Here is a 72089-nt window from a genome sequence, read left to right as displayed (position 1 = left end):
GTGATTGTTGGTGACTTTAACACACCACTCTCACCTATGGACAGGCAAAAACTCAACAGAGAAACCTTAGAATTGAACAACTATATAGACCAACTAGATCTAACAGACATCTGCAGAATATTCCTCCCAGCAACAACACAATATACGTTTTTTTCAGCAGCACATGGAACATTTTCCAAAATAGACCACATCTTATGCCATAAAACAAACCTGGACAGATTCAGAAACACTGAAATTATTCCCTGCACGCTCTCAGACCACAAAGGCATCAAATTGGAACTGAACACACATCTCCACCAACGAAAACCCTGTAACTCATGGAGATTGAACAACACATTGTTGAATCACCAATGGGTCATCCAAGAGATCAGAACAGAAATCCAACAGTTTATGAAATTTAACAATAAGGAGCACACAAAATACCAGCTCCTTTGGGACATGGCAAAGGCAGTACTGAAAATTTATAGCGCTGAGTGCCTACAACAACAAGTTGAAAAAATCGCAAACCAACAAGTTAATGTGTCACCTTAAGCTCCTGGAAAAAGAGCAACAAACCAACCCTAATCCCAGTAGAATGAAGCAAATTATTAAAATCAAAGCAGAATTAAATGATTTGGAATCCAAAACACTACAGAAAAAATCAACAAAACAAGGAGTTGGTTCTTTGAAAGAATTAACAAAATTGACAAACCATTAGCAAATGTTACCATAGTTTACTTTTCTTGACATTTGTTTCATTAGAATGTCAGTAATGCATGGTTATAGATAAAGTCTTTTCTTAATTCTTATTTTTTATATAGAACATTTTTAACATGTCACAATAAACCTACAGTATTTATTGTACTTTAGTAAGTGGCTTTGTCATATTTATATAGGTTTTTTGTCTTTTGTTTTCTTTTTTTCCAGTCCTGGGCTTGAGCTCAGGGCCTGAGCACTGTCCTTGGACTTTCTCAAGGGCAGAGCTCTACCACTTGAGCCTCAGCACCACTTCTGGCTTTTTTCTATGCATGTGGTACGGAGGAATCGAACCCAGGTCTTCGTGCATGCTAGGCAAGCACTCTACCACTAGGCCAAACTCCCGGCCCTATATAGGTTTCTTCTGTTCTTACTTATACTAGGAAAATTCTTATTTGGCATTTCATAAATTTTTCATAAATTTTTCATAAATTTTTTTCTTTAATGAGTTTTTATTTTTGAATATATATTGGCTGTACAATATATATTAGGGAGATTTTCATTTGCCTTTGGAAGAGTTTTTAGTAACTTTGGAATGATCTATTATTTAAAAATTAAAGGAAGTTCAATTGTGAATGTGTCCACAAAATCCTTGGAGCTCTTTTCCAATGCTTAATACTTGATCACCTCTCTAAATATATTATGGAAGTCGATATTTTCAAGCCTTTTCATTTCTGTAGTCAATCTTTCTGTGTATGTTTCGGTATCCGGGCTTGAACTCAAAGGCTCAACTTTATTACCTTACTGCTTTATCCACACATACCACTCAGATTGTTTGCTGGATAAAAGTGGAGATGGATTCTTGTGGATATTTCTGCGATTATTTAGAACTCAGCTTATTTAGTGGCTATGATTATAGGCATGAACCACTACTGGCTTGAGTTAATTTTGAGAATGCATATATTATTAAAATAATACATATATTGCTTTGCTTTTCAAATAGATTTATAGTGGTGTTCTCTACATCTATTAGTTTTACCAATATCGATATATGTCATTGAAATGTTTATAACCTGACTAATTACTATTTTTCTATTTATCATGATTACAATTAGGTTTATATATTTAGTATTTATAAACAAATGTTAAAAAAAACTGTATTTTTAAATTTCTTCCAATTCTTTTTATTGCTTTTTGTTGGTTGTGGGCTTAAAAGCTGGGCCTGGGTGCTGTCCCTTGCTTTTCAGCTCAAGGCTCTATAACTAGAGCCACAGTGCCACTTTCAGTTTTCTGGTGGTAAATTGGATATATGAGTCTGGGTTAGCTTTGAATGGTGATCCTTACATCTCAGCCTTCTGAGTAGCTAGGATTACCAGTGTGAGCCACTGGCACCTGGCTTATTTCTTCTAATTCTTATCTAAAAATTTCCTTTTCATCATTTTGAATTTGGTTGCAGAAGTCAATTGTAACTTTTGTCACAATGGGTCAAACATATTATAAAATTTAAAATGTACTTAAAATATAAATCATTGGGAAAATACTTATAACCAAAGCTAACAGAAATAATTAATTTGAAAGATTTTCTAGTATTAAATTAATGCTATTTGAACATATATGCATACTTAAATCAATATAGTAGCATCCACTCATAATGGAATAATGAGGGACAATTAGAACTGTATCAAAATGACATTTGTTGTCTTGGCAGATTTTTTTCTATATTTTTTTGTCTTTTATCATTTTCAGAATTTGATCATCTTTATTCTAAAATATATCAATCAAAACTAAAAGAGCCACTACAGTTTCCAAATTTTTAAAACAGGTAATTAAAAAATTATTTACTGCCTTTTGGAATATCTCTCTTGCTTCTCAGAAGGAATGAAAGGAACAAAAAGTGTAGGTAGAATACTGAGCAAAAATTTATTGAATCAGATAAATGATTTTGGTCTTTAACCTGCCACAGTTCATGTGGTATTTAGAAAAGAGTTTAACTTTCTAGCTCTGTGTCCCTCTATCTCAGAACTAAACACTGCAGCAAATGAATGGAAATTCTTATCCACATGGACTCAAAAGTTCACTATGTCAAAAGGCTAGTCCAAGAATATGTTACTTTACTCACACATAGTTAATATACCTGTGCAATTGTTACATATAAATAAAATGAATATCAGAAATTAAATGAATATCAGGAAACTAGCACTTGGAATATATGGGGAAATGGACTCGATGAATGAAGAAAAAAGCTGGAGAAAATACATTAATATTCATAAATGAGGCAGTAATAATCATAAGAGTCAATGCATAGTCTATGAAATTAAGAAAATTGAGGGGAGGAGTTGAGTTGGGAGGGATGAGGGAAAGTGGTAAAAGAGCTGAACTGTGATCAGGATGCATTGTACTTGTAAACTGATGGTTAAAAGGTAACTCCTTTGTGCAACTTCTTAAAGATAATAAAAATATAGTTCAAAATAACAGTTATTTTTATATAATTATTTTTATATTCTTATATAAAAGCCACTTAGCTGGTGGCTTATGTCTACAATCCTAGCAACTCAGGAGGCTGAGATGTCAGGATCACAGTCTGAGGACAGACTGTCAGAAAAGTCCCTCTGAGACTTGAGCTATACCTCAAGTAGTGGAGTGGTAGCCTTAAGCAAAAGAAGGTCAGAACCACAGCTCAGGCACTGAGTTCAAGCCCCATGACCAACACACACACACACACACACACACACACACACACACACACACACACACACACAAAACACAGTAATACTGTCTGAAACTGAGAAAGCATCCAGTTCTACTAATTGTCATTCTTTTCAAATCATCCATATGGAATTTTGGTGCTTCTTGGTGAGAAAATCCTCAAATTTTTCTAATATCCATACCTGCTTCAGTGATTTCTGAGCCTTTCTATAATGTTGAGCTACAATTAAAATGTATGGGGAAAGATATTAAATTTTGGACATGGTATAGGTAACTTGACACATTCCTTTTAAAAAAGAAAGAAAAGAATCCAAAAATATTTCCATCAAGAGAGCTGTCCTGGATAGATAGCAAGTATACAGATGTGTGTGTGTGTGTGTGTGTGTGTGTGTGTGTGTGTGTGTGTGTACATTAAGATAGGAAATGAGTGACAGTGCTCTTCCTGTACCCTCAGGTTGGTGGGTAGAAATAGCTGAAGGAATGAATTATGTCCGAGGAAGATTTAAACTCCTCCTCAGCTGAGACCTTTGGACAACTGCAGTGTGTGGGAGAGATGTACAGTAATGAGAATGTGCATGAGGCTCACTCCGTATCAAGTCACTTTATCATGGGCAAATCCAGTTATTTTCACGAAAATTACTACTTTGCTTTGTTCTTCTGTAATTTCCTGCCTGGATGTCTCTTTGGGGGAATGACCTTCTCTGAGAGGCAAGGAATACTGAGCTCCTAGAGAAAAAGAAGAAAAGCAAGAACCTAAATTCTGTTCATGGAAGAAAGTGAGAGGTTGTTAAGAAAAACCTCTTATAGGGAGGGTGGGAGGGTAAAGTTGATGGCTCCAGGAACACATCAGCTAAACCTGGGGCTGAGTTTTAATAATAATGGTATTTATAAAACATCTCATTGCAAAGATCTCAGAATACTTCCCTGTCAGAGTCTCATTGTGCCTGGGTAGGTATGGTTGTTTTACTCCAGCTAGGTAGTAGGCGTGATAGAGAGTCAGTATTCATTTACTACTCTAGAATGTGAAGTATGGAGTCATTGGAAGTATACAGGCTTTCTTGTCTTGCTCCTCCTCCTCCTCTTCCTCCTCTTTCTGCTCCACTCCTTGACTTTGACTTTTGTTATGCTCTTCAAGCATAAAAGTGAATAAAGACCCCACAAACCTCATCTAATGCTAAATCTGCAATGATGAAAGGTAATTTTGGTAATTTCTGAGACTTTTTTTCTCTTAATGTAACTTTCCTTTTTCCAACGTGTAATCCACCACCTTTTCAATGGCTTTAACAATAAAACCTGTGCCTGATGGGCTTTGTATTTAAAAAAATCACTCTGATTTTTAATTTTCTTTTCAAGTTTCATATTTTTTCATGCATACAGTGATTTTTTCTTTGAAAAAAAATCAGTCTTGAAAACTTGCTGATCCACTATAAACTATACTGATAAAAAGAGATAGAAATTTGTCTTCTGATTTCTTTATAAATATTCACCCAGTCTTAGCTACATATCATTTGGGATATCAATTTTCTTAGTTATTTGTTACATGCCTTTGAATGTCAGCCTAAATCTGCTAATTTCTGACGTATTTTTATACACCCTCATGTGCTTACCTTACTAGTGCAGAATTCAAGATTACCAAAGATAGGAACTCAGCCCTGTGACTCATTTCCCAAGTTTTCCAAATAGCAGCAGGGCATAAGTATATTCAAGGAAGTATGTTGACTAAGAGATGATAATCACATGATGACTAACTTCAAAGAATCTTGGCCTGTGCACTCATTGTAATGGGGGAGGACATATCAATGCATGATTCAGACAAGAATTCATGGCTAGGATTGCATACCTGATATGCTCATCTTTTACAAGATTTCAATGATAAGAATGAAACACAGAGGCCTGGTAATCTTAGTTAGTCTTATCTCCAATTAACCACCAGAACACTGGAAGTGACATTGTGGCTCAAGTGGTAGAGCACTAGCCTTGAGCTGAGGAACTCAGGGACATCACTCAGGCCCAGAGTTCAAGCCCCACTACTGATGGAAAGAAAGAAAGGAAGGAAGGAAGGAAGGAAGGAAGGAAGAAAGAAAGAAAGAAAGAAAGAAGGAGAGAAAGGAAAAAAGGAAGGAGAGAAAGGAAGAAAGGAAGAAAGGAAGAAAGGAAGGAAGGACAGAAGAAAGAAAAAAGAAAGAAAGAAAGAAAGGAAAACACTGGTGAATACAGACTAAAAAAGATTTAATTTTCCCCCACTCATAAATGACTCACATCTATTATACAACTTACTTTTAAATTAAACATACTATTAGTTTACATAAAAATTAGCTTATATCAAAATGTGAATAGACTATATTTGTCTAAATAACATATTTTTGGGGTGAGAAAAGGTTTGAAGAGCTTCGTTGAATGATTTAATTTGGTGGAAATTCAGATATCTTGCACACAAAGCTATTCTTGTGACAGAAATGTCAGTCTTATTCATGCCAAGAGCCTCTACTTCTTCAGTTCTGTCATTCATATAATCACAGGAATATCCATGGGAAAATAAACTTATGTACTATTTCACAAACTGTACCATCTTGGAAGTTGTATAAAATGGTATGTATTTGCTTCTGAACACTTTTCTGGACGCTTTTCAGAAGTCACTGTTAGAGCTAAAGTTGTTCATACTCTGAGACAGATTTTGACTAGTGTTCAATAAATAATCATTGAAATGTGATCATGACAATTTTATTCTAACATCCATTTCTTTGAACCAATCTTTATGAGAAAAGGAAGAAAACAAAATTGCTCCATAGTGGTCTAAACAGTGAGATTCAGGGATTTAAATTTTTATAGAAAAAGAAAGGCAGTTGTGACAAAATTCTAACACCTTAATTGCAATGTTAAAAATACTAGTAATTTGTATTTTGAACAAGAGCTTCAAATTTTCATGTTTTGACATTAGTGAAATATGTATCTTCAGAATTCAAAAAGATTGAGAAGAAATTGTGCTTCATCTAGTAAATAATATGCAATACTCAGTACAAATTTTCAAAGAAGACCACAGTGTATTTTGACTTCTGTCACTTAAATAGCTGGTATTATTTAATAAGTACTAATAATTACATTAGTATTTATTTTAAGTGGTGTTAGTAATCAATTTTATTGTCTGGTCCAAAATAAATTTTCTCTTTTGGAATAAAGTCACCGTGTAGTTGGGAAAGTATTCCACCTACTTCATTGTTGCACATAATTTTGAAATTTTTATAATTGGCAGCTTGCAAGTTAATTATATGAAATTGACGTTGAGTTATGTATGATTTAAAACTGGCAATCAGTTAAGGCTAGCTATAGACCAAGATTGTGGTCAGCTGTGTGTTATTCTTGGGCTGAAATCACCACTAAATATTCATCTACGGAAATAATCTCAGAAAATCGAATAGGAGAAATCATTGCAGATCTAGAATTAGGTCAATAAATCATTCATATCCACTCAAGATCAGCTCAAATGGGCTACAAAGTAAAGCTGTGGACAATATGTGTTGATTTATCCTTCAATTTGTTAGTTTTTAACAATTGACTCCCATAATTACAATATATATCTTCTTATGTCTCCAGATAAGACTGAACTTTAAGAAATGTATAAATGAAGCAAGGGAGAAAAAAAAGAAAAGGGAGTAGAGAGGAGGAAAAGAAGGAAGGAAAAGAGAAAGAAGAAAGAAAAAAGGAAGGAAAGGAGAAAGAATGAGAAGGAAAAAGATGAAAGGAGGACATTTAAGATGTGATTGCATCTACAGGGAAGGACTTTAAAGAACTAATTTCACTAAATATGAGAATGGGGGATGGGCCCTATTCCAATCTGACTGTTGTTCATATGAGAAGAATTTTAGATACACAGAGGCATCAGAGTTGCCTCAAAGAGGAAAATTAATTAATTAATTAGTTAATTGTACTTGGATTTGAATTCTAGTCCTTGCTAGGTTGTCTTTCTAATGCTTGATCCAAAGCTGCAGCACTTCTTTCTGCTGATTTTTTAAAAAATTTTTTGGATACTGTATAGAGGGGTTACAGTTACATTTGTGAGGTGATTGGCGCATTACTTCTCACACATTGATACCCCTTCTCATGTTTTTGTACCTATTTCCTTCCCTACCTCCTCCCAATTATCTTGTTTTCCCCTCTTCCCTTTCCGATGTCAAATAATCCAATAAACATAGGCACAATATACCAGGTAACAAAGTGAGATACATTTTTACTGGTTATTTTAAGACAGGATCTCCCATCCTACCCTGGCCCACAAATGCCCACAGTCCATTTACTTCACTATTCCTATTTCACTGGACTCACAGACACTGCACAGCATCTGGTTTCTCTCCATTTGGATGGAATCTCACAGACTTTCTCACTCCTGCTGTCATGGAATAATGACCTCCCATTGACCTTCAGATGCACAGACACATAGCATGGCACCCATTTATGGGTTGAGAAGATGTCTAGCCTGCACTGGCTTTTTATCCATAATTCCAAATCTCAGACTCCTACATATCTAAGATCATAGCCGTGGCAGACTGGTACCAAACTGACAATACCATTCTGGATAAATATTTATAGAGAACATTTTAAATCAACACTGGAGGTAATCTAGGAATGGACTGCTAGATAAGAAAACTGAAGTCAAGAAATGTATTCAGGGACTGAGCAGTTGAAGATCTAGAACTCAGGTTTTTAGAACATAAATAAACAGTGTTCATATGTTCATAAAGAAAAATGAAGTGCTCTTCATGTTTTCACAATGTCACAATTTTCTTTTTGTTGGTTCTATTGCAGATTCCACAGAAATCATTTGTTTTGTTGGGGGTGGTGTTGGTGTTGGTTATGGACTTACTAAAAGAAGTCAGACCCAGAACAAAAAAGGTTGGGGGTTTCTCTCATTAGTGGCAGATAGAACATGCCTATGAAGTAAACATGCAGGGTGGCATGCAAGTAGCTCCAAACAAATTAACTGAATTATAATAGAACCTATGGAAAACTCAGATAGTACACTTTTTCAAAAAGGCCAAGTCAAAGCACAACAAAATAAGCACCAGGAATCATGTACTGTGTTATTTCTCATCTCTTTTGCTGTCCCTTGGTTAATCTCATATTGTTACAGTATCTCACCTTGTTATCTGATATATTGTATATATGATCATTTGTTTATTTGAAATAGGAAAGGGAATGGGAAAAACAAGATGAGGGAAGGGGGTGGGGGGAGGGAAGTGGGGACCAAAAACATGAGAAGGGGAATCAATGTGTGTGAAGTAATGCACCTTCTATCTGGTGACTATAATTGTAACCCTTCTATTAGTTACAATAAAAAAAAAGAAAGAAAACAATAAGCACCAAGAAATAAACACTAGAAAGGGAAGGAGTGGGGCAGAGGGAAAAAGGTGGACAATGAATGGGAAAAGGTGCAGAAATATTGGGCACCGGTTGCTCATGCCTGTCATCCTAGGTACTCAGGAAGCTGAGATCTGAGGGTTGCAGTTCACAGCCAGCCCAGGCAGGAAGGTCTGTGAGACTCTTCTCTTCAGTTAACTACCAGAAAACCAGAAGTTGTGCTGGGGCTCAAGTGGTAGAGCACCAGCTTTGAGCTGAAGAGCACAGGCCAAGAGTTCAAGTCCCACGACTGAACAAAAGAAAAAAAAAAAAGAAAGGTCTTTTTGGGAAATGCAGTCAAGAATCCATTGTATAAATCAAGAATCCATTGTATATATCACACATGAAGAAAAATAAGAGAAGGGCTGGGTGGGAGGGGGATGAGATTGTCAAAGGGGGTGACACAGATCAAGATGAATTGTATGCACAAACTGTTTTGTTAAAGGATACCTCCTACGTACTGCTATGTAAAGATTTTTTTAAGTTTATAAAAGAAACTAGTGATTGAGTCCAAACACATATATTATTATGAAGAAACAATTTTAGGACCCCACATACATGATTTCCCACCGCTTCCACTTTTATATGCTATTGTCATAACAAGCTGTGTGCATATGATCATATAAAATGGCACAACTCTGAGAAATGGAAGCAAAAGATTTTTAATTGTACTGCTTAAAGTTTTTTTTTGTTGTTTTCATTCCCTTTTTCTTTGTTTTTCCCTCTTCTGTCACTGTTTTTTTAAATTTCTCTACCATTTGTCTTATATATAAGTATCTGATTTGCATAAACCAATTCAGTAATGAAAACCAATGGACACTATGTTGAAAATGAACTACATAACTTGGGGGAAGAGAAGTAAGGAGAGGATAACTGGGAGATACTTAGGGAGGGGTTGACACTGTTCAAAAGGAAATGTACCCATTAGATGACTTACGTAACTGTAACACCTGTGTATATCGCCTTTACAATAAAAACTTTTAAAAAAATAGATAAATAAAAGAAAAGTGTCCTAGACACTTTTAAATAGTAAAGTGTCTTTAGTAACACTTACTTTCATCCGTACTTTCACATATTTTCATATTGCTCTAGTACCATTATCTCTACTCTGCGTCATCCACCCTTAAGATTCAATGATGACTATAGAAGTATTGTTGAGTACACTACAGTCCATTTATTCAGGATAGGTTTCTAGACTTATTTCTAATGATTCTCTCAAACATTTTAGTAGAGTATCCTTCACAAACTATTCATTTAGTAGACTACAAAAAGTGTAAAAGTGGATTGATTTAGGGGAAAAAAAACAACTTATTAGCCAGGTGGAGAAGGTGAAATTCAATGGAACTTGAAGTAGATGTTACTAGTGAAAAGGGGGTCAGATATAAAATACCTTCAAGGTAGCAAAAAAATATCAAATTTTCCTCTCTTTGGGCAGGACCATGGAGAGCTCTATGATTTGCAGTCCTTTGCCCAGAACCGCATACAACTGGATTGAACCAACACATTTAAACTCTACAGGCTTTATTTAATTCCAGCCAAATTATGTGACTTTTGAGTCTACTAAAAATGACAACAAATACTATTAATTATTAGGATAATTCATATAATAAATATTGTACTGACATTTATTTTTGAACTATAAGTACCTACCAATTACCCAATTTTCATTTTACCTATTTTGTATATAATAAGTTATATCTAAGGTTATTAAGCAACAGTGGAGAATCACAGAAAGATGTTTTAAGCTCTAATATATGTGATCTCCCTAACCTCATGTTACACCCTTACTAATTCTAACAACAAATATTTCTCTTAGAATCTGTGTTATGAGAAGAAGATCACCTGTATTGTTCTTAGTTCTTCCTTTGGAGTCAGTTCTCCACAGAAGTGTTATATCTATCTAGTCTTTGATCTATCACATCCTCTAATAGCATTGACATACATACAAGTGAAAGTTCCTACGCATTCTTCATTTCTTCAATGTTTGTTTGTTTATGAAGCAGAAATTTTGTGAAAGCAGACCTCTAAATGCAAACAATAAATAAGTGGATATAAAACCAAAGTTGTCTTGTCATATCAGGAAGACAAAAATAGACAAATAATAAGTATGATGAAAAGTAAATCATAATATCCTGTTGAAGAAGAAAGTTGAGTGTTCAAGAAGACTTCTGTGACTTACAAGTAACCAACAAAATGGAATGGAGAAATAGTCTTAAAAATATGTTGAGAAGAGTCTTAAACTGAGATATAAATTAGAATTACCCAGAATGCTAGGTAAAAAACAAATTTCTGGGCCCGATCCCCAGATTCTGATCCCATAGTCTTGCAGGGGGATTTAAGACTTTGCATTTCTAACAACTTCCCAGATTGTGTGCGTACTTCTGGCTCAAGTGATCATATGCTGACAATCACTAGACCAGGGCAGAGTAGTTAGAAAGAATTGCCAAACCAAGAAGGGTCAGAAGAACGTTCGATGGTTTTGGAATGAAAATATAAAGCAATGGGAACAATTGAAAGTTGGAGATAAGGTAAATACATAGGATATCATAAAAATTAATTCCATTGTGTATAAATACCACATCTTATTGATCCAGTCATCAACTGAGGGGCATCTGGGTTGGTTCCATATCTTTGCTATGGTAAATAGTGCTGCAATGAACATTGGGGTGCTAGTGGATTTAGTCTGCCCTTGTTTTTGGACGATTGGTAATGCCAAGTAGTGGAATTGCTGGCTATAGGGGAGCTCTATGTTTAGTGTTTTGAGGAACCACCGTACTGCTTTCCTAGGCATCTTATTTTTGGCAGTCCTGGGACTTGAACTCAGGGCCTGGGCACTGTCCTTGGACTTTCTCAAGGCTAGAGAGTTCTATCACTGGAGCCACACCACCACTTCTGGCTTTTTCTATGTATGTGGTACATATTTAATTTTCTAGGAGACATGATGAAGCTTTGGAGAGAGAAATTATACGTTAAAATCAAACCAGGTCTTTGTGTATGCTAGGCAAGCACTCTACCACTAGGCTAAACTCCTGGCCCCTTTAGGCATCTTTTGACATAATGATGGTTGTAGAATCTGCTGAAATATTACTACCCAAGGAAGTTAAAGGAAGAGTTGAAACTGACATTTTATTTGAGGTACGAATGAATAATAATCTAATTTAAAAAAACAGCAAAGAATCTGGAAGAGGGATGATCAGGAAAAAGAAAGGAAACATTCAGAGTTTCAATTCAGACCACCATTTACACAACCTATATTGGAAACCAGCAGAGGGCAATATGCTGGTTCATCCCAAGGATTGAACTCCAGGCCTGGGTACTGCCCCTGAGCTTTTGTGCACAAGGCTAGTGTCTACTACTTGAGCTACAGTTCCACTTCTAGTTTGTTTTCTTTTTTGATCGTTTTTAGTAGAGATAAGAGTCTCACAGTGTTTCCTACCAGGGTCAGCTTCAAACCGTGATTCTAAGATTTCAGCCTCCTCTATGGCTAGGATTGTGGGCAGGAGCCTCTGGGGAGCCACTGGGTTATTAATGTTCTTAATACCAACACTTCTGCTCTCTAAAACTGATTTGCCTAGCAGAACAGGAAGCAGGAATCTCATCTTACTATGCGTGGACCATGAAATACTTTCATGCTCAGCATGAGAGTGGAAAAGCGAACCTATGATACAATGACAAATAAATTACCTTTAGAAAGGGCCCTGAGATGGTGTTTTTGAATGAGAGTTAAAAATATATTTCTTGAAGAAGCAACGGTAACATTGATTATAAAAAAAATTCAGATTGATTTTGTCCTCGAAACCTGACACCTACAACTGAACATCTTTAGCCATGAAGAAAATCCAGGTCAAGCTCTACTCCAATTCTATGGCATCCAAGTCAGAATGGCTTTCCTTCAGAAAACATACAACAACTACTGGTAGAAGGACAATGGTAGAAAATATTCTTAGACACTGTAGGCAAGAATGTGAACTAGTATGACCACTGTGGAAATCAGTATTGACATTTCTCAGAAATAGCCCCTGTGCTATACACAGGAGTGTAAAGCCATATAAAGGAAAGATCCTGTCCACTCAGGTTTATATCAGCTCTGTAATTATGGAGTTAGCTCAGGTGCTTAAAAGAATAATGGCATAAACAAAATGTATGACGTATTATTCCAGCCACTAAGACTACAAATGATATCATATGTAGGAAAATAGAGGGAACTGGAAATCATGTTGAGTAAGATATGTCAGGTTCAAAAAGCCAAATATGACACCATTTTGCTCATCATTGAATCTACAGATAACATAATGAAGCTCTGGGAGATGTTTACTGCCAGTGTGCCTGAAGTTGGGACAACACTGAAAAAGCAAATGAGTTTGGTGCTTTGGAAAGTGAAAGCTGCCAGTGAACTTTCCTCTCCTCTGTCAGGAGAAGTAACTGCAGTTCGCGAAGCACTGGCAGACAACCCAGGGCTTGTCAACAAATCTTGTTATGAGGATGGATGACAATGAGTAACCCTTCAGAACTAGATGAACTGATGAGTGAGAAATACACGTTGAGGAGTGAAAATGCACCCTGAATAAATTAGAGTGAAGTAACTTACTGAAGCATAGTTATCTAAATTAGTAGTAGATGAAAAACTTACCCTTTTCTTAATAACTTACTCGAATTTTGGTTTTCTGGAAGAATGAAAATAGGTAAACTCAATCCAAGCAGTTACAGTGGAGATTAACTGAGAGAACATAGATTTAAAGGCTGTCAACAATGGACTCGCATAATTCACAAGTTAAATACCTATACACACCTCATTCTCCTCGGTAACACACCCTAAAAAATATTTCAGCACTGTGTATAATTCTCCTTAAGACTACTCAGCTAATTAAGTAGTCATAGAGAATATGAGTGAGTCCATTTTAGGTGCTGCCCCTTTGTATGTCATGATTCCCTGTCCTCATAGGCATTCGTCCTCTTCCTTCCTTATCCACTATCCTTATTGCTCAGTGGCCTCACAGAACTTTGAAAACACCCTCTTTGGTCTTGCATCACACATTCTAGTAGAGACAAAGGTGTCTTGGAAGTCTGACTTCTCCTATGCCTGCCATTACCACTAGATCTCAATTTCCTCATGTTGAGGGGGAGAAAAAAATGAATCCATAGTTAAGAGTGTGTGTAGGACATTATATTTCATCAACAGGAAAATTGTATTTGAAATGATTACATTAAAATATTATGGAGGAGCAGTGTGAAGAACTTACAGTAACTTAAAATAGCTTGTAATGACAACTGATGAATTATGCTATCATTTCTTAAATGTTTATTTTCTTCCCTAGGCCAGAACTTCTTTGGGGGTAGGATTTGTGTCTATTTTACTTACTATTTTTGTACCCTAATTATGTCCTGTAGGAAAATACATAAATATTTGGAATAAATATAAGCATATATATTTAGCAAGAATTAAAAAATAAAAATAATGTGGGATAATAGATGTCATGTTTAACTTGTATTTTATAAGTTTCCTTTCTTTTTAAGATTTCAGAGGGTGGTACCTTTTGTGTGTGTGTGTGTGTGTGTGTGTGTGTGTGTGTGTGTGTGTGTGTGTCAGTAGTGGGGCTTGAACTCAAGTCCTGGGTGCCATCCCTGCGCTTTTTCTATTCAAGGCTATCACTCTACCACTTGAAGCCACAGCACCACTTCCATTTTCCTGAATCGCAATCTTCAGATCTCAGCCTTTGAGTATTTAGGTTTACAGATATGAGCCCCTGGTGCTTGGCTGGTATACTACCTTAAACTTACTCCTGATCCAGTACAAAGCTGAGACGTTTTAGACAGTAGTGTCCCCATATGTTATCTCTGAAGTTGAAATGTTGTTGGCCAACATAAGGACTTTCCTTTGTAGAAAACAAGTGGTTTCCACACTCCTGCTAGTATGCGCACAAGGAATTGGGTTCACTCTGAAGGATGATGCACTTTCAGGGAACCGTAAGCATGTAATTCCTCACAATGGTTTTCATTGTGAATTAGCAATTCTAGAGGGGGTGTGTGTGTTTATGCGTGATATCAATATCTTCAAGATCTCAGCTTTGTTTTTTTCTTATCACTGAGTCCCTGCTGATGCAATCTGCTTGATGTTTTATGGGGCAATAAAACAAGGACTTTGATATTGCTGCTAATCAATTTTAAAAGTAGAAGAGTGCCAGGGAGAACGATTTTATTTCTGTCTCATTTAGTAGGTTGTTTAAGCCTCCAAACCTCTTGAATGTTTCTACTGTAACATAACCAAAGAAGGAAACAATCTTTCATGTAAACTTGACTCATGCCATGGAGTTATTGGCCTTGTAAAAATGGCTTGTTGTTTGAAGTTGAATTCCAGATCATAGCAAGTTTACTCCCTTACTTTAGAAAACTACCTCAGAAACAAGGAACATGCAAATATGAGAAAAGAAATGTGGAAAATTCAACAATTGGTTCTTAAAAAAATCATGGTCAAGTATGTATGCATATATGCATCTATATATATGGATGTAAGTATGGATGTATTTGCAGCTGCTGAGGTTTGAACTCTGCACTCACACTTGCTGGCCTGACTTGTTACACTGGCTCTATCACTTGAGCTACATCTGAAGTCTGGAATTTTTCTATTTGTTTTGGAGTTAGAATCTTTTAGACTTTTCTGTATAGACTGATTTCAAACCCAGTTCTCCAACTGTCAGGCTTCTTTGTAGCTAGGATTACATACATGAGTCACTGGGCCCGGCTATCTTTTGGACAGATAGGTATCTAAGTAAAAAAAGAAGACAATACTTTTTCTAAGTAATTATCAGTATATTAAAAATAAAAGTAAAGTTTCTAAGAAAGTATATAATTTGATAGCTTGCTGCAAAAGCAATACCATTTAGAAATAAGGTATGAATTAAAGTAATTAAAATGCTTTTGAAATTAAACTCTGACTTAGAAGAAATCCAAATGATCAGTTCAGGATTTATGAAATCATGAGAAATTGTCTTGAATATTAACATTATAGGAATAAACAATGCATTTACTCCGGAAATCTTTTATTTGAATAAATTATGAGCATGTTGACTTAATGGATACCTACAAAAAGACTGATGTGTACAAATTTGGCAAGCACTTGGTTGTTTGGCTGCTGTAAAACTGAACTGACTAATTTGCCACATATGCTATTCTGTTTTACTTTTAATACATTCAATCCTCCTTGTACAAAAAAAGTGTGCCTTCAATTAACATTTCCCTATGTTCTTTAAACTTACATGGCAGTTGGAAAATTTAAAGGAAAATACTTTAGTAAGAGAAACATCACCAACCTAAGTAGGTTGTTTTGACAAGAATGTAATGCCGTGTCTGTGTTTCCTAAGAATGGAAAACATTATAAAAACAATAGAAAGATCAAAGCAAATACCTTATTAATCCTTGTAGTTTTGAATAGTTATCTATGAAGGAAGCACTTGTCATTGGAAAGCTAAAAATCTTTATTCCTTAGAAATTTATGTAAGCCAGGAACAGTGGCCAATGCCTGTAATCCTAGCTACTCAGGAGGCTGAGATCTGAGGATTGAGGTTCAAAGCCAGCCCAGGCACAAAAGACAGAGAGACTCTTATTTCCAACTAATCTCTAGAAAATGGGAAGTGGGGCTGTGGCTACAGGGTTAGGGCAGTAGACTTGAGCTGAAGAGCTTAGGGACAGTGCCCTGGCCCAGTGCCCAAGTCCCATGACCCACAAAAAATTATATTGGATGAAAAATTTTTAAAGATTTTATTGTTATATGTTCTTTATGAAAAGAGAATAAACACATCATATCAGTCCCATTTTGATAACCCTAAAAGGTATTTTTCTATGATAATCGTAGAACTAGAAATGATCTGGAATTTTATATCATTAACCTTTTAAAGAGAATATTAGTATTACATTGGGAGCAACAAAAAGCAATCTGTATTTTAACCTGAATTTTATCACGTTTCTTGGGTGAGGGACTTTACATCTTCTCACTTGTCATTCTTGTAGTTTACTGTTTTATTATCCTGATAGTAGAATATTAATCTACGGTTTCCACTTTAAGACACATTCATTTATAGAGATTATTGGTAAGGGATTAAAAGTAGGTGTTTTGCATCTTCTATGACCTATGTAAAATAAACATCAATAATCTCTCAAAAGAAGTACAAAAGCAAGATAGGCTGAAATGCTATCTAGTGAAGATGGACAAACAAAAGAAACAAAGAGATAAGGGAACAAGAAAAATAGAAACAGAAATCCAAGGATGAGGTGTAAATAATTCACTCAAGAGGACATTAAATACTTGCTGTCATGGACTGCTGTGATCACGATATCCATTTCAAAAAAATATTCTGTGAACCTACACAGCCTCTGGGATTTACGGGCAGTGTTTTGTCTGTTTTCTTGTTCTCAGGAGAAGCCAATGTTATCTTGGCAACTTTAAAAGTTATGCTTCCAGCAGGAACTCACAGAATTTAAGAAATAACTTGTAAGCCTTTGATTCTCCCACAGGTCACAATAACTCATGAAACATGTTACACAACACAATCTGAAGTTTTTAAGGAAAGTTCCATATATCCAATATTATCATTTCCTGAACAATTTTAGTAAAATGGCATTGAAATTTGATATAAACCAAGAATAAGCAAGAAAAAACAAGTTGATAACACTTCGTGGGAGTGGGAGATGTTATTCCACAGACAACCTCTTACATCTTCCATAGTACTATGCACACATTTCAGTCATTAGTTTTATTTGTTGAGTAAAAATGTTTTGTTTCAATATTCCTTGAAATTTCCCCATGCACATTAAGTATTTCCTTCTGAAACAGCTTCCATATTTTATGGTTATATGATAGTAGTTGAGAGACATCTTTGTGCTCCTTAAAGGTAAGTTTCTGACATGGAGGTGTTTTCTAAAATTTGCGATTAAACAAATCAAAATGGGAATGAGGATGAGATTGAATAATTCCTGGATAGTCATGGTACTGGTGCTGGTGTTAGGGGTATTGGTGGTGATGGTGGTGGTTGTGGTGGTGGTGGTGTGTGTGTGTGTGTGTGTGTAAGAGGGAGAGAATGAATCAGACAAAATTAAACCTAAATGCTTACTTGCATTTTCTTTTTTTTTGTAACAAGAGATGGAGAGGAAAATAAAGAAACATGTGTTAGTGGTTTAGCCTTCATAAAAGATGTGGACACAGGCAGAAACCATTCTTCCATCCTTATCTGGAATTGAATCACAGCTGGAAAGTGTTACTATCAGCCATATAGCACACGATCATCTTCAAAAAAGAAGTCCTTAGGTCTAACCTCCTTCCCAAAGGAGGATGGAAAAGGAAAGCTCACAGACAATCTGTGAAGTCTCCTGTCCTTGACATCTGAGTCTGAGAAGGTATCTCTGAAGGTCTTATGCCATCTAAGTAACTTCATAAAAGTGTCAGCAAGCCTATGTGGTCATTTTAGGATATTTTTCATACTTGGGATTTTATTTATTTTGAGTCAGACTCTACTGCTGAAATTAATCAAGTTGCAAAGGTCATGCTCAATCCTACAATCTGAAGGACTCTCATATTATTTTAAAATTTATTAGTGGTGGTGAAAGTTTTACTCTTTAGTCACAAAAAAGGCAATGCTGCAGTTTCATTTTTCTTTACCCTGGCCTCTATTCTGCTTCAGCTCTGAACTATTTCCCTCTTTGTGAACCATAATTATTCCTGGTCTGGAAATGAGTCAATTACATTAAATAACATCCAAGGAAAAGATCAGGCAAGCTATTTTTGACAACAAAGTTAAAACTGGGTGGTTTTTTTATGGTTAGTTTTTACTTTGTCTGCTAATTATAATGTCTTCTTGTTGATATTAGAGATAGGCCAGTTAGTTGAGGTTGATGAGTTAAGAAGGAGGATAAAGATAAGAAAAGAAACATTCTCTAATATTTCAGAATGCAGAGAAGTATATATACATATATACACATATATATGTATATATACATATATACATATATATACATACATATATTTTTCAAAGATAATGTAAGGTTAAAATACAGCTGTATAACTTATTTCTGTATGTCATTATAAAATGAGATGGTCTTTAGATGTACAAACAATAAACTAAGTTCACAGGTTTTATGTTAAAGTGTATTATATTGAGATTAATGAGTACAAGTGAAATTTTTGAATTGAACATGTAAGAAAGACATAGACACATGGATGAAGGAAATTATATAATATTGATAAGTCAAAATGAAATTATTACAATTTTAGGGTGCCAATTACTGCTAAGTACCTTAGAATTAATAAGAATAAAATATTCACATTACAAGATATTCAAAATATTAAGATGAAATAAAAGCATCAAACTGAGCCCAGAAACATTTTTATACTGTGACTGTCTGACTGAGATAACTTAAATTAGAACTCAACTATCTAGTGAGAAAACTACATACCTGAAAAGTTTTACTAGCTTTTAAGTCACTAGATATTTTTCATTGTCACAACAAAAATTGCAAAGTTTTTAATGAGATAAAATTGCACAAACAAAATGAAGAAAAAGTACTTAATGTTAATGAAAAATCATAACTTTTTTTTAAGAGAAAGTGTCTCATTGTGTAAGTCAGCCTAGCCTTGAACATGTGATTCTCCTGCCTCAGATTTCTGAATGTTGGGATTAGCAGTATTTGACACCATACTCAGCTCAACAAATTATAGCTTTTCATAATGTATTAATTAAGCTTCTCTATAAGAAACCCAAATTCACAGGGATAGCTGTATTAATTCTTTTAAAATATAACAAGATGCTTCCATTTCTTTTTTAAGTTATTTACATGCTCTTCTTCTGTCTTTTTATTTTTTTTTTTTGCCAGTCCTGGGCTTGAGCTCAGGGCCTGAGCACTGTCCTTGGACTTTCTCAAGGCTAGAGCTCTACCACTTGAGCCTCAGCACCACTTCCGGCTTTTTTCTATGTATGTGGTACCGAGGAATCGAACCCGGGTCTTCATGCATGCTAGGCAAGCACTTTAACCACTAGGCCAAACTCCCAGCCCTCTTCTGTCTTTTTAATATAGGCTCCTAGTGTGATAAATTTACCCCTTAGAACTAAATTTTCTGTGTCCCATAAGTTCCTTTGTGATGCATCTTGATTATCATTACATTCAAGAAAGTTTTGAATTTCTTCTTATTTGGTTCTATAACCCAGATGTTATTCAGAAGTGTGTTGTTCAGCTTCCAAGTGTTTGAATGTTTTTTACCTTTTAACATGTTCAGAACTAGTCTGATTCCACTGTGATTAGATAAAATGCATGGTATTATATCTGCCCTCTTGTATCTGCTTAAGCACTCAGAGGAGCAAGAAAAAGTTTATTATAAAACAACTAGAAGGACAAAAATAACAAAAATAAAATTGGAAATATCAGAGATTGAAATAAGATAGACAATACATAAAATTAACAAATACAAAAGTTGAAAGCGTCAACAAAAAAAAAGGAGAGGGGAGACTCAAACAAGATTAGAGACCTTACCGGAACAATCACAAACGATATCCAAGAAATTCAGTCCATTATGAATAACTACTACCAGGGCCTATATTGAAAGAAACAGGAAAATCTAGTAGAAATGGATGATATTTTTAAATAAATATAGGCTAACCCCATTGAACAAAGAAGAGGTAAGCAAATTGAACAAAACTTTATGCCGACAAATTTGAAAATCTAGATGAAATGGATGAATTTCTAGCCAATATTAGCATATCCACACTGAACCAAGAAGACCTAAGCCAACTAAACAGGCCTATTTCAAGCACTGAAATAGAAACGGCAAGACATCCCATCCAAGAAAAGCCAAAGGCCAGATGGATTCACAGCTGAATTCTATAAGGTTTTCAAAGCAGAGATCACAACAATGCACCTCAAGCTCTTGAACAAAATTGAAAACCATCACCCGAAAACCAGACAGATTCATCAAAGAAAGAGAACTATAGACCCATTTCTTTAATGAATATTGATGCAAATCTTCTCAACAAGATACTGGCAACCATCTTCAACAACTCATGAAAAAAATTATACACTATGATCAAACAGGATTCATCACAGGGAGGCAAAGCTGGTCCAACATGTGCAAATCAATTAATATAATTCAGCACATCAACAGGAGCAATCACATGATTGTCTCAATAGATGCAGAAAAGGCATTTGACAAGATCCAACACCTCTTTATGCTAAAAGCTCTGGAGAAACTAGGAATCCATGGAACATTCCTCACTATAATAAAGACTGTGTAGGACAAATTGACAGCTAGCATTATACTTAATGGCGAAACGCTAAAGCTATTCCCTCTAAAATCAGGAATGAGACAAGGATGCCTACTCTCTCCACTCCTCTTTAACATAGTATTAGAATTCCTAGCCAGAGCAATAAGGCAAGAAGCAAGCATAAAGGGGATCAAAATAGGGAAAGAGGAAGTGAACCTTTCCCTCTTTGCAGAAGACACGATTCTGTATGTAAAGAACCCTATAGACTCTACTCCCAAGCTGCTTGAGCTGATTCAAAACTTTGGCAAGGTAGCAGGGTACAAAATTAACCCTAAAATATCAACCGCCTTTCTATATGCAAAAAAATGAGAGGAATGAGGCAACAATCACGAAAGAAACTCCTTTTGCAATATCATCAAAGAAAATAAAGTATCCAGGAATTAACTTAACTAAGAATGTAAAGGACTTTTTCAATGAAAACTTTAAAACTTTGAAAAGGGAAATTTCTATAAAGTTTGTGTCCAATTCTTTATCTTGAAAATTTACTTCAAATTCAAAATGAGTATTTCTTTCGTACCTTTCACAGGACCAATGATTTCTGTTGACATAGATTTTATGAGATTCCCAATTTCATACAATGAAATAGCAGAAGCAATCAGGGAAATGCCAACTCCCAAAAAAGCAGAACCGAGGAAATGGAAAAACCTCCCATGCTCCTGGATTGAAAGAATTAACCTCATGAAAATGGCAATCTTGAGAAGGGCTATCTACAAATTCAATGCAATACCCATCAATATCCCAATGTCATTCTTTAATGAAATAGAAGAGGCAATCCAAAATTTCATATGGAATAATAAAAGACCGCGTGTAGCAAAAACAGTTCTCAGCAGAACAGCGCAGGAGGAATTTCAATACCAAACTTTAGACTATATTACAATGCTATACTAACCAAAACAGCTTGGTACTGGCACAAGAACAGGCCTAAGGACCAATAGAATAGAACTGAGGACCCAGATATTAAGCCACATACCTATGACCAACTAATCTTTGATAAGGGAGGAAAACAAATAGAATGGAAGAAAGACAGCCTCTTCAACAAGTGGTGCTGGCAGAACTGGTTAAGCACTAAACTACCAGAATTAACTCCAAATGGATCAAAGACCTAGAGTTAAAAGCAAATACAATGAAAACTTTACAAGAAGGAATAGGAGATAGATATAATAGGTCTCCTTGGCACAAGTAGAAACTATCTTAATAAGGACCTAGAAGCACAGCAAATCAAAGAAAGTCTGGACAAGTGGGATTGCATTAAACTGCAGAGCTTGTGTATGGCAAAGGACATAGCTAGCAAACTAACTAAAGGCCTACAGAGTGGGAGAACCTCTTCACTAACCATACAACAGACAAAGGCCTCATATCTAAAATGTATCAACAGCTCAAAAACTTGAATCACTCCAAAACTAATCTCCAAAGAAACAACCATCCCATTAAAAGACGGGCCAAAGACTTAAAGAGAGAACACATGAAGAAATGCTTGACATCTCTGGCCATAAAATAAATGCAAATCAAAACAACTCTAAGATTCTACCTCACTCCAGTGAGAATGGCCAGGATCAAGAAATCTAATAACAACAGATGGTGGAGGGGATGTGGCCAGGAGGGATCACTACTACACTGTTGGTGGGAGTGCAAACTTGTTCAACCACTATGGAAAGCAGTATGGCAGTTCCTCAGAAGACTAAACATAGAGCTCCCCTATGACCCAGCAATTCAACTACTTGGCATTTACCCAATCCTCTAGAAACAAGGACATACTAAATCCACTAGCACAGCGATGTTCACTGCAGCACTATTTACCATAGCAAAGATATAGAATCAACCCAGATGTCCCTAAGCTGATGAGTGGATCAACAAGATGTGGTATTTATACACAATGTAATTCCATGCTGCTTTCATAAATAATGACATTGCCCCATTTGTAAGGAAATGGAAAGACTTAGAAAAAATCCTATTAAGTGAAGTAAGCCAGACCCAAAAGGACATAGGCTCAATGGTTTCCCTTATTTGTTACAATCAGTAGAAATCTTGAGCTCTTCTAGCAGAGATTTACAATAGAACAAAACCTAGATACATACGACCATATAGGATGATGCTAAATGAAAGGACATCCAGGATATAGAAACAAAAGCTATATAACGAGTGATTGTTGTCCTTAATGTACTATGTTTTCCCTCATCTCTTTTGCTGTCCCTTGGTTATCTCATATGGATACAATATTTCATCTTGTTATCTGATATATTGTAATATGCTTATTTTGCTATTTGAAATAGTATAGGGGAGGGGGAAAAACAAGATGGGAGGGGTGGGGGAGGGAAATGGGGACCAAGACATGAGAAAGGGTATCAATATTTGTGAATTAATGAACCTTCTATCTAGTGAATATAATGTAACCCTTCTATCCATTACAATAAAAATGTATGGAAAAATAGATGAAGTAATACCTGTAGTCTTGAAATTCTTCCGTGAAATAGAAGCTGAAGGAGGCGTACCAAACTCATTTTAAGAAGGTAATATTAGACTCACTCCAAAAACAAGGAAAGACCCAACAAGAAAAGAGAATTACAGACCTATGTCTCTAATGAACACAGAAGCAAAACTCCTCAATAAAATACTAGCCAACAGAATCCAGAAACAAATTTAAAAAAGGGTTCACTATGATCAAGTAGGCTTCATCCCACAGATGCACGGCTGGTTAACATTTGCGAATCAAGCATTGTAATACATCATATCATTAGAGCTGAGGATAAGAATCATGTGATAATTTCTCTGGACATGGAGAAAGCATTTGAGAAAATACAACATCCATTCATGTTGAAAGCACTAGAAAAAATAGGAATAAGTGGTACATTTCTTAAAATAATTAAAGCCAAATATGAAAAACCCTTAGCCAATATTATAGTAAATGGAGAAAGACTGGAACCACTTACCTTAAAATTAGGAACTAGACAGGGATGCCCCCTCTCTCCACTTTTCTTCAATATAGTGCTGGAACCCTTTGCCAGAGTAATAAAGCAAGAGAAGGATATCAAAGGGATCCACACAGGGAAAGAAGAAATTAAACTATCCCTATTCACAGATGACATAATCCTCTACTTGAGTGACGGAATAAGCTCTACTCCAAAACTCCTAGAATTAATAAACCACTTTACCAAAGTCGTAGGATACAAAATTAACCTGCAAAAGTCAGTAGCTTTCTTAGACACCAACAATACACAAACAGAAGGCGAAATCAAGAAAATGATCCCATTTGCAATAGCCTCCAAAAGAATAAAATACTTAAGAATTAACTTCATCAAAGATGTAAAGGAATTATTTAATGAATACTATAAAAGCCTAATGATAGAAATTAAAGAGGATACCAGGAAACGGAAAGACATCCCATGCTCATGGGTAGGGCAAACCAATATAGTGGAAATGGCTATATTGTCAAAATTGATATACAAATTCAATGCAATCCCCATCAAAATCCCATAGACATTCTTTACTGAAATAGAAGATACAATCCAAAGGTTTATATGGAACAAGAAAAGACCTAGAATAGCCAAAACAATTCTAGGCAAAAAGAGCAATGCACTTTGTATACCTTCAAACTCTCCTATAGAGCCATAATAAAAACAGCATGGTATTGGCACAAAAATAGACCAGAAGTTCATTGGAACAGAATAGAAGACCCAGAAATAGAACCACATACCTATAGGCAACTTGTATTTGACAAAGGAGCCAAAGATATACAGTGGAACTAACACAGCCTATTCAATTGGTGCTGGCAAAACAGGGCGGCCACATGCAGAAAATTAAAAATTGACCCTACCTCTCGCCAGGCACAAGCATTAGCTCAAAATCAATCAAAAACCTCAATATCAGTCCAGAAACCTTGAAACTACTACATGATAGAGTTGGAGAGACACTGGAACTCATAGGCAAGGCAAAAACTTACTGAACAGAATCCCAGGGTCACAACAGATTGGAGAGAGACTCGATAAATGGTACTACCTAAAAATAAAAAGTTTCTGCACAGATAAAAGCATAGCTACTAAAGTAGAAAGACAGCCAATCAACTGGGAAAGATATTTACCAATAATACATCAGACAATTGCTTAATATCAAGTATCTATAGGGAACTCAAGGAAATAATCCCCCCCACAAACCAATGACTGAATGGGCAAGGGAACTAAAGAGAGACTTATCAAAAGAAGAGATTAAAATGGCAGAAAAGCATATAAGAAAATGCTCATCTTCCATGGTCATAAAGGAAATGCAAATAAAGTCAACCCTAAAATACCACCTTACTCCAATTAGAATGGGCAAGATTTTGAACTCAGACAATGACAGATTCTGCTGGGGTTGTAGAGAAAAAGGAACCCTACTGCACTGCTGATGGGATTGTTAGCTAGTTCAGCTACTCTGGAAAGCAGTGTGGAGGTTTCTTAAGGAACTGAAAATAGGGGCTGGAAGTTTGGCCTAGTGGTAGAGTGCTTGCCTAGCATGCACGAAGAAATGGGTTTGATCCCTCGGTACCAAATACATAGAAAAAGCTGAAAATGGTGCTGGGGCTCAAGTGGTAGAGCTCTGGCCTTGACAAAGCCCAAGGCCAGTTCTCAAGCCCTGAGTTCAGGACCCAGGACAGGCAAAAAAAAAAAGAACTGAAAATAGATCTTCCTTATGATCCCGCCATACCACTCCTGGACATCTATCCTGAACATTATAACCTACGATATGATAAGGACACCTGCTCAGCTATATTTATCTCTGCACTATTCACAATAGCCAAGCCATGGAAACAATCCAGATACCCTACTGCAGATAAATGGATACAGAATATGTGAGAATATGTGATATATATATATATATACACACACACACACACACACACACAACCAACACATACATAGCCAATACATAGCCAACAGACAAGATAAAATAATAGCATTCGCACTGAAGTGGATGAATCTAGAGTGAATCATGTTGAGTGAGACAAGTCAAGACCAAAGGAACAAAAGGTGCATGGTATCCTTAATACAGTACAAGAGCTCAATATTTGTGTACCCAAATGGTATTGGAAATATAAACACGACTACTTAGACATAAAAATCTATGACTCTATAGACATAATGTTTTATTACATAGATTAATGTGTATCTATGACATACAAACCCTCAGCCTAATTTTAATTATGTCCTAAAATCTAAGTGCCAGTAATTGTATATAGAGATTTCCCTTTTGAATACTTGTTTGTTAAATGTAAAATCAATATTAATAAATTCTTTAATAAAAAATAAAATAAAATATAACAAGAAAGCTGGGCACCTGTGACTCATGTGTATAATCCCAGCTATATGTGTATAATCCCACTTGAGATCTGAGGATTGTGATTCAGAGCCCACTCAGAGAAGTCAATGAGAATTTTATCTCCAACTAACCTCTGAAAGGCCACAAGTAGAGCTGTGGTTTAGGAATCTGGGAAAATTGGTTAAAATCTCAAGAAATACTCCTTAAATGTTATTTCTATGTAAATAAAATATGTAGGGGAACAAGTAGATATTTAGGAATTGACAAGAGAACTATGTAAGCTTGAGAACTTAGACATCTAACTTCAAGTCTCAGTTTTCCTGTTGTAGTAGAGGCAGTGATAGCTGCCTCAGTGTGTTAATTATGAGATACAAATGAATGTATGCAAAGCACCCTGATAAGGTATCATTTATGCTTGAGTTTGGGATATGGCTCCTCAAAGGCCATGCATGAAAGTTTTGTTTGCCAATATCATTTGAAAGTTGGTGGTGAAATGTCCTTGAAGGAGATCCTTGAACTCGCCAGTTCTCCCTCATGTTACTTCCCAGTCTCCTGTGCTACATGTAGCCCACAAGGATATACTGCCTTGCCTCGGTCCAAATGCAACAGAGCCAGTTGATCATGTATGGAACTATAAAAAACTAAAACAACAAAAAAAAAGACAGCGTTTCAAAAGAAACCTTTTCTCATTGCAGGTATATCATCTCAGGTTATAAAAAAGACTGACTAGGGGCCAGGAGTTTGGCCTAGTGGCAAGAGTGCTTGCCTAGCATGCACGAAGATCCGAGTTCAATTCCTTGGTACCACATACATAGAAAAAAGCCGGAAGTGGTGCTGAGGCTCAAGTGGTAGAGCTCTAGCCTTGAGAAAGTCCAAAAACAGTGCTTAGGCCCTTAGCTTAAGCCCAGGACTGGCCCAAAAAAAAGACTGACTAACACAGTCAAATTGTACCTAGATTTATTATTTTATCTGTATTTGTGGCATTATCTGTATTTTATCTGCATTGTGGCATTTATTCTGCAGAACTTCTTGAGTCTTTTTGACATTCTTCCAAGTTCAACAATATTGTCCCTCTTGTCAGACAGACTATACATTTTGACAAACAAGATTTGACAATATTAGATACCATCTGAGTGTCTAACTAGAATTAAGATGCTATCTTAGGAAATGAGGCAGTAACAAATGTAAATTAGACCAGAAATCTACCTTCAGAGTGCTACAAATATAGTTACAGGTGGAACTTATGCACACATGTAATCATTATACAATGTGTGTGATAATAAACATAGTTACCTGTAGATGGTACATTATGGATACTGGAGCAGCATGAGGATGGGTCTTCAGAGTGGAGTCTGTGGAGTTGTATACATGAATGTCTAGAGTCATTGGAGAGTGACTTTGAAGTGAAATCTTTGAACTTGAGCCAAACAAAGGGGAGCAGGTACAGATTGAGGAAAACAAATGAACATTCACTGGCAGGGGATTATATATCTACAGTCTCTTATTAAGAGGCCAGGAAAAGGTTAAGAGGTTGGAAAAGGAGGCTGGGGTTTAACTGTAAGACTTTAAATATCTGTCAAGTATTGTTAACTTGTTCTTTGGTAGATAACAATAGTACATCCTTCTGTTTTGATATTCTACTCTTTCTACACATTCAAAAATGACTTAAAGTGGAAAAGGTTCTACAATGAGCCATCTTACTGATGATATATTGTTATGCGGACATAGGCTCTCTTATCTTTTCCTTTAAATACCATCTGCTTTATCTCTTCTTTTTCTCCTTGATTTTAACATATAGACTTCCTCTTTTTCTTTTTGATTTTAGCATACAGACTTCCTGTGTGGGCACAGATTCACAGGTCAACTCAGTCTCCTATTGTATGGATGAATCATGGCCAGTCTGTCTCCCTCTCTCTAGGCATCTCATAAAATCTATGTCAACAGAAGCCACTGGCCCTGTGAAAGGTGGAACAGTAATACTCATTTCTGAATTTGAAGTAAATTGTCGAGTAAAAATTGGACGCACACTTTATAGAAATGTTGTTTTCCCATCAGGTGGTACTCAGTCATCAAACTCGTGAGGCAAGAGCTATATCAATGACATCCCCAGCAGTACTCTGTATAGATTGAGATTCTTTTTCCCAGGAAGAGTGTGGGTCACAGATTATCCTATGTATACCTCCCACATATTTTGAAGATAGGAGCTTTCTCTCACAAATGATGTAATGATAAGTTCTGACTTCTGCATCAACAATTGTGACACATTTGAAAGTTCTTTGTATCTCTCAAGCCACAACTTCTCTACCAATCATCTTCTGCCACATCTTTGAATTGAACTAAGAAAATTACAAACATGACAATGGATACGTTTGTAAAAGAATTTTGTTCACACTTCATTGTAATCTGAGGTAGGAAAGTCATATTATATTACAAACTCTTTGTATTATATAACTGGTGTTACAGTACACAATATTTCCATATTGACAAAGAAAGTCAAATGTCCAAAGCTTTTCTCTCATTACATTAGTAGAGAGCATTTTTACTCTACCGTGACTTCTTTCATATCTTTGATACATGTGGGTAGAAAGGCTTTTCCATATTGCTTACAATCTAGAGGGCTTCTTTGCACTGTGAGTTCTTTTGTGGGTTCAAAGGTTACCAAATATAGTTAATGGCTTCTCATATTGCTTACCTTCCTATGGTTTCTCTTCAGTATGAAATTTTCCTGATTTCGAAGGTGACTGGGATGCGTGAATAAATCCTACGTTGCCCATATCCATTAGGTTTCTCTCCAGCATGAGTCCTTTCATGGCTTTGAGCGGTTCTGTCCCATATGAGCTCTTTCATGGATGTGAAGGTTACTCAAAGTAGTCAATGGTGTTCCACGTTGCTTACATCTGTAGGGTTTCTCTCTACTGTGACTTCTTTCATGGACTTGAAGGTTACTCAGAGCAGTGAATGTTTTCCCATATGCTCACATCCATAGGGTTTCTCTCCAGATGGGTCTTTTCATGGCTTCAAAGGTGACCAGAATGAATGAATAATTTCCTACATGGATTACATCCCTAATGCTCCTTTCCAGTGTGAGTCCTTTCATGACTACAAAGGGTACCAGTATGTACAATACTTTCCCACATTGCTTACAATCAGAGAAATTTTTTCCAGGGTGAGTTCTTTCATGTATCTGAGAAGCACTGGAAGAAATGAAGGTTTTCCCACATTGTTTAAATTCATTGGGCTTCCTTTGAATGTAATTTCTGTGGATTTTTATGTTACTCAATTTCCTAAGGGAAATTGCTCATTCCTTAGATTTAGAACACCTTCCTAAATATTCTTGATACTCAAAAGTTCTGTGCCTACTGTGAACTTTGAGGGGGAGATTTATGGGTAAATATCTCAAGGTAATATTCTCAAATGCATGGTTTTTATATCTTGTTATGCCAGGAAAAGGTTTCTTATTGACAGTATTGTCACAAACCTGTTTGATGGATAGAATAACTTGTGGGTCAGAAGTGTGTCCTAGTGGTAGAGTGCTTGCCTAGCATGCATAAAGCCCTGGGTTAGAATCCTTGGTATCACATACATAGACAAGCTAGAAGTGGTGCTGTGGCTCAAGTGGTAGAGCACTAGCCTTGAGAAAGCTCAAAGAGAGTGTCCAGGCCCCGAGTTCAAGCCCCAGGACTGGCAAAAAAAAAAGAAAATGAAAAAAAGAATAACTTCTGTCTCTTTATAGATTCTATTAATGCAGTTCTTATGTGTCTCTAGGGGATTTTTGTAGTCACATCAGTTATTTTCTACTTTTCTTTCTAAGAAGGCCAAGTTGCTGTATGTTTCCAAAATATCCCATTTCTATGGTGTTTCCTTTGAGAAAGATCCAATAAAATCCATTCTTCCAAGAAGTTTATGGCTGCATCTTCAAAGGGCACTTTGTCTCAGGCATCTTTAGTATATGAAGAACAGAGAAATCCTTAAACTAGTTCTTCCTTATGCAATGGATAGAAATCAAATTCATCTTTTCAGCTTTCAAATAACTCTGGAGAACCCACTATGTCACAGAACTGCAGCATCTAACATTGGAGAAATATATGAATTCTTAAAGGTGCCTAGGAGAAGCTGCTGTCAGCATGACAATACTTGGGTAAAAATGTATGTTTGGAAAAATCAGAACAAAATTTATTTGGTATAGTTCCTCTCAGTGATTTCATTTTGTTTCCTGGAAATGTATTATATGATATTATTTTTGAGTTTCAAAGACTTTTAGTCAAACTTTTGGTTAAAGCAAAAAGGCATTAGAAAAACTTAATGATAGAAAAGAATACTTTTATGTGGGAATAAAAAGTTTCAAAAAATATTCTTTAACTAGGTACCAGAGGCTCACAACCTGTAATCCTAGCTACTCAGGAGACTGCGATTTGAGAATCATAGTTCAAAACAAGCCTAAGCTGTCTCTCTCCATGAGATTCTAACTGAATACCAAAAGGCTAAATGTGGAGCTGTTGTTTGGGTGGTAGAGTGCTATCCTTGAACAAAAGAAGATCATGGACAGCTTTTAGGTACTGAATTCAAGCCCCAGCCCCAGCATAAAAACCAAGCCAAAACAAACAAAACAAAACAAAGTAACATTCTTTGCACAGGAAAATTCTGGTCACAGGAAGGGCTAGAATACTGAGAATAAAGAATTATCATCCTCTGCCATAGGTCTCACCTGGCTCTTCCCAATAATCTCCCGGAGGACTATAGACATGGTTATCTGGGGTCTCCAAGACGGTGTGAATGAATTTTCACCTCGTATATTTTGGTATACCAAAGATCCAAGATCCTTCCAACCATTACAAAGTTTTGTGTTTTCCTGATAAGAAATCTCAGTGTTAGTGGCATTAAAAGATTTCTCACAGTGTTGGTAAAAAAACAACAACAAACTGGAGTTAGGCCAAAGGGCTCCTGAATCCAGTGTGTTTTCTTTTTTCATCACAGTTTATTTCCTTATACATCATAGAAATTAGTAATTATTTTTATTTATATATGTATGACATTAAATTATTAACTGCGATGATCAGTACATTTTTTGTGTGCCAGCTACACTTCTACATAAAGTAAATAAAAGAGAAAATAAAACCCTTGAATTCAGTGAGTTAACATGTGGTGGTGGATGGGAGGAAAATACATTAACAGTCAACAAGAATGAGAAAGTGAAAAAAAATAAATCAAGAGTGGCATTGTAGGTGTGTGGGTGTTGGCTGTGTGGGTGTGAATTTCAAATTTTATGTAGGCAATGTACTGGTTGCATGATGTTTACTAGATAGTGAGAATGCACAGATTCAAAATAATTTTTAAATGCTGAATAGTCAGACTTGAAAGATCGCCAGGAAACAGGAAGAGATTCCAAGCAGAAGGAGCAGTTTGTAGAAACAATGAACTTACAGAGAATATGATACTTTGAGAAAGTTACAAATCAGTTCATTAATACTGCAATAAATCAGGAAATAGGCTAGTAAAGAAAATTAAACATCAATCACAGGCCTGCGAATCGATCCTTCAGGAATGCTTTTCAAATTCTTCCCTAGTGTTAGGTGCTGAAGAGTCTAACTGAGAATTCATAAACCTGAAGTTTACCACAGTTGCCAGCACTGCAGATTTAACACTTCTAATGACAATGCTCATTAAAACACTGAGAAACTCTGCTCTGTAGGATGGAGGGATGTTAAAAAAATTTGATGGAGGTGCAACTGTGCTTGGACTTGCCTACGGTAAAGTTTCATACTGCAAGTATACAAGATATATTGAGGGCAGAATGATATATATCATGAGGAAGTTTTGACAGTACCATAGACACTGATAATGAAAGCTTTTACTAGGGCAGCAGTGGAAATGAAAAGAAAGTAGTATATGAGTATTTAAATTATGGAAGAGCTAGAAGCATCAGATGACAGGGCTTAGGAATAGAATTTATATCAGCATGTGGACTCATTAGATTTTCATCACTGTGACAAAATACCTGACAGAACAACTTAATAGGAGAAGAATTTATTTTGGCTCTTGGCTTCAGAATTCAGTGCATAGGCTTTGGCTTGATTGAATCAGTTCATGGCCTCCACTGAACCAGCACATTATGGTGTGGAGAGCTTGTTGAGGAAGCTGCTGCTCCTTTCATGTCAGAAAGGAGGGAGAGAGAAAAGAGGGGAAGAAGAGGGAAAGAAGAGGAGAGAAGAGGGAAGGGAGAGGAAATGAAAATACGCGCTTTCTCTCTTATACTTTTCAGTGAATCCAGATGGTTAGAATATGGGTTGGTGTTACCTCAATTCAGGATGGGTCTGCAAGTTAAGGTCAATATATTATGAGAGGAACAGAAAGTATGGAAACTCAGAGAGGAGAGAATTTCAAGAAATGAGTACACAATTGTGATAAATAACTGAAGTGCTCAAGGATCTAGAAATAGCACCTCAAAAATTAGGATTAGGTTAGTGAGAGGAGGAGGAAAATAATATTCAAAACTGGTAAGTCAAGGAAGGAGCAGAGGCCTGAGCAACACATATTCAGTAGCTAAAAAGAAGAAAGACTCTTTTCGTATGCAGACACTTTTCTATATGCCTAAAATAAAAATTGTTCTTCCTCTATATATACTTTAACTGAAATATGCAAGCACTACTTATAATATACATAATATAAAAATACAATTAGAATGATGAAATACAGTAATACATAGTAATACAATGATAATTGCTTGGATAAGAAATTAATGAACTCAGCCTGTTATAAATTTTTCCTTTTCCTGCACTCAAATGCATTTTTACTGTCTCTGCCTCTCAAGAAGTTTGGAATATGGGCAGTTGCCATCAAACCAGGCTTTTCCAGGTTCTATTTTCCTTCCTCCCTCCCTCTCTCCCTCCTTTCTCCTTCCCTTCCTCCTTTCCTTCCTTCCCTCCTTCCTTCTTTTTTCCTCCCTTCCTCCCTCCCTCCCTCCCTCCCTCCCTCCCTCCCTCCCTCCCTCCCTCCCTCCCTCCCTCCCTCCCTTCCTTCCTTCCTTCCTTCCTTCCTTCCTTCCTTCCTTCCTTCCTTCCTTCCTCCCTCCTGTCTCTTTTTCTCTCTTACTCTTTCTTTCTTTCTTTCTTTCTTTCTTTCTTTCTTTCTTTCTTTCTTTCTTTCTTTCTTTCTTCTAGTTTTTTTTAATAGAGGGCAGGGTTGCTTAATTAGAAGTAATAGTCTCACAGACTTTCCTGGGCTAGCTTCAAATTACAATCCTCAGGATTCAGTTTCCTGAGTAGCTAAGATTATAGGCGGGATCCATTGACACATGACTCAGTCTCTATTCTTGATCAGATAAAGGCAAAACAAAATTATTTCATATATCTATATATGTATAAGCAGATAAAATTCATATTTTTATAAAACAATGTGAAAGTTCTAGGAAAAAATAATATGAGCTGATATGTTCCAAACATTTGGTGAGGAATAAAAAATATTCTGGAAGTCTAAATATTAATACCAGAGAAACATCTAAGCCTTCATTAACTTGAGCATGCTATTTTTTTCTGACTTCTTTTAATTTTGTTGTTGGGGTAATGTACACAGGGGTTATAGTTATATTTATTTGACTGGGAACATTACTTCTTGAACATTGTTACCCCTTTCCATGTTTTTCTCCCACTTCCCCTACCCCCCTCCCAATCATCTTGTTTTTCCTCTTGCTTTCCCTTTTTCAAATGAACAAATAAGCATATATACAATATACCAAGTACCACTTCAGATACAGTAACAATATGAGAAACTATAAGGGGAAAAGAAGACAAAAAAGCCTCATATAGCACATTAAGAATAACAATCACAATGATAAACCTCTTGTTTCTATATCCTGGAGTTCATTTCACTTAGCCTCATCTTAAATAGGTATGTGTACATAGTATTTAAACTATTAGGATCCTCTGTTAGGAGAATCTTAAATGTATACTCATTGTCACAAATGAGGGAAACCATGGAGCCTAGGTTTCTTTGGGTCTGGTTTACTTCACTTAATATGATTTTTTTTCCAAGTCTTTCCATTTCCTTACTAATGGGGCAAGGTCATTCATTCCGATGGCTGCATAGAATTCCATTGAGTATAAGTACCACATCTTCAGAGCATGCTATTTTTTCCATATATTTTTATTGTAATTAATAGAAAGGTTACATTATATTCACCAGATAGAAGGTGCATTACTTCACATGTCATGGTCCCCATTTCCCTCCCTCCCCCTCCAACTCATCTTGATTTCCCCCCTTCCTTATCCAATTTCAAATAACCAATTAAGCATATATAAAATATATCAGATAACAAGGTGAAATAATGTAATAATATGAGATAACCAAGGGACAGCAAAAGAGATGAGAGATAACAGTACATTAAGGACAACAATCACTCATTATACGGCTTCTGTTTTTATGTCTTAACTCTAGTTCATTGCAATACGCTTCAGATAGCTCTGCTGTGCTGTTAAGATTCTTCCAATTTCTTCTTAAAGGTATACACAGATTTAGCGTATACTTGTGCTGGGATATCCCTGTAATTTAATAATGGTATACCTACTAGGATAGTCTATGAAAGCATCATTCAATGACAACTCTGTGCTGGTTATGATTGTAATTTTACATTTTCTAATATACCCATTTAAAGGCAAAGAACATTTAAAAAGCAAGCAAGACAAATTTTAATGATGTATTTTGGCTCTCAAAATGTTCCTAAAATATTATTTCAGTATGCACACAATAAAAAATTAGTGAGATATTTTAGATTCTTTGCTCCCCAAATATTTAAAAGTCTGTTTAATACTTAAGCACAGTTTGATTCAGATTATCTACATTTCAGGCTAGTAGCCAACAGTTGCCACCTTGGAGAGTTTAAAATGAAAATATTTACTGTTATCTAATGATATCTCAGAAAAAAAAACTAAAAAAAAATACAACAAATCACATAGGTTTCATCCACTGCTCTTGTTCCTGGTGTATTACTCTAAGACACAGGAATCTTAGCAAATGTATGTAATGTTTAGTTTTTTTTTTTAACAAGATAGCAATTATTTTAAGCATTGTCTTCCTGTAACTAATGCAAGGAATATTCCTCTCAGGGATTTGGTGAAGGATTAACAACCCAGATGTACCTGCAAAGTAACATCCATTCTAGCAAAGCAGTTAAAACCTATATGTGTAGCACTTGATTGGCATAGAGAATATTGAAGATGCTACTTGGAAAGTCATTGTTTCCAAACTGAACCTCAGCAGTTTACTACCATGCCTTCTGAATATTTACCCAAGATCACTTTTCAGAAGAGTTCTTATCAGAACTAGGTTTGTGTCTTTGAACTAGGTGCCAAAGTCTGAATGTGATACCATAACGAGTGATTGTTGTCCTTAATGTACTATGTTATCTCTCATCTCTTTTGCTGTCCCTTGGTTATCTCATATTGTTACAATATTTCACCTAGTTATCTGATATATTGTGTATATGCTTATTTTGTTATTTGAAGTCAGATAGGGAAGGGAGGAAAACAAAATGAGGGGCGGGGGCTGGGGGGAGGGAAATAGGGATCAAGACTTGAGAAAGATATATGAAGTAATGCACCTTCTATCTGGTGAATATAATGTAACTCTTCTATTAATTACAATAAAAATATACGAAAAAAAAGAAAATAGAAGGAAACATTAGAGAATGAAACAAAGTTGTGGGAAGGTAGATGGGTATCACTAAACCAATAGGAAACAACTGGATGTAGGAGCAGAGACTGAATGGAAGAAAACTGTCATATTGTAGGGGGGGAGGAGGAAGAGGAGTTAAATGAGGAAGGGGTGACACAATTAAAAACAATCTATTCATTACCTTTCTTATGTGACTGTAACACCTCTGTATATCAATTCTTTACAATTACAAAAATGGCAGAAGCTTACAGAACATAAGCTGCTGGGTTTTTGTTTGTTCTTTTTTTCTTGCCCTGCCTGAAAATATAGTTCTGGTCACGGAAGACTGTTTAGAAGGATATAATGTGGAAATTCTCATGCACTGTTGCCCTGAATAAACCATTGGTGGAAAAAAATCTCATGCCAAAGGCAATAGCCTTTCAAACAAATAAAAGCCTACTAGGAGTTGTGCGAGAAGGCAGATGGTAACCCCATATTTGTCCCCTCTCATTGGGAATTACTAAGTGCCAGTGGCAGTCTTGAGATAGAAATCTTCCCTCACATTACTGAAAGGAAATTTTTATTTCATACTATGAGACGAAAGTATTCTTTCCATTAAACATGTGCATATCCAGGATTTTCTAAGCAAACAAGAAAGATCTGCATTGCAGTATGTACAGGGACATTCCGTGCATTTCTAACAATGACAAATTTGAAACAATGCCTAATATTTAGTCAGCAACTATGCTTCTGTCTACTAATTTTGTATCCTTATGGAAAACTAACATATTTTACAAGATAATTAGATTACATGAGAATATCCATCTTATGTTTCAATTCTTAGCTTTCACTGAAATCTAGGCATATGAACACCATCAATTTTAAAGATACGCTGGATGAAATTCCACATGACAACACACATATAGCCAATGCTCCTATCAGCACATACTATAGGACTAGCCCAGTAGAATTGCTACTTGGGGTCTCATGATCCCTTTTTAAGTATACACTAATTTATCATTTTTCTTTCAAGTTTTCCTAACAGAACTCTTAGTGGATGTTTTTTCTAGGCATTATGATTGGCAGATTATGAACATGTTGCTATGACATGTGGCTTTATTTTGTTAATTACTAATGCTCTATAGTGTGCTAATCTGTGAACATTCAAAGCTGCATTATGTTGAAAAAGATTTGGGATATTTTCAGTAAGAGCTACTAGGAATAATGCTGCAATTAACTTTTTGTGAAATGTAACTTTCCTTTATAACTGAAATGCCAAGATATCAAAATTTTACGTATTAGTTAGGTATCATGTAATGTTTAAATATGTGTTTACATTCTAATTGGGAGCACACAATCACTATTTTCTTGAAATGAGAATGATAATGAAGATGAATGAAAAGGGGTCTGCAAGATGAGCTCATTGGTGGGAATAAATATAAATATGTTCATGGAGAGATTGCATTTTGTCATCCAACTACAGATGTGGAAAGGAAGTTAGACATATGTAAATATAATATTTACATATATACATATATATCATCAAAGGTTATGTTGCTGCCTATGAAAAATGTATGTGATATGTCTACAGTGCTTTAAAGGAATTAGAAGGATTGTATTATTTTTTTGTCAGTCTTGCGGCTTGAACTCTGTTCCTGGGGGCTGTCTTTCAGCTCTTCAGCTCAAGGCTATCACCCTACCCCTTGAGCCACAGCCCCACTTCTGGTTTTCTAGTAATTAATTGTAGATAAGAGTCTCATGGACTTTAGTGCTCGAGCTGACTTTGAACTCAGACCTCAGCCTCCTGAGTAGCTAAGATTACAGGGATGAGCAACCGCACCAGGCTGAAGGATTGCATTTTTAAGGCTTGTTTTCTCTCTTGTATACAAGATTTTTGAAATCCACTTAAAATGATTCTGAAATGTTATTTTTTCCTGATGTTTGTTGGGGATATAATCCCTCTGACTCTTGTACATCCTGTATCCTCCATGTTTCTGCTGGATAGACACATTTTTTCCTGTTATGTTTGACATTTTATAATGGTTAATATTACATGAGAACATAAGGTTCTTTTTTCTTCCTGGATGCTGCTGCTGCTGCTGCTGCTTCTTCTTCTTCTTCTTCTTCTTCTTCTTCTTCTTCTTCTTCTTCTTCTTCTTCTTCTTCTTCTTCTTCTTCTTTCTCTCTCTCTCTCTCTCTCTCTCTCTCTCTCTCTCTCTCTCTCTCTCTCTCTCTCTCTCTCTCTCTCTCCCTCTCTCCCTCTCTCCCTCTCTCCCTCTCTTCTCTCTCTCCCCTCTCTCTCCTCTCTTTCCTCTCTCTCTTTCTCTCTCTTTGGTTGGTTGGTTGGTTGTGAGGCTTAATACTTTATATAAAAGATTTCATTTAAAATATAATAAGAGAATATGGTAATGACTGGAGTCTTAAGTTTTTACCTCATTGTTGACATACATGTAGTCTTCATTTACTAGGTATTAATGACCATTTATTTGATTCAGTAATCTTCGTAATAGCTAGAGTATTGAAACCAAAATGATATACTTATAGAAACCACATACTCAAAAACATTGCATTTTCTTTGGTCACCAACATAGCTGCTGCTTGAAAAAAGTAGGTCTCTATGTCCTGTCTTATATTTAGAGTCTTTGTTATTTTTAAATTTACTTTTTCTGTAGCAACATAAAAATGTCACATAACAGAATATCCTGTGAGAGTTGATATTTGCATCTTCTTCATGTGGATATCCACTTTCCACAGCATCATTTATTCATGAGATTATATTTTCTTGATGGCAGGCTCTTAGTACCTTTGTCAGAGTTTGTTGACTTCAGATGCAGCTATTCAAGCTTGCCCTTTGTGATCCCTTCTAGTAGTTTATGTGCATTTTATGCCAAGACCATACTATCATAATTACTGAAGATTTGCAGTGCATTTTTAAATCAGATAATATATTACTTCCTTCTTGATTCCTTTTGTTCAAAATTTACATATTTATGGAGGAATATTACTCTGAGTATATATTATATGCTCTTAAAGATAGAATATTCCCTAAATGTCAGTGATATTACAGTGCTATAGTAAATCACGTATGGGATTGATGTAGTCGTATGACAATTCCAAAGATTAAGGTTTTGAGATCAAAGTAATAAGAACTAACTTTTAAAATTATTTTTCCTTTATATACTATTTTCTAACCAGGAAGCCATATAGTTCACAAAATTCAATGGGAAGTCTAATCTGTGCCAGGCATATTTTGTCTTAAAGTAATAGATAATGTATGAGGAGGGGAGGATTCTAGAAGAAAATGATTAAATAAGTTAAAACCCAATATGTCATATATTGAGTGTGCTATTCCAAGGGAAGAAAAGAAAAGAGTTTCATAATTGAGTATGGATGAGTGCTTAGAAACCCAGAGGAATAGGACATCTGGTAATGAAAGATAATCTAAGATACTCTCCAGATGGACAGTGAAGACAAGAGGGTCAATGAGGGAGAAAAGGAAAGGCCAACTATTATGTCAGGAGTTTGTGGAGTTCTGTGGGAGACTTCTTATCTCTCACTGAAGTTACAATGACCAGAATAATATTCTTCTATTCAAACCATATGGAGTTTCTGGGCTCTGTTTTGATTCCAGTGATTGAAACAAGGAGAACAACAATGTGTTTAACATAACTTTCACTTCATTTCTATAGTTTTTCCCTTCTGTTCAACATGTTCTGATTTGTATACCTAAAAGAATTAATTTCTGTTCTAAATTCTTCCAACAATACAAAATACTAGGAGTGTATAAACTTTTTTTCCATTCATGATGAATATACTCTGTCGTCCAAAATCACTAGTTAAAATCTTTATTTGTAGGGGAACAGTAACTCAATCCATCGTGACTGATTTTCACAGATGCATCTGTTTCCTTGAGTACATTCCTAAAAATGGATATATACTAAACTTATCATCAAGCAAGAATTTACAGTCATTTTAACATTTTGAAATGGATGTGTTTAAAGGAAATCATTATAACCCATATAGCAAAAAACAACTAAAGACTAATTTAAATGCTTACTCCTTCTTTTCTTCCTTGAATCACAGCAGAGAAATTTTTTTAGACAGCAGCCAGTTTTATCTTTATTAAATTTTACCTATTCTCTTGGTGCTGCCACGTTCCTGTCAATATGTGATAATTCATTATACTCATATTTTCTTCCTGTTTTCCCTAGTTAAGTTTGCTTGGCTTGAGAATCAAGTTTTGCTGTCTTCCCTTTCAAGTAAGTTGCATGGATTTTATAAATGGCACATATGACAGAGAAGTTATTTCAAGAACACATTGAAAGACAATTTGACCAAATGTAATTATGTTGTTGTTTTCACCTGGTACTGGGGATTTTGAACTCAAGGTCATACTTGTGAGGCTAGGTGAGCATTCTGCCACTTCAGCTGCACCTTCAGTCATTTTTTTAGATATATGTTCATGATTTGGCCTGAGTTCAGCACAATGCTGTGATCTTCCTATTTATCCAACATAGGTAAGCACACGCTTAATTGTTATGACTCCTGTGGAATTTTCCTGCTGACCAACAGATTGCTGCTGGAAACAAACCTAAGGTAACACACATGCTGTGTGGTAATGACCAAGCGAGAAAGAGAGGAAGATATTTCAAATGTAGAAAGAGTAGTACTTAGGGTTCACCCTTTTACCCACTGTTTTTGTGATTCTCCTTTGCTCCCCCAAATCAGATAAACTTATATATGAAACAAAGGGTACAGAAATAAAAAACTGTGACTATGAAATAAACCAAAGGAGGAAAAGAAAGAAAAAAGAAAGAACTGTAACAGTGAACTAAAACAAATATAAAAATACAAAAAAACCTCTCTAGGTTTCATGATTTCTCTCATTTATAATAATTACAGTATTTTGAGGATACTCTTAGCAGAGGATTACAATGGCTTAATAGCTATGTATGACCATATAAAATGATGCTTATTGAAATGAATTCTAAACTCTGGCCATTATGAATTAAAAAAATAATAGTGAGACTAAGGAAAACAGAAAAAATACATAGTACTCATTTCTAATTAACTATTACTAATTTCAAATTGACCATTACTAATTTCTAATTGACTATTACTAATCAACATACAGTATTTAAAATATGATAATGTACTGGGCTAAACATTTTCTGTTTTCTATGCTCAGGTTTCAAAAAAAAATGAGGAATGTGAATGTGCTTGGCTTCCTATGGAAGTCATAGTGATCTCTTACAAACTTTCACTCAGGTCTCAAGGGCAATTTTTATCATAAATTCTTTGTATTTTCATTTCATTTCAATTTCATTTTGTATTTTCATATCAAATACTTTCCAAGATACTACTTGGATTTGAATGATAGCACCATCTAGAAACAATATAATAATAATCCATTTTCTATTACAAATAAAGGTCACTTTGAAAGTTTCTGTAACTTTTCTAGTCTTTAGGATGCACACAGTTGCATCTTTGCATGCTATTTTTTCTCAGTTGTTATTAGTGAAAATACAAATTAGAATATATTCCTTGTCTAGCCATCACTGTTAGTTTAATAATCATCATCCTGTTTTTATAATAATTATCCTGTCACCAGATTGACACCTTGTCAATCATACTGTTCCCATTTTTTCTAGGTTCCTACAGTCAAACTGTTATGGGTAATATTTTATATTTCACATCTGCTTTCTCTCATATTCAAAAAAGTCACATAGGAAAGGTTTTAGGTATTTTACTCATTCCCTGTTTCTCCAAAAACTTATAACAAAAGACAAGGAAAGCAACACTAGCCTGGGTATATAAAGAAAAGGCAAAAAGAAATGTTGGTTTTACAGACTATATATTGTACTTATTAGATATTATATAATTTCAGAAAGATTAAGTTTCCTGTGAGTGATGTTTAAAGCAAAGTGAATTATGATAAGAATGAAAACCCAGGTTATATTTCTGTTTAAGGAGGCACTGAGATGCATTGCAAAGTTTTCTAATATGTTCTAAAAAAGGAGTAAGGTACTAAAACAGTCTAGAACTGCCTTTTATTTATTTTAGAGGTAGGATGCAAATGAGAGTGTCACCATTGTCACATCTAGTGCCATTTATATTTTTCTAGGAAGTAAACTGACTCATCACAAAATATTCTTTTTTTTTTTTTGCCAGTCCTGGGTTTGAGCTCAGGGCCTGAGCAATGTCCACTTGAGCCTCAGCGCCACTTCCGGCTTTTTTCTATGTATGTGGTACCAAGGAATCGAACCCGGGTTTTTATGCATGCTAGGCAAGCACTTTAACCACTAGGCCAAACTCCCAGCCCACAAAATATTCTTATAGTATGATCTGTGTCTGTGTTTGTGTGAGCCTGATGATAAAAATTGAAGATTTTTACTGAGAAGCAGAAATATTATAGCTGTCAAATACTGACATTGGTTAGTAGCTTGTGACAGGAGAGCAGAAAGTTGTGCTTGGGAATACACATATTCCCTTCTGCTATGACTGAGTCAAAGCTGCCTTGAGAAGGGTTATCAATGTGCAAGATGTAATACACCAACTACCTGATAAATGTAACTGTAACCCCTCTATATATTATCCTGACCGAAAAAAAAGCTGCCTGAAATACAAAGATCAGGCCCACATCTATTTATCTGGGATCATTTCAAATGCTTTCCTACTTTTGTACTCTAAGGACTTGAAGGCCAAGAGGAGAGTCGAATTGTTGTGAATAGTTATAATACTAATTGTACAGAGGTCAAAATGGAACTGGGAAACTTGGGATACAAGAGTGGATGGGTATCCATAGAACTAATCAATATTTTTGCTTCCTACTATTGTCCTTATAGTTCATTATCCTTAAATTTGGTCTTTCTTCTCTTTGCTAAGTCATCCACTTGAAACAGATCTCTCCAACTCTTTTCTTTCCCTCCCTCCCAACCTCCCTCCCTTCCTCCCTCCCTCCCTCCCTCCCTCCCTCCCTTCCTTCCTTTCTTCCTTCCTCCTCCCCTCTCTTTCTTTCCTACTTTCTTTTTCTTTTTTTGTCAGTCATGAGATTGAACTCAGGACCTAGGCACTGCCCATGAGTTTTTTTGCTCAAGACTTGCACTCTACCACTTTGAGCCACCATGCCACTTCCAGTTTTATGGTGGTTCATTGGAGATAAGAGTCTCTTGTTTAATTTAATGTTTCTCAAAACAAAATATTGGCTTATTTTCCTCAAATCTCTGACTCTCCAAAGCACTCAATTGTGAGGTGTTTCATGGTAAGTGAAGAATATTAACACCAATACTCTGCCACATGATGTGATTGTGTACTAAAATCAAAATATCTATAGCAGTGTTCTATATCACACTAAATTACCATACATAGAAATAACTACTAGAATAGGGTGTGGTGGCTCACACCTGTAATCCTAGCTACTCAAGAGATTAAGATCTGAGGATCTGGGTTCAAAGCCAGCCCGGGCACTAAAGAACCTGAGACTCTTAACTCCAATTTAGTACTAAAAAGTGTAGGGCTGTTGCTCAAGGGGTAGGGCAGTAACCTTGAACTAAAAAGCTCAGGTTTCAAGCCCCATGACTCACACACACACAAACACACACACACACACACACACACACACACACACACACACACACACACAAAACCAAAAAAACAAAAAAAATCCTGTTAGATAGCTTTAGAAGAAAAAAAACATATTGGGTCTTATTCTTTGGAGAAACTGAGGATTATTGAAAAAGATAAAAACTTTCTTTCTCCATGGACCTTAGCTATCATGATAATATTCTCTATGACAACTGAAAGGAAACAATAGTCTATAGCAAAATTTAGCATCCTGTTGGGGAAGAAGAGGTATGATACAGGTATTTTATTTCTCTGTTGGTGACTGTCTACACATAGCTAATTTAGGTATTGTTCCCTTTCAAATGGATTTGTTATAGGTGCTTTAAAAATTAGAGTTTTATCATCTAACTTTTAGCAAGAAACACAGTTATTGGAGCCATTGCTTTACCTAGTTCTGCTTTAAATATGAATTGTTTTCAAAGAATTATCATCCAAACATGACTACAGTTTTTTGGAATGTGCACAGGAAAGAGTAGCATGCACAAATCTCCCTCTTCATGATTCACTTTTTTTAAATAGCAGCTATAAATATGGTTTGCAACTGGCAATATTCTGTTTACAAGGATTTTGTGTTAAATTGATTATTCTACATATTTATTGAAGTAAATTGAAGAGACATGCATAAAAGTTACTGAAATTGAATTAAGAATAAAAGTAAACAATTCCTCCTCAGAACTAGTCATCTTTTATTTCAACCAATATTTTATCCAATAGCATTAACATGCATTGTATTTGATCAAACTGAGCCTTACTTAATTGCTTTAATAAAAAAAAATGTTCTCTATTGAGTACTTTAAATTAGTTTCCTTAGATTTCTAACATCTGTAATTTTTTCCAATCCTGGGGCACTGTTTCTGAGCTCTTTTTTCTTCAAGGCTACCACTTCAGCCACAGCACCACTTCTGGCTTTTTCTGAGTAGTTTGTTGGCCATAAGAGTCTCATGGACTTTCTTGTAATCTTCAGATCCCAGTCTCCTGAGTAGCTAGGGTTACAGGCATGAGCCATTTTATCACTTGTAAAATCAAACACTAGAAATCATACAATTTTCATGTATGATATTTCAAAACCTATGAAAATGTGATTCTGTGGTAGCTCTTTTATAAAATATTTTGGCTCATTCCTTTTTTATTGTAATGTATGGAGGAGTTACAATTACATACATCAGTTAGTAGGTGCATTACTTCTCACACATGGATACCCCTTCTCATGCTTTTGTCCCATTTCCCTTCCCTCACCCCCTCGTTTCTTAATATAGTGTCTTAGATTTCATGCTACAACTTTATGTATATTATTTGTGATTAAAATTTATGTTTTGAAATTGGAAGTGTTTTATTTATTATTTTTTTTGCCAGTCTTGGGCTTGGGCTCAGGGCTTGAGCACTGTCCTTGGACTTTCTCAAGGCTAGCACTCTATCACTTGAGCCTCAGCACCACTTCCGGCTTTTTGCTATGTATGTGGGGTACCGAGGAATTGAACCCGGGTCTTCGTGCATGCTAGGCAAGCACTCTACCATTAGGCCAAACTCCCAGCCCCATTGGAAGTGTTTTATATCTTAAGAAATGTACAAAGTACAAATGGATAAACAGAAATCTAACACTATCAAACGGTAGATCAAACAATCATATACATAGATGATTTACATGAATAGAAATATATGCATACATATATTATGTAAGGGAGAATTTTGAAATAGTTGCAGCAAAGTTAAAACTCAATCAAGCTGAGTAAAGGTATATGGAAGATATTTTACTATCGTGTACCTTTTCTGTAAACTTGCAATTATTTTTAAATAAAATTAAGAAAAAGATCCCTCTATACCTTACCCTGACAACAAAAAAAAATTAAAAAATATAAAAAAGAAACAAAAAGAAATTAAAGCATAATATGATGCATCGCCCTTGGACTGCAATTTATAGGTGATCCAGCTGAGAAATAATTCAGGAACGTGATGTACTCAAGTTTGTGGAGTATCAGTGTAAAAGCTAGGATTGATCATAGGTGTCCTGAATGCTAGTAAAGTGATTTTGCACTTTGAGCTTTTACCCCATAACCATGAGAGTACTGTAGGGCAGGAATGATTCTTTCCATTTACAGATAGGAAACCTATGCTGAAATTGGTTTTTTTTTGTTTTATTTTTTTTTACAGATCATATAATTTGTGATGGTGCTGGAATTCACATCCAGTGTTTTGATTCCAAATTGGAACACTTTCCATGATTTAGTGGATCAATTGTGCAGGCACAAGACACCATGCTTCTGAGAAAAATAGGCTGAAATATATTATTAAAGAAAATGTTCCTAATGGATTTATTTTCTTTACAGTGTACCAGCATACATGGACATAAAATAACATATTATATGACATTACTTAAAGCTAAACAGCAATAGGCTTGTGGTCAGATATTTTCTGTTTTGTATTTTATTCCAGACCTAACAGAAGCTACTGCTGCTCATGGTATGAATAAAAATTTGCTGCCCACTGATGTTGAAGGAAAGTGATACAAATGAAAAGTGAAAGTACCCCGTCACAAATTCAAATTTTAATTCATTTGAATTAATTCCACTCCAACTTTTAATTTGTTTTGACTTATCTGACTCAGAGGGAAAATTCAAAGAACTGGAACAAAAACATTTTAATATGGACAGAATCTTCTGACTGTTGTGAGTTTGAAGAAAATCATCTTGGTTGTTTTCATTTTATGATGCAAGAATAGTTATTCTATAACCAGCTCTACTTAATCCCATATTAATTGTGCTGATATAATGTTCATACATCATTGTGTCTAATGATAAGGGGTCACTAAGAATGATTCTGCCTAATATGTTCAAAGCTAAAATAAACACACAATTTCCTTACTGACAAGGGGAAAAAGACCAAAAGAAAAACCCAGTCCCAAATCAGAACTTTCTTGTACCTTTCAGAGAATTGAGGCTAGAAAGTAAATTAGTTTGCAATCAGAATGATCTGTAAGGAAAGGTAGTACCTTACAATGAGGTCACAAGACATCATTCAAAGAAGAGGAAAGGAAAGGGTAATCACAGAAGTAGATAGGAAGTAAAATTCCAAATAAAAATTTGGAATACATTGCCTTGTAGAATATGCAGTGGTGTTAATATAATAGAATTTATGACAGCACTAGAAAAAAGGGACTTTATTCCTAATGCAAATATGTGACATTAAATAACTAAGAAAATCAGAAAAAAAATCTCTAGACTTAGGAACAGAAAAAAATAATGCACAAAAATCAGCAAAACCAAAATTTGTTTCTTCAGAAATGTCAAAAGAGGTGATAAACTAGCTCTAGTCTAGCAAAGCAGAAAAACACGAAGAAATAAATATTACAAAACTGAGGAATAAAAGAGGTAAGAAAACTGTAACTTATGGAGCCAAAATAAGACAATACTACAAATAACTCCAGGATCATAGATTTGACAATGTTGATATAATAATTGCTGTGGTAGCTTACTTCAGTTGTCAACCTAGCGGGGTTGAGAGAAGCCTGAGTGATGAGGATGTATGTCTCTGGGTGTCTCAGAGGTCTTTCCAGAGCTTAGCTAAGGAGGAATGCTCATCCCGAATGCTGGCAGCATTAACAGGTGTCCAGAGGGAACAAATTTTTTGAAGAAGGAGGAAGCTCCATGGAGCAGACTTTTTTCCTCTGCTTCCTGGTTGCCATGAGATGAGCATTTCTGCTCTATCATGTGCCGCTTTTGTATTTCATCATCAACCAGAAATAATGGAAGCAACTGACCTCAGAAACTGGGAGCCAAAATGTCTGCCTTTATTTCCTCAAGTATTTATCACAATAATATAAAAAATGACTAATACAACTACACATTTCGAAAGACAAACTATCTGAGGCTCACTCACAAAGCAATAGAACCAAATAGCTTATTCTGACAAAGAAAGGAAGGTAGAAAACTTTCCAACAAATAACACAACAGATCTCTTACTTGCATAAAGATTCTCTGCCAAGTATTTCTGGAAAATAGTGCAATAATTCCTGGCAGAATATCAAAGAGTGGACACATCTCTATTATTTTAGGAAGAGAAAGGTCTGAGTTTAGCCACAGGGCTTCCTATAAGACACAAGTGTTTCTTGAATTAAATCATATCAAGACTGAGGCCTGGCCTTGGTGAGCGATTCAAGAAGTTGAAAGGGGCTTATATTTGTAGTGTTTTTCCAAACAATATTTCTACCTATGATCTGAATGCTACAAAACTTCTGAAAGTCTATTTTTAGGTTGAAATTTTTTTTCCAATATTTCTGACTTCCTAACTCCAGTGTACTTGCACTGGTTGTCCTGGGTATCTGAAGTGAATTTCCCTCCAAATATCTGCACAGATCACTTCAGTTCCTCTCCTTCCAAACTACCATTAAATACCCTCCTCCAACCATTTACTCTTGCATTGTTCTTTAAGCACTTAGTACCTTCTCACGTAAGATGTCATTTAATCATTTAAGTAGGCTTTTTTCTTCTGTGGAAATTGAACCTCTATGATGGCAAGAAAATGTAACTTTTATATTTACCTTTCTTTCATACCAATTGTTGGCTTATTTTTTTTAACATGATTGGGTGTGCTTAGCATGGTTTACCTTTGAAGTCTCTATTAGATATTTAATAAATACTTAAGTGCAAAAAGATAAGTGAAGTTTCTTATCAATATTCAACATTTGAGGTGAAGAGACCAAGTTTACATCTAAAGAAGGCATATCTATTGTGTGAGTAGACTTTGCCATATGCATACAGAATAATGATATTTTAAATTATGATTCATTGTGCAGCTCTCAACTGTGTCAGTGGTCTTGACCACTGCATTCCTTTCTTATCTAACTTTAAGTGATGAGTTTAATCAGGTTTACAGAAGGAAATGAAATGAATGTCTTCAGTGTAGGCTAAAAATAAAAATATCCAAATTACTTGGAAAGAAGAAAGGTATAATTCAATGGATACGAAAGAAAATGGAATGACCTCACAGTCTCATGAAGGATATTTTGAAAAAGATGGTCAATAAACAATGTTTTCTTTGCCATCCCATTGTGGTTTCTTCTATAGTTACACACGTTACATTAAAGTCAAAGGAATTAGCTTTTATGGAGTCTCTCTAATCAGTACTTCAACATAGACAGTAGTATTCTATGTCTACGAGTATCCCTGTAATACAGATAACCCAATTTCACTGTATTTCACATTAGCTAAGGTCACTCATTCATTGCAGCGGGGGAAATGAAAATTATGCCAGAGCAAAGAACTACTACCATGGCCCAATTTCATTTGATAAATCTAACAAACAAGAAATCTGCAAAGTAACTTATCTTTTCTCACCTGAGGAGTATCAGAAGAGCTATTTTCAAAATTGAGCATAATGTTTAGCATGGTATTAATGAAAGAAATGTTTTGACTGTATAAAATACCTAAGTACTTAGGTTTAGGGAGAAAATATGAGGTACCAAATCCATCTAGTCCCTTATCGCCATTTTCTACCTTCTCTTCTAGACTCCTTGATCACAAACAACACATACATTTCTAAATATGCATTAAAACCCAGTATCTAGGCAGGTGCTAGTAGCTCACGCCTACACAGGAAGCTGCAATTTGAGGACCCCAGTTCAAAATCATCCAAGCCAGGAAAGTCTGTAAGATTTTTTTTTTTTTTTTTGCCAGTCCTGGGCTTGAGCTCAGGGCCTGAGCACTGTCCTTGGACTTTCTCAAGGCCAGAGCTCTACCACTTGAGCCTCAGCACCACTTCCGGCTTTTTTCTATGTATGTGGTACCGAGGAGTTGAACCCGGGTCTTCATGCATGCTAGGCAAGCACTTTAACCACTAGGCCAAACTCCCGGCCCCAAGTCTGTAAGATTTTTGTCTCCAATAACCAACAAGAGGCCTGAAGTGGAACCCTGGCTCAAGTTGTAGAGCACCAGACTTCATCAAGATATCTAAGGGACAATGCACAGGTCCTGTGTTCAAGCCCTAAAACAGACATAAAACAAACAAACCCACGCTTTGCAATATATTCATCACATCCTCTGATAAACTAAATATTTTATTTCCTAATATTACACAAAACAAAAATCTTTAATGTTTGGTTAAGGAGATAAACTTTTTGAATATTTCACATTGGCTCATTTTGAAATTACATAGAAATTTAAAGTAGGTTGGGCATTACATCTTAATGAAATCACTTGGTCATTACTTTCTAAATTTACAGTCATCATTTTACAAACAAAAGTACTTGTTTTTGACAGATATTCAAAAATTATACACACAAGAAACTAATTGTTAATTTTCATATTTGTAGGGATTTCTTTTGTTTTGTTTTTGTTTTTTGCTTTGACAGTGTGGAGCTTGAACTCAGAGCCTGGACATGTCCTTGAGCTTTTTGGACAGTACTCTATCCCTTTGAGCAAAAGTTCAACTTTTAATTTGCATGTGGTTAATTGGAGGTAAGAATCTTGCCTGGGTTGGGTTTGAATTGTGATTCTCAGATTTCAGCTTCCTTAGTAGTTAGCATTAAAGGCATGAGCCACCAGTGCCCAGCTTATACGGATTTTACTATATTGTGATGAACTCTGGTGAACTTTTGAAAAAGAATTCTGTTACAATTTTTCTAACTAATAGAGAGTTGAGAGGATTTTCCTTCAGAATATCTGACATATCTCTCTCTAAATTACTTGTTCAAAATGCTAAAGCTTGTTATTAATGTAAAGTAACAACTCAAAATGTTTGCTATTTGTTCAGCCATGTGTACTTGGTTTCCAGAAAATGATGGAACGTTTTTACTTTTTGTCTAAAAAACTGGATTGCACATGGTTCTAGCAAATGTAATCTCTATTGAGTGAACAAATAAGTCACCTTCATAGAACCAAATTTCTAAAAGCAGGTTTGTTTTCTTTTAAAGACCTTGACAGTATGTATTACTACTTGCTCAGCTGTTCAATGACATTTACACTAAATGTGCTCAACTTTAATGGCCATGGTTGATGCAATTTGTATTTTCCAAACATGTTTAATTGGCATTATGGGGTCTGCATATTCATGTCTTGTATTAAGAATTTTAGATAAAATTATTTAAAAATAATTTTTGTGCTATTACCAGAATGTGATTGAATGAGGTCAAACTCTAACACATATTCGTTTTACATAACATAGCATATAAAGATGATTCCTTGCCCATAATCCTAGCTACTCAGGAGGCTGAGATCTGAGGATCAAGGTTCAAAGCCAGCCAGGCACAAAAGGACCTGAGACTCTTATCTCCAATTAACTCCTAGAAAATGGGAGGGCAGTAGCCTTGAGCTAAAAAGCTCAAGGACAGCGCCCAGGCCCAGTTCAAGCCCATGACTCACAAAAAAAAAAAAAAAAAAAGGTGATTCCTTGTTTGGTCTAAGGGTTTTGGATAAGACTTGGTCACTGCTAATAAAAGGGCAGTAGTACCTTCGTATAGAACATCATTGTTTTCTTTATGTTTTTCTAGTTCAGTTTGATTTATGAAATTCTTTTTTATATAATGCTTGTAATAAAACTTAAATTTTTCTTTATTTATCATCATTTCTCTTTATTAGGAGGAAGTTCAATATTGTAATATAGTTCCCACACATAGAATACAAAATTGATCTTATAAGGTGGATATACCCTTCTTGAACTCCAAAAGTGGTCTTAAAAATTACTTAAAATAAAACCTAATGGATTTCAATGTCTCAAAGGACCTATCAAATGTCTAGACTTCAGTAAATTATTTAAACCACTTTATTGCTATCAAAATTACTCCAACAAAATAAACAAATAAATATTAAATACTTGAACTACCTAACCATGAAATACAGTTCTTTAAAATGTCAGTTTATAAGTTAATCTATAATTTATGTACATAAAAGGTTTTTACCTAATAATTTTCTTGGCTTACTTTCTTTTTTGGGGGGGAGGGGTCATGGGGCTTGAACTTGGCCTGGGTGCTGTCCCTGATATCTTCAGCTCAAGGCTACCTCCCTACCCTTGAGCCAAGCCCCACTTCCTGTTTTCTAGAGGTTAATTGGAGATAAGAGTCTCAGGTCCTTTTTGCCTCAGCTGGCTTTGTACCTTGATCCTCAGGTCTCAGCCTCATGAGTAGCTAGGATTACAGGCGTGAGCCACTACTTTTTCGTTTTTCCATTTTTGGTGGTTTTGGTGATTGAACTCAGGAACTGCTCTACTGCTTGAGACACTACTACCTCCTCCTGTTACATTGGTTATTTTGAAAGTAGATCCTTGTTTGATGGTCATGGTAGCTTGAGTTATGATTCTCTTCCTTGTGCTTTCCTGTTGCCGCTGATAGGCAGGTACCTTTCCCTTTACTGTGAGCTGGCCTCAGATTACAATCTTCCATCTAACTAGGGTTAGAGGTTTTAAACAGCATACACGGCTCTAATCATTTTCTTAAAAGGAAAATAAGAACTGTCCAATTCATTGATCATAATATTACATTTTCCTGCTGTCTCTTCTAGGTTCCTGGAAATGAGCCAACTTATACATTTGTAAAGATTTATTTGATAATGAAAATATTTAATATTTAGCATATATAACCTCAGTTAGATGCCTTTAATTTATACAATGTCCAAATTAAGACAATAAATTACCTGTTTTATATATCCAGGAGTATTTGCCTCAAATATTCATTGAATGCTTGTTACTTATACAGAACCATGTTTGAGCTTTCATCACATGTGTTTTTACAAAATCTAGCAGACAGGTGCAGAATTAGTTGACTTAGAGTATGCTTAAATAACGCAGTTAATTACTTCACCAATGAGAACAGAACACATGAGAATACCTTTTCTGTGGATGCATAGGATTTCTGAGCATCTGAATATGTCAAACTACGTATTTTGTTCATGTGGCAAATCTTCAGTCTATGTTATCACATTTTTGTAAACACTATACTCAAATATCTACTTTGTCTCTCCTAACCCTTCAATGCCTTTTTGAACTGTTCCCAAAAAAGAATGTATTATCTCTAATCCTATCCTCTCGAGAGTATTATAGGTATTAACAGGTAAAACTTTCAGAGAAAGTGATTAGAGTTATATAGGAAAGAAAAGGGACATGTGTATATAAACGTAATACATCATTTTTGTAAGAACTAGCACTCTAATAAAATGAATGCAATGCCTTCTACTAACACATTTCTTATTTGGGCTACATCCAACTCACCTAACATAATTAAGACTTGAAAATTTTTTGTTATCATGAACCATAAAATCTTGAAACTCAATATAGTGTAGATCCATTTTGGATTCTGGCCCATGAGATACTGAAAATATTCAGAGGTTTTGTTATAACATGATTTTTGAGGATGATTTTAGCACAGGTTCCAATGTGTTATATGGAGCTCCACACACAAAATGTTTTGTATTTTTTGCTTTGGTTTTGACTATGGCTATTTCTAAAGCAAATTCAAGCTCAGAGTTTGAAAGTATTTATCACACATTTACTCATGGAGGGATTCCAAGTTTCATAAATTCTCTCTTTTGAAATTGTTATTCCATCTACAATCTTACTTATCTCCTGCTTTTCAATTTTAAGCTTGTCAAAGAGGGCATTTGCCTATTATTTATATTTTCTTTCCCCCTACTCTCAGTTTTAAAGAGAGATACTCTATTTTTTGCCTAACTTACTGATTGAATTTTTTGGAAGATCATTAATAATTTTAGAGATAAATGTAGTATTTTTTTCACTTTTCATTGGTCTTACTAACTTCATGCTTTATATTATTCATTACTAGATGCTCTTTGGTGTGTGTGTGTGTGTGTGTGTGTGTGTGTGTGTGTGTGTGTGTTCCAGTACTGTTGCTTGAACTCAGGACCTGGCAGCTGTCCCTGAACTCTCTGTTCAAGGATAGGACTTTACTACTTGAGCCACAACTTCACTTCTGGATTTTTGTGGTTAATTAGAGATACAAGTCTCATGGACTTTCCTCCATGGGCTTGTTTCAAATGGTGAGCCTCAGCACTCCGCCTTCTGAATAACTAACTCCCTGCCCTTGGTCTTTTTCATACTTCATTTTACACTCAATTTCCTTGTTTCTCTCTATCCTTCCCATGCTTTGTTCAATATTATAATTTTTAATAGCATCATCATAGGAGGCTTCTAACTTGTTCAAATTAGAACAAAAATGATTTACAAGGGCCAGGAGTTTGGCCTAGTGGTAGAGTGCTTGCCGAGAATGCATGAAGACCTGGGTTCAAGTCCTTGGTACCACATGTATAGAAAAAGCTGGAAATGGTGAGGTGGCTCAAGTGGTAGGGCTCTAGCCTTGAGAAAGCCCAAGGACAGTGCTCAGGCCCTGAGTTCAAGCTCCAAGACTGGAAAAAAAATGATTTACAAATCATGCCTTCACATCTTTGAATTTTATTCAGTCTTTGTAATTCTAAAAGTACATAATGTATATTATCCCCCAAGCCAGTTGGTTTGATGGACTGAGTCTAGTATTCATTACAATTGATTAGATACACACACAAACCTTTGTTTAAAAAAAGATATTTGTCTTTGATTCCCAAGTGTCTTTCATTTCCACTTTTGTATGTTTCTTGTTCTATTTACTAGCTCAAACTTTCTACAAGAATAAGGATTTACCAGAAGACTACATGCTAAGCATCTTCTGTGACTAATACGTAAACTTATTAAATGCATAAAATACTGAATCATTTTATTTCTTCAACTAAGTGGAAGCCTGGCTCTGGGGTAACTGGCTACAGAGTTTTCCGAATCCATCTGTTGTTGGTCCAGATATTTCAAGACATCTCTGAATTTGCTCCTGGCTCTCTGCTGTCCTCAAGTGGCTATGTGTTGTATTCCCCTCTTGGGCATTTTTAAGAGCATAGGTATAAATGTAATCTTGAAGGCTCTGTACTCAGACTGAATTATCATTGACTAAGCCACACGGTATGGCCTAACACTGATAGACACCCTAGATTTGTCATCCAATGAGAGATTTCCTCATTGTCATTTAAGGCAAGTTGCCTGAAGCCCTTGCTTTCCTATCATCCTCTGATCTTTCAACAGATAGGCTCCCTAAGGTGCTTAAAAATGTCACTAACTGATGTCAACATTACATTACACAAATAATACCTGCTTTCAATGGCTTAGAACTTCCCAATAGTTCCAAAACCTACAAGAGTGGGAAGGAAAAGTCATGGCACCAATACTTTTATGAAACTGAATAGAATCATCTCAAAATCCCTTAGACAATTATATTTTAAAGTACTTTATAAGGGATTAAGCACACTCATATAGTCCCTTTGCTGTGTAAGGAAATGTTAAATGAGGATGCCTCTCTATTACATAAAATAAGACAAATGACATTAATCTATAACTCAATTTGCTTGCTTTGTAAATTTGTAATTTTATAAAAGCAGAAAGTATTAATGAAATGCTTAAATACTGTAACACATTTGTTGTGACTCCTAGTAATTCTCTCTCTCTCTCTCTCTATATATATATATATGTATATATAGATAGATAGATAGATAGATAGATATTTCTTTTAACTAGTAGTCATGCAAGACTAGAGAACAGAGACATAGTTACATATAAATATTCTCCTTCAGAAATTTTATTTTTGTGTTTTATATAATATAGGATCTATTTTAATATATGATCTATTCATTATAGAATACAATGAGAGGTTAGAATCACTGCTCATATTATCTTATAAATGGATGTTTTGTTCCTTATTGAATGCTGCCAACACCTTATTTTACATGATAAACTTTGTGACATTTTTTTTGAGAACCATTTGACTACATATGGACACCCTAGGTTAGATTCTTTATTTGGATTGCATTGAATTTATAGATAAATTTAACAAAATTGGGAATCTTGATAGTATTGAGAACACTCAATCAATAAACATAGTATTTATCTCCATATGTTTCTTTAAGTGAACTTAGCTTTGTTTTATAGTTTCAGAGTATAAGTTTTATACAACTTTAAAAAATCCATTTAAAATTTTACTTTTGTAAATCAATGTATATACTATATTCTATTTACATTTTGTAGATGCATTGATACTTAAATTGTACACATTTTGACAGTATTTTCTTCAATCTTGATTATTTTATCAGTTTAGTTTTTAAAATGTGTATTGTAGGATTTTCCCAATAGATCTAAGGATAATTTCACTTCTCTTTCCCATCAGGATACACTCTATTTTACTCCCTCTTCTACCTGTACTGAATTGAACTTGCAATACAATATGCAACAGCTGTGGGGATAATTGTAATATGTAGCATCTTTGCCTCTTCTTCACCTTGGGAAACATATTAGGTATTGCCCTATGAAACCTTTAGCTGGACTCATGTACTCATTTTTGTCCTTTATTACTTTGAGGATGCATCCTTCTTATTCACTGTCTCATGTATGTTTTTGTTAGGAGTGGATATAGAATTTAGTTCCCAGGAGAATCCAAAGTAACTCTCCTATATACAATTGTCTATATCATGATCTGTTATAAAGTTTTGAGCAGAAAGCTACTTTCTTTGATGTGTGCCATCAGATTTGATGGTACCAGATAAGGAGTCAGAGATATAGGTCTCCATTTCTAAACTGTGTTATTAGAATGGAAAAGCTCATTGGATAGGTGGAAGAAAATGGTTGAAAGGAAGGATTTTTGTCTTATTTTGCCTATGTAGGGAGACAATCATTAATTCATATGCTAACATGAAGACAATGGGAAAAGACCTGAGAAAACATAGACGAGCTTAGTATGAAATTTCTAAGCTGACTTCTGCAGTCATGTGCCCTGATGGGTACTCAAAATTCCCACATTTTCTAGGCTACACTGGACTACTAGTTATTACAATGGCCACTAGGTATCTTGATCATTAGGGGATGTAAACGGGCTTTCCAACTTATAGTCAAGCTTCAGTGGGGATATGCCATAATAGAAAGACTACAGAGTTATGATTAAAAGAAGAGAACAGATACATTAATATATAGTAATGACATGCCATATATGGGAATGCGCTACCTCCACTTCATGGGGTACCAGACTGAGCACAGTGAGGAAATCACAAGCACAGGATCAAGAAGATGCCAGCCTAGGACATAGACAGTGGGAAGATATGATGGAGAAAGAAATCTCCACAGTGAAATATTTTTCCTTAAATAAATACCCCAGATACAAGTGAAATAAAATTTTATATAAAGTATAACATTTAACTTTTGCCAACTGATCCTGTCAGCAAAATAAACGTCGATCCTATAGCATTTTTGTAATAACCAGTGGAATCCAGGAAAACTATGAGGCAAGGAGAAAGAAGGAGCAACAGGGCAATTATTGCTTTAATGTAAAAGAACGTACCAATCACTATTTTTAAAAAATATCCAATTATATTGGAATTCTATGCTGCTGTCAGAAAGAATGACATTGCCCTATTTGTGAGGAAATGGAAAGACTTAGACAAAATCATATTAAGTGAAGTAAGCCAGACTCAATGGTTTCCCTCATTTGTCATAATCAGTAGAAACCCTGGGCTCTCCTAGCAGAGATTTACAATAGAGCAAATCCTAGGTACATAAGGACATATAGTATGACACTAAATGAAAGGACCTCCAGGATATAGAAACAAAAGCCATATAATGAATGATTGTTTTCCATAATGTACTATGTTATCTCTCATCTCTTTTGCTATCCCTTGGTTATCTCATATTGTTACAGTATTTCCCCTTCTTATCTAGTATATTGTATATATGCTTATTTGGTTATTTGAAATCGGATAGGGAAGGGGGGAAAACAAGATGAGGGGCGGGGGTAAGGGGAGGGAAATGGGGACCAAGACATGAGAAAGGGAATCAATGTTTGTGAAGTAATGCACCTTCTATCTGGTGAATATAATGTAACTCTTTCTATTAATTACAATAAAAATATATGGAAAAAATATCCAATTATTAATTTTTACCATGCTATAGGCAAGCCTGTTTAGCAAACATGTTTTATTCCACATTTCTCTCCTGACAATTTTTATATTGTTTGCTATTCTGTTTTCTAACAACAAAATGTAAAATGTCATTTTTGTCTTTCTCACATCAGCCTCCCACCAATATTTGTCTCTTTTCACCCACATATCTGATGGTGTTTAGAATGTTAAATAAAAAATTTTAATGATAAAGATTTTCTGAGAAAGCAATTAGTAGCTGAAGAAATGAAATGTAAAACTTAAACTGCTACTGGATTCCCAAATGCCAGCAGAAGTGTGGGAGTATCCTTTTAATATGATTAAATGCTACAGTGTCATCATACACATACTAAATTACAATATTGTATAAATGAATGTTTCATAGCCAACTTATACTTTTTGTTACTTGATCTTTTGAAGAAGTGGGAGAAAATTTGTGAGTCATTCAAGCTTATACAACGTAAAATTCTGCTTATTCCTTGAGTTATAAAAGTGATTAAAGCTAATGTGACTCTTCAGTTTTTAGTTTTCGTGGTACAGAAACAAAGTAATTGGTTTGGCTTTCAAACCAATTAAGTGTCATCCACTTATATATGGTACTATGTATGTATTTCTCCAAGAGCTACACCTGTCTGCTATATTAAGACCACGCCTTTTCTTTGTTCATGTCTTATTAGTAACTGCTCAACACTTATTTTTGTTCTTAACTGCTTTTGAAATATAGTAATATTTTAGTTAGATTCTGGTGGTTCTTATCTGTAATCCTTGCTACTCAGAAGGTTGAGATCCAAGGATGGCAGTTTGAAGTCAGCCCTGGTAGAATAAAGTCCCTGCAATTAACCACCAGAAAACTGGAAGTGGAGCTGTAGTTCAAAGTAGTAAAACACTAGCCTTGAGCAAAAGAGGTCAGGGACAGTGCCTAGTCCCTGAGTTCAAGCCCCATCATGGGGCAAGGAAAGAAAAAGAAAAAAAGCACTATACATTTTTATAATATTAGCTATTTGAAATATATTATTTGCTATTTAAGATTAGCCATTATCAATTACTTATGTTTATCCGGTACACTAATGTTACTAAATCTATAGTAAAAAATACTTTATTGTATATATAGACAGATATACCATACTTGTTTGTTAACTATATCATTTGAAATATGATGTAAAAATCAATGTTAATAAATTATTTAATAAAGAAGGCATTTAAAAAATACTTTAATAAATGTAACTGTAACCATTCTATACATCACCCTGACAATACAATTAAAAAAAAACCTTCAAAACACTCATTGATTACATTGGACAAGAGAATAGATAAGCACAAACATGTATGTGGGAGTATAAGTATGAGCCACCACCAGATGAACTCAGAAAGTTAGTATGCTATATTATAGGTACAACATAGAGCACTGTTTCAAAAGTCAACCTGATGTGAAATAGTATAAAGATATTTGGTATTGTGATAGATTCATTTGGTTGATTTTATTCTTTGTGAAACTTTGTAGGAGAAAAATTTTACTAAATAGAGACAACAGACGTTGAAAAGGTCATCTGAGAAGTTTCTTGTATATTAAATTTCATGTTTGAAACTGATACTTGGCTTGATAGTGGAGTTTCTGAGCACTTGTATTTTATCAGCTGAGTGATATACACATTTTATATTACTAAGGAAAGCCCTCAAACTTATGTGTTTATAAATTTTCTATGAATGCCAAAGGGTATTTAACATGAAATAAATAAAATATTTTTGTAACACTGTGTTCAAAACAAAACAGCTATGGAAAGAGTTTAGAAAATTTGATCTCAAAGTAGCTGGCAGATTTCACTTATTCTTTCCAATGACTGGAGAATCATATAATAGAGAAAAGCAACCTTGTGCCATTCAGTCTTCTATTACACAAGGAAATTCCCTTTATGCTTACCATACTACCTGGGGGAGAGATACTCTGTTGTTCTTCTAGATGGCCTTCTGAGGACTGCGAGCTGAGACAACTCCCCACACGTGGGTTCCTGAGCAATGTCTCAGTGTAATACTAACTTTGTTTTCGCATTTAAAGATATAGGATTAATTCTTGACATGTGAAAATCAAACAAGAATTTTTCTAAGCCTCAGTTTGCTTGCCTCTAAAATGGGAAGCCAAAGAACTCCTTCCTTTGTGAGATGGCTAAGGTCCCTTTAACACAACTTATTTAATTGGGAATCTCATTTCACATGCAGACTCATACAAAAGTTGTCACAGATTGCTTCCCCTGTCTTCATTCCAGCAGCAGATTATTTGTAATATTTCTAATCCTCTTTTCAAAGCACATGCCAAATGGAAAATTTCTCTTTCCTCTTCCAGAGTTTTTAACAAGTCCTGACACCTGCCCAGCTTCAGATTTGGAACAGTCCACTTGACATTGTGGCTGCTGATCTGAGAGTTGAAAACCTACCCACATGCCATGCAACAGTGCTTAGTGGTTAACTCTAATTGCACATAATTTCTTTGAGGAGATGGTGCCAGATATCAAAAGCCAAAACTGTTGATTTGGAAGGCTCTACACGCTCTTCTCAGAAGGCATCAACATTATTTTCTGTAGAACTCATTCTGCTGTTGATATTTCTTGTTTTAAATTCTAAGCCTACCAGGTCACCTTGAGAACTACTCACGAGCAGAGATTTTTTTTTTTCCCAAAGAAATTTATCCCTTGGTAACTGAAAAATGCCACTAACTTCAAAGTCAAATTCTTTCAAGGAAACAATGCAAGGCAATCTCTATCATTTTTTTTCTTATTGTGAGCCTGATGGAATTGGTCTCAAGACACCAAACTGTTTTTTCCTTTTTTCATATCCTCTGCTACACTGAACATGTCACTGATTTGACTAGCATAAAAGATGGACAAAAGTCATGCCTCTCCCCAGTGAACTTTCAAGTAGGCATAGAAACCTCAGGCAAAGAATAGTTTCTTGATTCATCATCTCGATTGTGAATCATACATCAAATGTATGCAATGAGCCAATTTACCTTGCAACCAAAACTACTGGAAAATAATGGAAAATGAATGGCAGGGAAGGACTGGTTAGCATGCTTTATTGATGGTCTTTGACAGGGAAACAGATGGTAGATACATACTAATGTTTCTGTTTCCACTCTTTTGTGCCTTGACTTTCTTCCCCTTTTCCTCTTCACAGAGTAGTAATTGGGAAGAGCCTTCCAGTAAATGACATGGGAGTAACATAACATGGACATTACCGGAGAAGAGGAATGCCTTGCTTTCACTCTCTCATATTTTACTTGTGTCTAACTGAAGTTTGAAACTCAGAAGAGCCAAATAATATGCAGAGTTAAGTTAAAAGGATCACATTTCAACTAGGTGTTATATGTAGTTTTATATGTGTGTCAGAAAAGGCAGAGACTCTATTATAGCATAGCTAGTAATAGTCTCTAAGATCTGAGCAAGTGGAGGCAATTACTTTAATATATTAATTAAATACATCTTGTAATAAAATTGCACACCATTCTAAAGGCCTTTTCAGAGAAGGTATTGGTACAGAGGTCTTGTGACATTCAATGTCAGGTACTGCAGATTGAAGACTGGTTAAAACAAACCTTTTCCTGGCATTTAGTTGTTTCATTCAGACAAGCTTCTTTTATTTGTTTCCATCACAAGAAAGATGAAGATATCCTACCAATTAAGTGTTTTGTCAAGATAAAATTAAGTGCAACACACAACTTTCCAAATATTGAGCCTACAATGGAATTTAATGAAGACTGCAGCTTAAACTCAAAAGCTAATCCTTAAATTCTTAGACTTTTCTGACATTTATCTTGACATATATGATTTTTTGTTGTTTTTGTTGGTTGTGGAGCTTGAACTCTGGGCCTGGGTATTGTCCCTGAGCTCTTCAGCTCAAGACTAGTGCTCTACCACTTGAGCCACAGCACAATTTCTGGTTTTCTGTGGTTAATTGGAGATAAGAGTCTCACAGACTTCCATGCCTGGACTGGCTCTGAGCTATGATCCTCAGATCTCAGCCACCTGAGTAGCCAGGATTACAGGTGTAAACCCCCAGCACCTGGCATGACTATTTTTGAGCAGGATAAATTAAAGAAATTATTCCTTGGTCAACATTTTGAGAAATATAGAACTTAGGTCATTGGTTCCAAACACCAGTAAGAGTGTTAATTTTCTGTGTTATTTTAAACCATATAATTATGTACTGCTCAAAATAGAATATATACTATCACATGACTGTGATATAATTAGGATATTTTTGAGATAAAAATGCATCATTATAACTTGCAACTGTATTCTGCATTAATTGAACATTTATTAATTGTGGAAATTGTATTTAAAATATACTGGAATATGATGTTATGAAGTATTCTAAATACTTACCAGTGAGTCCAAACTAGGATATTCTTAAGAGAGAAACATAATGTCTATATGCCCATTCATACTAACATAATATATATGTACATATACACATATGTATGTATATATGTATACGTACATATGTATATGTCTAAACAAATTCCAAGATATGGAAATAAGAGATCTTTTTTCTTTTAAATTTTAATATATTTTTACTTTTTGATAATCTGTCTTGTTTATCCTTACGTATGGCGTATTCAAGGGTATATCCTGAGGAAGATTGTATTGAGTGTATAGAACTTGAAGGGAAAAGGGTGAAAAAGTACAGCAGTGGAACTCACTGGACACTTATGAAAGTGAGCAACTCGTGGGTGGAGACGAGAGGGAGGGACTGGGAGAGAGTGAGGGACTGGAAGACACTGTACAAGAGGAAATGTATTCATACCTGACTCATGCAGTTGCAATCCCTTTGCACAGCACCTCTACAACAACAGTGATGCAAGTTAATTAAAAATAGCATGATCTTATATGGAGAATCTGAAAACAAAATAAAATACCTAGAAGCACAGAATAGAGTAGCGGTTACTAGGGACAAAGACATGAGAAATAATGAGATAAAGGATACAGAGTTCTAGTTATATAAGAGGAAGAAATTCAGAGATCCAATATATGATTTCCAGTACACAGAAGGGGAAGGAAATCCCCCCTCATAATCTTGCAACTTTTGTCTTTATGAAATGTACAAAGGCTGGCCTCTATTTCACGTTAGCTTGTTTTAAGGTTTTCAAAAATACATTTATTTCATAGCTAATAATAAGAATGTATTTCATAGGTAACACTATGTTACCTTAAAGCATAATCTCACATTTATCACCTCCATTAGTTTTGTTTCTTGTAACTTGTAAATCATAATTCATGGATGATATAGTTGAGGCACAGGGCTTTAATTTTCTGCTTCCTGACTTTTAAATTTTAGTATTTAAAAAAAATTCAGAACTTTCATGAAAGCCACATTTAACTTGCCTCTCTGTCTCTCTCTTTCTCTGCCTCTCTCTCTCTCTCTCTCTCTCTCTCTCTCTCTCTCTCTCTCTCTCTCTCTGTGTCTCTCTCTCTCTCCTCTCTCCCTCTCTCTCTCTCTTTCTCTCTCTCTCTCTCTCTCTCTCTCACACACACACACACACAGTCTTGTTTTTATTGTTCTTGTTCTCTGTGTGTATATGTGTGTGTAATAAAATATATGCTTTACCAGTATATACTAACACCTAACACCAATAAGATTATAAAAATATAAAGGAGAATGATTTACACTGGTAACTAGTTAGTTCTCAACCTACTTTCAAATGTCTTCTCTTGTCTGATGAGATACTTTGTACCTCATGTACGGTCAAACAAGTAAAAACATGAATTTAGAATTAGCCTCAAGATACAACATCTTGTAGATGCAATAATGAAATATAGTCCGTTCTTTATATTAAAAAAACAGAAACACGTGAGATAAAGAAACCCCAAGTAGGAAAATGCCCTCTAGCACAAAATGACCAAATGTTCCAGGAAGAATGATTCCATGATATGTAAGTGGTTCTGGTTGTGGCAAGATCAGTCACAAGATACAAACAGAAACAAAACCCCAGAATACTCCCAGGGTGCTTTTGCTACTCAGAAGTCTGAATTATGCCTACTTTAATACCATTATATTTGAAGTAGTTTGCAGAATGTAAGTGAAATACATTCTCTTATACATTGTTATTATTTTCTTATCTGTTTATGGACTTATTAGAAATGTCTGGATCTCCTGCTGATGCTTGGTATATTTTTAAAGTGAGAGAAGCACGATGTCAAAGTCAAGTAAAATGTTATAAGTTAGCTCTTATGACTGTGAAATTTGCAATCCAATGTGCTTATCACATTCCTTTTCTTAATGAAGTATGTTCACACAGTTTCCCACAAGAGGCACACTGTAAGTTCAGTGGGTACACAATGAAAACATTACATTTTGAAACTCATGATTCTCAACTATGAGAGTTCATTCTTCATTACACTTTCTAAGGTGGACTACAGGGAACATGAAAATTCAGAATATTTAAAATACGTTAAAACTGCTTTGAATGAAATTTTGAGAACTCACTGCAAATTTCTGGTTGATTATATCTTTCAGAATTTCTTTGCTGTTCCCTCCAACATAGTGATATAATTATTATAACATATGTGTATTTCTCTGTATTTAGTTATGCCAGGCCATTGATTTTTCTGCTTTATACTTCAGTAAAAAGCTTTCATGCCATAAAATTGTACATTTGAATATGCATGATTTTAAGTCATCCTCAAAACATTATGAAAATATGATGGCAAATTCTAGATTTTGTTTTTTCCACTATAATTCTTGAGACAAGAAAGATAAAAGTCCTAACAAGCTTTATGTAGCTAGCAATCTACCTTTACTTCTTATGTATCTTTCATCTCATCAATAGTAAAGTCAACACAAAATTTATATTATTTGCACAGAGATATTTTTCCTCTGCATATGAATGGGTTATTGTTACATGGTTCACTGACATCATGATCATGATGCTCTGAACATGAACTATATGGAAAATCTAAAAATCGTGCTCAGACATGGTTTTTTAGTTGCATCTTCAATGAGTAAAAAAAATAGATGGCACTATAAAAGAGTTGATTTCTAGATTAAGTTCAGCATCACTGAGTAGCATTCAGAACTAAATATCAATTTTGATTCACTTGTTTTGCATTCATCTCATATGCTTAGTGAAACATAAAGTAATTCTCTTTGTTACTGATTAAATGCACTACACCTAGATGCTTATGGGCTTAGAAGAAATTATGTTTGGTATTTCCCATTGGTTTTTCTCCCACAGTTATTATAGGAGTTCTGTTAGGCCTGATAAGAGAATACCTAATTAATGAGTAGCTTTCAATTTTTCCTTGCATGATGCAAATATGCTCAAGGGATGGACATACTGATAAAGTCCCAAACAAAAGAACCCAAAATGAACATACTTAACAGTGAATTGCCTGCTCAAAATTGAGCCTCATAATATAAGCAAACGCTCCTGTCTTCACAAATAAAGTATACTCCAGTATTGTGGTCTTCTTCCATGTGGAATGAGCCATGGCTGACTTGTAATTAATAGAGGGGTTACAGTTATATTTTCTAGCTACAAGGTGCATTACTTCTCACACATTGATATCCCTTTTCATGTTTTTGTCCCCATTTCCCTTACCCCATGCCCTCTCCTCATTTTGAGCTTTGCTACCCTTCCCATAGTTTTCTCTCACTTCTTCCCCTCCCCCCTTCCAAGTTGTAAAGTTCATTTCCAACATATTGTCTTGTTAATTGGTTCACCCATTGTCTCATCTTATTACTGTCTTAAAATACGCCATCTGGATTCACATACCTATTTCTGCCTCTGCTCATATTCTACTCACAGACTCCTTGGGATGATCTTGTTTTTGTATTTTTGAGAACTATGTGCTTTATATGTTTCTGTTCTATTTATCTACCCACCTATCTAACATCTTTTCATTCATCTCTTCTATTTCTTTAGAAAAGATTTTGATACACACTGTGTACATCTAAATAAATGAACAAAAAAGAATGACAATCAATAGACATCCCAGTTTTTAATAGAAGGCAGAGCTAACTTAAAGTCAGTGCTAACTTTGGAGCATCATTTTTCATGTAATGGAATTCTGAAATATTAGGGTCAGGCAATTAATATGTTATAATTCTTTGCCCTGGCTCAGATTAATCATGTATAATATTACTTTCAATTTTTTATAAATCCTCTTATTTTATTTCCAGAGTATTTATTAATACAATATAGATCAATGTTAAAACATAGTATTGAAAGAAAATCTTTCAAGGTGCTTTATAGAGAAAGTTTGTCATTTAAAAATTACCTGCAAGGTAAAATGGGAAATAACTGTCTGATTTTTTTTATGACCTAGTTAGAACTTTTGATCAATTAGTATAACATTTGCCTGTTCTTAAAGATTTCTTCAGAAAGAAAATGGAAAAAATAAAATATTTGCAATTTAACCTCATTTTATCTACTGTTTAGCACATTTGTTACATCCATTACTTTCATCCTATTTATATAAAGGTAAAGATATTCCACAATATTTCTTTATCAGTTTCCTTACATTCCTCCTTCACCATGTGTCCAGATAAACGTTTGTTTTAATGTTCAGTCATATCCCAAATTATATAAAATTCTATTATCTAGATAACTTCAAGTTAAACAAAACATACTTGCTTCCAGGTAACATTCAAATATCAAATTACTTTCTTGATGTATTATTAAATAATATAATGACAGTCCAAGTAAAAAAGACAATTTCAATTTTATACTTTTCATTGAAAGTTACTTTAGTAACATCCAAGGTTATTAAGTTTATATGGCTTATCCTCTTATTTCCTTGCTATAAATAAAATTTCCCTTGTGAAATTATCATAAAATTTTTGGGCCAATAAAGTAGATCACAATTGTTACTGAAGTACGTGTCACTGCTACTTGTTACTGAAATGAAATCGTATACATTTTATCCTGAGTACATCATATGTAAGGGTTATTTATACCCAGACATCTGCTATTTCTGCTCACTTGAAGATAATGTTGACAACATGACACACCATCAGTCATTTTTCCTAACAATTGTTTTAAAGATAAAATGTAATAAACACATATAGACAATAGCTTTTCCCATTTTCAAAATCAGAACTTTTACTAGTTTCTGAAAATTCAAAGCAACAACAACATGATACAGCATTATGGTTACTATGAAGATGAGGAATAGAGCTGGGACTAAAAATACTGGATCCTTTATCATTGGGACTTTTCCTTTTCATTCTTGCTGTATGTATTTGTATTCTGACTATTTTCTTTACTGCAGCGAGGATGAAAAATGAGAAGGAAAAGGTATGCTTGCTAAGAGCCACAAGCTTAAAAACCTCTCTGTTTTCCATTGCAAAAGATATTATTTTTCTTACTCAGTTTCTGTATCATAAGCATTTTAGTAAGCAGAAGTAGTTCTTACAGTCTTGACTAGATAATTATCATGATCACAAGAAAAATATTATAGTTGGCAAACCAACAGTACCACCAGAAGGCCTAGAAGATCAGAAGCGACAGCTTCTACTACAACCATTCCCCATTGAAATTTTGTGTTTATAAGCAAGCTGTGGCATGATCAGGTTTTCCTGGTACATCTGAAACCTTCTTCCTGTGTTATTTCTATGTATATTTTACTTGGTTTATAGGAAACCAGTTCCTTTCCCACAATCCATATTTTCATCATATAGTTCCTTCAGTTTAGTACAGTTTCAATACAGATTTAGAAAGACATGAAAACACATACATACATACATATATACATACATACATACATACATACATACATAGACACACACACAAACATACAGTCAAAAATAAGAACAAAGCAAAATGCATTTTTTAAAGTTTATTGTGATATTTAATTACTCTGCATGGATTATCTTAGATATTTGCTGGATTCATTGAAATATTTCTTAGTGAAACAAAAGCAAAGATAATCTTCATTTTATATCATTACTTAGTACACATCTTCACAGAGTACTACTGATAATATAGGCATGAATGTTGGAATTAGAGTAAAAGCTCTATGAGCAACAAGTTTTATAAGATTATATTGCTCATAATAAACCAGAATCCCACTGCTGACAGGGAAGAATCCCACTGCTGACAGGGTGTGTTGGCAAGCAAGAGATTCAGGCTTCAGTGCTGGGACTTCATTTTTAATCTGAAGACACTTAAAAGGGCTATTGACCATATTTGAAAGCAGCCAGGCAGAAAGAATTTACCCTGACCTCCTCAGGAACCAAATTTTCCTTTCAGGTTCTTAATTAACCAGTTAAAGCTCTGCCACATGAATGAGGGTCAATTTTCTATATTCACTATATAGAACAAATGTTAATCTCATCCTAAAATACCTGTTTAGAAATCTTCAAAATCTTATTTCACTAAATATGTGGGCATCTTGCACCCAGATTAATAAGATTAATCATTAGAATACACATGTCCAGTGTCTATATTTCCTTCCTATGAAATGGGAATGATTTTTCATCCCTAAATTTAGTTGCTAACATTTACTTTGCTAGAAAAACTGTGAAATTCCATTAGAAATTACAGGAAACCAATGACTCCATGGATTCCAACTGCTGCAATTCTGTCTCCAACAAATCATGAAGCCTCACACCTTCTGGAAGGCAAAATGTCTCCTTTGGTTTGAGGACTTATGTCAGCACAGATTTTAACCAGCTTGCTGGAGATAGCCTATTGATTTTAGGTAGCTTTCCCAGTCAGAACTTTCCCATTTCCTCTAGAGTTTTGTTTTTCATTCATTTTCATTTTAAAAACTTCCAAAACCCAGAGTTACACAGAAACATAAAGGCCACTACAAAAAACACATTGTACCCATAAATTCACATGTTGAAACATCTTCATACTAGTATTTAAATAAAATATAAAAGAACAAGAATTAAATAAGAAATAAAAGGAAAGTACACCTAAATATAAAAAGAAAGTCAAGTTTTTCCTAGATCCATCTATTTCTCAATTGAAAATAATGAAACATAAGTGCACTGGAGCTTGGCTCCACTATATACCATATTTATATACATATATATATATCATCTATATTCTAATTTTGGAGCTTAAGAGACTGCTATTTTCATACCAAAGAATACATACCTTTTACCTTTTCTGTGTAGCTAAGAGAAAGTCTAACCTTTGCAACTTAAAAATCCTTCCTCCTTTCAGAAGGTCATAATATATTTCTTGCCTTTAGCTAGGCATGCAATTTTATTTCCAGTTTTCAGACTGCTATTTGTTTTCATGTCATATTGGTTTGTCTCCTACTTCCATATTCAGTAGCATGGTAATGTTTTCTAATTTCTATATCTTTGACCTCTTCTGGGTTTTTTTTCTCACTTTTGAACTAAAGGCCCTACACTTATTAAACAAGTGTTCTACACATTGAGCCACGCCTTTAGCTCTTTTTGCTTCACTTCATGTGGCATTTAGGGTCTTGCTTTTGCTCAAGCTAGCCTCAGACTGTGATCCTTCAACTTCTACCTCCTTTATTGCTGGTGTTATAGATATAAACCCCCATTTCCATCTTCTTTTTTGAACAAAGGTCTTGCTGACATTTCAACTGAGATTTGTCTCAGTGATTTTTTTATATATACCTCCTACATAGATAGAATGAGAGGCCATCTTTTCCTTTGTAAGTCACAAATTAGGCTGAAAAATGCTAAGGATCATAGGAGCGATGACTTAAGGGCATCTTAGCAGACATATAACAAGCCAGTATCTCCCTTGTGGAAAAACAGCAGCTGCCTGGCTGGTGGCGCTGCTGTCATCAAGCCATCTTCACATTTACCACCTATAAGGTCGTTGAGACAAGTTGTTCAGTACTGAGGAATGCTCCATTTTATAATTTGCAAGATGTTTTGGGATGGATGGGATTCATAACAGATTCATTCCCACATGAATTCATGATACAGGAAGGACTATTTGCATACTCATGGAAATACAAGCCCTAAGAATATGAGACAGATTTGAATTCAGACCTTATTTAATTGTATAATTTCCTCAAAGTACTGATAGTTCTCTAATCTTTAAATGACATTACCAAAATTCCAATAAGTTAAATCTTACTTGTCCGAAATTTTTCATTGTAGAAATCTTCCCTTACACTTATATAGATATTTTTTCTCAGGGATATAATACAAGAGAGTCACAAACTCTCAACCTATACTTCTTAATGATTGTAAGCAGATTAATTTCCTGGTGCTGTCATTGAAATCCCTGTCAAGAACTTTGAACCCAGAATAAAAATAAATAATCATTGTAATGGCTTTTTAGCATTGTAATCATTTTTTTCATATATTTTATTGTAGTTAATAGAAGGGTTACATTATATTCACCAGATAGAAGGTGCATTACTTCACATACATTGATACCCTTTCTCATGACATGGTCCCCATTTCCCTTCCCCCCACCCCAACCCCTCATCTTGTTTTCCCCCCTTCCCTATCCAATTTCGAATAACCAAATACACATTTATCCAATATATCAGATAACAAATGAAATGCTGTAACCAAGGGACAGCAAAAGAGATGAGAGATAACATAGTACATTAAGGACATCACTCATTATATGACTTTTGTTTGATATCCTAGAGGTCCTTTCAATTAGCATCATACTGTATGGCCTTATGTATCTAGGTTTTGCTCTATTGCAAATCTCTGCTAGGAAAGCCCAAGGTTTCTACTGATTATGACAAATGAGGGAAACCATTGAGCCTCTGTTCCTTTTAGTCTGACTTACTTCACTTAATATGATTTTTTCTAAGTCTTTCCATTTCCTAACAAATGGGGCATTGTCATTCTGACAGCAGCATAGAATATTCCATTGTATATAATACCACATCTTGTTGATCCACTCATCAACTGAGGGACATCTGGGTTGGTTCCATATCTTTGCTATGGTAAATAGTGCTGCAATGAACATCATTGTGCTAATGGATTTAGTATGCCCTTGGCATTGGGTAAATGCCAAGTAGTGGAATTGCTGGGTCATAGGGGAGTTCTATGTTTAGCCTTTTGAGACACTGCCACACTGCTTTCCATAGTGGTTGAACGAGTTTGCACTCCCACCAACAGTGTAGTAGTGATCCCTCCTGGCCACATCCCCTCCAGCATCTGTTGTTATTAGATTTCTTGATCCTGATCATTCTAACTGGAGTGAGGTGGAACCTTAAAATTGTTTTGATTTACATTTCTTTTTTGACCAGAGATGTCGAGCATTTCTTCATGTGTCTTCTTCAGAGAAGAAATTAAAGGTGCAGCAAAACAGGGAGAATTAAAAGTCCAGGAGAACATCTGGTATTCAAATATGGTAACATAACGACTATCCTTGTAGTAATATTGCACATATTCCTTGACCACTTTTTGTTTTCTTTCATTTCCCGAGCCTGATTCTCAATCTGAAGGTAAATTTTACATGTTACTTTATGTTCTTCTGATGCACCATATTTTACTGAAACCAAAACTGGGTTGTACTGCTTGGATCTAGAACCAATCCTGAGTGAGTCAGTGATACCCACTGGATACACATACCTCAGATCTCTGGTACATACATTTGGATAATATTGTATATTTACCCAATATTTCCCTAAGACAAGCAAACAAAAGTTAAAAGTAAGAAAAATTCCAGGAATTTTCTTATTCTCATGTTTAATTTAAAACAAAGCATCACAAAGAGAGAAATGTAAAAACCATTTATGAGAATGAAATAGGTAGTATGCTAGTGAAGAACCTATGAATTCTATGGATGTGGTGTGGAAATCTTCTTGCACCATGGTCAGATGCAGTCTCATGGCCTCATTATCTCCCACAAACATTTCCTACCAAACTGACATATATATAAATAATAAATTTCAGTATTATTTGCTCTCCATTATTCACTGTCATCCTATATTCTCTCACTCCCCCCAAATTGTACTGAAATGGTTATCTATCTATCTATCTATCTATCTATCTATCTATCTATCTATCTATCTATCATCTATCTGTCTGTCTATCATGGTTCAGGTCTAAGTTCCACAAACAAATAAAACATGATATTTGGCTTTGAGAGCCTGTCTTATCCTATCTTCCTCATGATAATTATCTTCATTTCCATCCATTTCCCTATGGCATGTTTAATTTTTCTTTAGAGCTGAGTGAAATATTCTGGGACGTATTTTATTTTTCTTTAGAACTGAGTAATATTTTTTATATTTGCTTATTAGTTCTTGAGTACATCAGTGATTTCATGATCTAGCTATCTAAGGGTCATAAGGTAGAACTACTTTTGGCTTTTTGATCAACCTCCATATTTATTTCCAAAGTTGTTATGCTACTTTATATTCTTATTGGTCATATATAAGGGCTCCTATATCTGGCATCTTTGCCAGAATATGTTGTTTGTTTTATAGAAATGTGTGGGGTAAAGTTTTAATGTGTTTTTAATTTATTTCCTTCACAACTAAAGCTGTTGATCATTTCATGAGTCTATTATTCATTTATATATCTTAGAAAATTAGATGTTCAGTTCATTTGCCAGTTT

This window comes from Megascapheus bottae, chromosome 7 (genome assembly GCF_031878675.1).
Source record: "Megascapheus bottae isolate mThoBot1 chromosome 7, mThoBot2.hap1, whole genome shotgun sequence".
Taxonomy (NCBI): Eukaryota; Metazoa; Chordata; class Mammalia; order Rodentia; family Geomyidae; genus Megascapheus; species Megascapheus bottae.
The sequence above is the reverse complement of the archived record's forward strand: the minus strand, read 5'-3'. Positions refer to the sequence as shown.